Raw genomic sequence first — 61,758 nt, forward strand, 5'->3', positions numbered from 1 at the left:
ATAACGGCTGACGGTCTTCGCGACGTCACGCAAAGCCGGGCTGTTTTCACTGCGTTCCTCCCTGATTAGCGCTGTCGCGGTGGGGTAATTGGCGCCGTGAGAGTGAGAACGGGCCGGTTTAAGCGGGGAATGAAACGTGGGGAATGAAACCGGGGAACGAAACGCCCTCAGCACCGGGAGGCCCAGCGTTTACCTCAGGCCGTGCTTTCCGTCGGGCTCTACGGGATCGCTAAACGGCCAAAATTAGGAAAAAACAGCGACAACGGCAGAAGAGGCAGCGGGTCCCATCGGAGCCCTCAGCGCCTCTCCCGGAAGTGTCATGGCGGCTGCGCCGCGGGGTATGACGGGAGTCGTAGTGCCGAGGTGACGCGCCACAAAAGAGGCGTGGCCTCTGAGGAGGCGCGGCCAGGGGCGGGATTTGGCGGGAAACCATGTCACGTGCGCGGCGGTCACGTGGCCCCCGAGCGCTTCCGGGGCGCGATGGGGCCGGGGGTGACGGTGAGGGGGAGGGGCGGGCACGGGGGGCGGTCCCGGGGGGTCTTGGGGGGTCCCGGGGGGGTGGGGGAGGGGTCGGGGGTTGAATGGACCGGGGGGGTCCCGGTTTGGGGGCGGAGTCTCGATTTTGTGGGCGGGGTTTCGGTTTTGGGGAGGGGTCTCGGTTTTGGGTTTTGGGGAGGGGTCGCGGTTTTGAGGGGGGTCCCGGTTCTTGGGGGGGTCCTGATTTTTGGGGAGGGGGTCCCGGTATTGGTGGGGTCGCGATTTTGGGGAGGGGTCTCGGACTTGAGGGGTTTTTATTTGGGGGGTCTCTCTCATTTTTTGGGGAGGGGTCCCGCTGACCCCGCCCCCCCGTGCCCCTCCCCCAGCGCTGGTTGTGGGCGGGGCTCCGGCGCTCCCTGCACGTGACGGGCGCGACCCCCGCCCCTTCCCCACCCCTGATCCCCATCGTGGTGGAGCAGACGGTGAGTGGGGGAGGGGCGGCGACCGAGACACCCCCCCCCCCCAAAAAAAAACCCCAAATCCCCCCCCCAAAATCCCACCTGGGACCCCCAAAATTCACCTTGAGACCCCCAAAAAAAACCCCCAGAAAATTCCCTGGGAGCCCCAAAATTTCTCTGGGATCCCCGAAATTCTCCCTGAGACCCCCAAAATCCACCCTGGGACCCCAAAAATTCCCTGGGACCCCCCAAAATCCACCCTGGGACCCCAAAAAACCCCTGGGACCCCCCAAAATCCACCCTGGAGCCCCTAAAATTCATTCTGAGCCCCCCAAAATTGACTCTGAGCCTCCCCAAATCCCTCCTGAATCCCCAAAATCGACCCCAAAACCCTCAAAAAATCCCCTGGGACCCCCAAATTCACTTTAAGACCCCAAAATTCCCTAAACCCCCCCAAAAAATCTCCTCTGTCCCCCCTCAAAAAATCCCCTCAAATTCCCCCCAAAATCTCAATGAATTCCCCCCAAAATCCCCTTGAATTGCCCGAAATTCACCCTGAGGCCCCAAAATCCCCTGAAAATTCCCCAAATGTCCCCGAATTCCCCCTGAACCCCCCGATTTTTGCCCCCCAGGGCCGGGGGGAGCGAGCGTACGACATTTACTCGCGGCTGCTGCGGGAGCGCATCGTGTGCGTGATGGGCCCGGTGGGTACCCCCAAAAATCCCCAAAATCGCCCCAAAAATCACCCCAAAAACCTCCTCAAAATCTCCTCCAAAAATCCCCAAAATCGCCCCAAAAACGTCCTCAAAAAATCCCAAAAATCGCCCCGAAAACCTCCTCAAAAATCCCCCAAATCACCCCAAAAATCACCCCAAAAACCTCCTAAAAACCTCCTCCAAAAATCCCCAAAATCGCCCCAAAAATCACCCCAAAACCTCCTCAAAAATCCCCAAAATCACCCCAAAAACCTCCTCAAAAATCCCCAAAAACTGCCTCCAGAAATCCCAAAAATCGCCCCAAAAACCTCCTCAAAAATCCCCAAAATCGCCCCAAAAATACCCCAAAAACCTCCTCCAAAAAATCCCCAAAAATACCCCAAAAACCTCCTCAAAAAATCCCCAAAATCACCCCAAAAACCACCCCAAAAACCTCCTAAAAATCTCCTTCAAAAATCCCCAAAATCGCCCCAAAAAACCCCAAAACCTCTAAAAATCCCCCAAAATCACCCCCAAAAACCTCCTCAAAAATCCCCAAAATCACCCCAAAAACTGCCTCCAGAAATCCCAAAAATCGCCCCAAAAACCTCCTCAAAAATCCCCAAAATCACCCCAAAAACCACCCCAAAAACCTCCTAAAAATCTCCTTCAAAAATCCCCAAAATCGCCCCAAAAATACCCCAAAAACCTCTTCAAAAAATCCCCAAAAATACCCCAAAAAGTCCTCAAAAAATCCCCAAAATCCCCTCAAAAATCTCCTCAAAAATCCCTCCCAAAATAGCCCTAAAATTATCTCTTAAGTCCTCCTAAAAATCCCCCAAATCCCCCCCAAAATAGCCCAAAATTCCACTTAAATTCTTCTAAAAGTTCTTCAAAATTCCATCCAAAATCTTCTCAAAAATCCCCCAAAATCTTCCCGAAATCCCCAAAAAATCCTCCTAAAAATTCCGCCAAAAATCCCCAAAAAATCCTAAAAAATCCACAAAAGCCTCTGAAAAATCCACAAAAAAATCCTAAAAAAATCCATAAAAAACCCTGAAAAAATCCTCAAAAAATCCTAAAAAAATCCACAAAAATCCCTGAAAAATCCCCCAAAAATCCTCAAAAAATCCTAAAAAAATCCACAAAAATCCCTGAAAAATCCACAAAAAATCCCCAAAAAATCCACAAAAAACCCACAAAAAAAATCCACAAAAACCCTGAAAAATTCCCAAAAAATCCACCGAAAAATCCCCAAAAAATCCTTAAAAAATCCACAAAAACCCCTGAAAAATCCATGAAAAGTCCTCAAAAAATCCCATAAAAATCATCGAAAAACCCTAAAAAATCCACAAAAACCCCTGAAAAACCCACAAAAAATCCACAAAAATCTCCAAAAAAATCCCCGAAAAACCCTAAAAAATCCACAAAAACCCCTGAAAAATCCACAAAAAACCCACAAAAAAAATCCACAAAAAACCCTGAAAAATTCCCAAAAAATCCACCGAAAAATCCCCAAAAAATCCTTAAAAAATCCACAAAAAACCCTGAAAAATCCATGAAAAATCCTCAAAAAATCCCCCAAAAAATCCACAAAAACCCTAAAAAATCCTCAAAAAATCCCCCAAAAAATCCAAAAAAATTCCCGAAAAACCCACAAAAAATCCCCAAAAAATCCCAAAAAAATCATTGAAAAACCCTAAAAAATCCACAAAAACCCTGAAAAATTCCCAAAAAATCCACCGGAAAATCCCCAAAAAATCCTTAAAAAATCCACAAAAACCCCTGAAAAATCCATGAAAAATCCTCAAAAAATCCCCCAAAAATCCAAAAAAATCCCCTGAAATACCCACAAAAAAATCCCCAAAAACCCAAAAAAATCCCCGAAAAACCCTAAAAAATCCACAAAAACCCCTGAAAAATCCACAAAAAATCCACAAAAAAAATCCACAAAAAACCCTGAAAAATTCCCAAAAAATCCACCGAAAAATCCCCAAAAAATCCTTAAAAAATCCACAAAAACCCCTGAAAATCCATGAAAAATCCTCCAAAAAATCCCAAAAAATCCACAAAAAATCCCTAAAAAATCCACAAAAAATCCCCAAAAAATCCCCAAAAAAATCATCGAAAACCCTAAAAAATCCACAAAAACCCCTGAAAAATCCACAAAAAACCCACAAAAAAAAATCCACAAAAAACCCTGAAAAATTCCCAAAAAATCCACCAAAAAATCCCCAAAAAATCCTTAAAAAATCCACAAAAACCCCTGAAAATCCATGAAAAATCCTCCAAAAAATCCCAAAAAATCCACAAAAATCCCCTGAAAAATCCACAAAAAATCCTCAAAAAATCCCATAAAAATCATCGAAAAACCCTAAAAAATCCACAAAAACCCCTGAAAAATCCACAAAAAACCCACAAAAAAAAATCCACAAAAAACCCTGAAAAATTCCCAAAAAATCCACCGAAAAATCCCCAAAAAATCCTTAAAAAATCCACAAAAACCCCTGAAAATCCATGAAAAATCCTCAAAAAATCCCCCCAAAAATCCACAAAAATCCCTGAAAAAATCCCCCAAAAAACCCAAAAAAATTCCTAAAATCTCCAAACCCCCCCAATAATTTTTGGGGCCCCCCCAATAATTTTTGGGGCCCCCCCAATAAATTTTTGGGGCCCCCCCAGATCGATGACAGCCTGGCCAGCCTGGTCATTGCCCAGCTGCTGTTCCTGCAGTCCGAGAGCAACAAGAAACCCATCCACATGTACATCAACAGCCCCGGTGGGTCTGGGGGCTTCCAGGGGGGCTTCAGTGGGATTTAGGGGGGATTTGGGGGGGTTTGGGGAATTTTAGGGGGGATTTGGGGGAGTTTTGGGGGGATTTTGAGGGGTTTTGGGGGGATTTGGAGGGGATTTGGGGAGTTTTAGGGGGGATTTGGGGGAGCACATCCCCATGTACATCAACAGCCCCGGTGGGTCTGGGGGCTTCCAGGGAGGATTTGGGGGGATTTGGGGAATTTTAGGGGGGATTTGGAGGGAATTTGGGGGGTTTTAGGGGGGTTAAAGGGGATTTTGGGGAGGGGATTTGGGGGAGCACATCCCCATGTACATCAACAGCCCTGGTGGGTCTGGGGGCTTCCAGGGGGGATTTGGGGAATTTTAGAGGGGATTAGGGGGGTTTTGGGGAGGTTTGGAGGGATTTGGGGGGATTTGGGGAGTTTTAGGGGGGATTTGGGGGATTTGGGGGGTTTAGGGGGGGATTTGGGGGACCCCATCCACATGTACATCAACAGCCCCGGTGGGTCTGGGGGCTTCCAGGGGGGCTTCAGTGGGATTTGGGGGGGTTTGGGGAGGTTTTGGGGGGATTTGGAGTTTGGGGGAATTTGGGGGGTTTTAGGGGGGTTAAAGGGGATTTTGGGGAGGGGATTTGGGGGAGCACATCCCCATGTACATCAACAGCCCTGGTGGGTCTGGGGGCTTCGGGGGGCTTCAGTGGGATTTGGGGGGGTTTGGGGAATTTTAGGGGGGATTTGGGGAAGTTTAGGGGGGATTTGGGGGAATTTGGGGGGTTTTAGGGGAGTTAAGGGATTTTGGGGGGGGATTTGGGGACGCACATCCCCATGTACATCAACAGCCCTGGTGGGTCTGGGGGCTTCCGGGGATTTGGGGTTTCATTAGGGGGGGGGGTGGGGGGTTTGGGGGATTTGGGGGGGTTTGGGGAATTTTAGGGGGGATTTGGGGGAGTTTTGGGGAGGTTTGGAGGGGATCTGGGGGTTTGAATAGGGGATTTGGGGGGTTTTAGGGGGGATTTGGGGGACCCCATCCCCATGTACATCAACAGCCCCGGTGGGTCTGGGGGCGGGTTTCGGGGGGCTTTGGGGGGGATTTGGGGAATTTGGGGGGTTTAGGGGGGTTAAAGGGGGGGGAGGGGATTTGGGGACCCCATCACCATGTGCATCAACAGCCCCCGTGGGTCTGGGGGCTTCGGGGTGGTTTGGGGGGATTTGGGGAGTTTTAGGGGGATTTGGGGGTTTGAGCCCATCCCCATGTACATCACCAGCCCCGGTGAGGTTTTTGGGGTGTCTGAGAGCGATTTTTGGGATATTTAAAACTGATTTTTGGGGCCTCCAAAGGGAATTTTTGGGGTGTCTAAGGGTGATTTTTGGGGTGTTTAAAGGGTGATTTTTGGTGTCTCTAAAGCTGATTTTTGGGGTGTCTAAAGAGCGATTTTTGTGCCCTCAAGGTGATTTTGAGGGTCTCTAAAGGTGATTTTTGGGGCCTTTCAAGGTGATTTTTGGCGGTTTCTTTCGTAAAGGTGACTGTTGTTTGGCTCATTTTGGTCTATAAGTGCTTTTTGGACAAATGCATTTTGTTTCTGCAGGAGGCTCGGTGACCCCGGGGCTGTTCTGGGTGATTTTTGGGCTATATAATGCAGTTTTTGGGGTATCTAAATTTGCATTTTTGGGTTTTTCCCTGCTCCAGGAGGCTCGGTGATCTCGGGGCTGTTCTGGGTCATTTTTGGGGTATTTAGAGGGCGATTTTTGGGGTCTCCAAAGGTGATTTTTGGGTGATAATTGGACTCTTTAAGGGTGATTTTTGAGGTCTCTGAAGAGTGATTTTTGGGATGTATAAAGAGCGATTTTTGGTGTCCCTAAAACTGATTTTTGGGCTCTCTTGGAGTGATTTTTGTGGTGTTTCAGGGTGATTTTTGCGACGCTCTTTCTGTAGGAGGCTCGGTGACCCCGGGGCTGTTCTGGGTGATTTTTGGGGTATTTAGAGGCGTTTTTTTGGGGTTTCTAAAGGTGATTTTTGGGATGTTTAAGGGTTTTTGGGGTCTCTAAACGGTCTTAGGTTTTTTTTTCTCTGTATGGTGTTAAAGATTGGCGTTCTTTGTGTAGGAGGCTCGGTGGCCTCGGGGCTGTTCTGAGTGATTTTTGGGGTATTTAGAGGCATTTTTGGGGTCTCTAAATGTGATTTTTGGGGTATTTAGAGGGCGATTTTTGGGGTTTCTAAAGGTGATTTTTGGGATGTTTAAAGGGTGATATTTAAACTCTCTAAGGGTGATTTTTGGGGTGTCTAAAGAGCGATTTTTGGTGTCTCTAAAACTGATTTTTGGGCTCTCTTAGAGTGATTTTTGTGGCATTTCAAGGTGATTTTTGGGGTCTCTAAAGGTGATTTTTGGTGCCTTTCAAGGTGATTTTTAGGATGTTCTTTCTGTAGGAGGCTCGGTGACCTCGGGGCTGTTCTGGCTCATTTTTGGGCTATATAATGCTGTTTTTGGGGTATCTAAATTTACATTTTTTGGGATTTTCCCTGCTCCAGGAGGCTCGGTGACCTCGGGGCTGTTCTGGCTCATTTTTGGGCTATATAATGCTGTTTTTGGGGTATCTAAATTTACATTTTTTGGGATTTTCCCTGCTCCAGGAGGCTCGGTGACCTCGGGGCTGTTCTGGCTCATTTTTGGGCTATATAATGCTGTTTTTGGGGTATCTAAATTTGCATTTTTTGTATTTTTCCCTGCTCCAGGAGGCTCGGTGACCTCGGGGCTGTTCTGGGTGATTTTTGGGGTATTTAGAGGGCGATTTTTGGGGTCTCTAAATGTGATTTTTGGGGTATTTAGAGAGCGACTTTTGGGGTCTCTAAATGTGATTTTTGGGATGTTTAAAGGGTGATAATTGGACTCTTTAAGGGTGATTTTTGGGCTCTCTTGGAGTGATTTTTGTGGTGTTTTAGGGTGATTTTTAGGACGTTCTTTCTGTAGGAGGCTCGGTGATCCCGGGGCTGTTCTGGGTGATTTTTGGGCTATATAATGCTGGTTTTGGGGTATCTAAATTTGCATTTTTGGGATTTTCCCTCCTCCAGGAGGCTCGGTGATCTCGGGGCTGTTCTGGGTCATTTTTGGGGTATTTAGAGGGCGATTTTTGGGGTCTCCAAAGGTGATTTTTGGGTGATAATTGGACTCTTTAAGGGCGATTTTTGAGGTCTCTGAAGAGTGATTTTTGGGGTATTTAGAGGGCGATTTTTGGGGTTTCTAAAGGTGATTTTTGGGGTGTTTAAAGGGTCATATTTAAACTCTCTAAGGGTGATTTTTGGGATGTATAAAGAGCGATTTTTGGTGTCTCTAAAACTGATTTTTGGGCTCTCTTGGAGTGATTTTTGTGGCGTTTCAAGGTGATTTTTACGACATTCTTTCTGTAGGAGGCTCGGTGACCCCGGGGCTGTTCTGGGTGATTTTTGGGGTGTCTAAGAGTGATTTTTGGGGTATTTAGAGGGCGATTTTTGGGGTCTCTAAATGTGATTTTTGGGGTATTTAGAGGGCGATTTTTGGGGTCTCTAAATGTGATTTTTGGGATGTTTAAAGGGTGATTTTTGGGGTCTCTAAAACTGATTTTTGGGCTCTCTTGGAGTGATTTTTGTGGCGTTTCAGGGTGATTTTTACGACATTCTTTCTGTAGGAGGCTCGGTGACCTCGGGGCTGTTCTGGGTGATTTTTGGGCTATATAATGCTGGTTTTGGGGTATCTAAATTTGCATTTTTTGGGTTTTTCCCTGCTCCAGGAGGCTCGGTGACCCCGGGGCTGTTCTGGCTCATTTTTGGTGTGTCTAAGAGTGATTTTTGGGGTATTTAGAGGGCGATTTTTGGGGTCTCTAAAGGTGATTTTTGGGATGTTTAAAGGGTGATATTTAAACTCTCTAAGGGTGATTTTTTGGGTGTCTAAAGAGCGATTTTTGGTGCCTCTAAAACTGATTTTTGGGCTCTCTTGGAGTGATTTTTGTGGCGTTTCAAGATGATTTTGAGGGTCTCTAAAGGTGATTTTTGGTGCCTTTCAAGGTGATTTTTAGGACGTTCTTTCTGTAGGAGGCTCGGGCTGTTCTGGGTCATTTTTGGGCTATATAATGCTGGTTTTGGGGTATCTAAATTTGCATTTTTTGTGTTTTTCCCCACTCCAGGAGGCTCGGTGACCTCGGGGCTCTTTTGGGTGATTTTTGGGGTATTTAGAGGGCGATTTTTGGGGTCTGTAAAGGTGATTTTTGGGTGATAATTGGACTCTTTAAGGGTGATTTTTGAGGTCTCTGAAAAGTGATTTTTGGGATGTATAAAGAGCGATTTTTGGTGTCCCTAAAACTGATTTTTGGGCTCTCTTGGAGTGATTTTTGTGGTGTTTCAAGGTGATTTTTGCGACGCGCTTTCTGTAGGAGGCTCGGTGACCCCGGGGCTGTTCTGGGTGATTTTTGGGGTATTTAGAGGGCGATTTTTGGGGTCTCTAAATGTGATTTTGGGGATGTTTAAAGGGTGATAATTGGACTCTTTAAGGGTGATTTTTGGGCTCTCTTGGAGTGATTTTTGTGGTGTTTCAGGGTGATTTTTAGGACGTTCTTTCTGTAGGAGGCTTGGTGACCCCGGGGCTGTTCTGGGTGATTTTTGGGGTATTTAGAGGGCAATTTTTGGGGTCTCTAAAGGTGATTTTTGGGATGTTTAAAGGGTGATTTTTGGTGTCTCTAAAACTGATTTTTGGGTTCTCTTGGAGTGATTTTTGTGGCGTTTCAGGGTGATTTTTAGGATGTTCTTTCTGTAGGAGGCTTGGTGACCCCGGGGCTGTTCTGGGTGATTTTTGGGGTATTTAGAGGGCAATTTTTGGGGTCTCTAAAGGTGATTTTTGGGGTGTATAAAGAGCGATTTTTGGTGTCTCTAAAACTGATTTTTGGGTTTCTTGGAGTGATTTTTGTGGCGTTTTTTTAGGATGTTCTTTCTGTAGGGCTTGTGGGCTGTTGTTTTTTGGGCTATATAATGTTTTTTGTTAATTTTTTTTGTTTTTGCTAGGTCCTGGTGTGGTGCTATATATTTTTTTATCTAATTTTTTGGATTGGAGGTTGGGGGTTCTGGCTCAGGTATTATTTGTTCTAATTTCTTTTTGTGTTTTCAGGAGGCTCGGTGACCTCGGGGCTGGCCATTACAACACATGCGGGGGTCTCAGGCCGCCAGCATGGCTGCTGGTTGGCCTGCCTGGGCACGCCCAACCGCACCATGGTCACAGCCCGGGGGGCCGGGGACCCCCGAAATTGGGGGGGTTTGGAGGGGGTTTGGGGAGGTTTCGGGGGGATTTGGGGGGATTTGTGGGGATTTCGGGGATTTCAGGGGTCTCAGTGTTGTTTTCAGGGAGCCCAAGTTGAGCTTTGGGGGTCCCAGGGTGGATTTGGGGGGGATTTGAGGGGGATTTGGGGGTCCCAGTGGAGCTTTGGTGGTCCCAAGGGGATTTGGGGTGGATTTGGGGGGATTTGTGGGGATTTCAGGGGATTTCGGGGGTCCCTGTGTTGTTTTTGGGAAGCCCAAGGGGAGTTTTGGGGGTCCCAGGATGGATTTGGGGGGCCCCTGTGGGTCCCACTGTGGTTTGGAGGGGATTTGGGGGGGGTTTCAGGTGGATTTGGGAGGAAATTGAGGGGGATTTGAGGGTCCCAGTGGAGCTTTGGTGGTCCCAAGGGGATTTGGGGTGATTTGAGGGGGATTTGGGGTGGATTTGGGGGGTTTGGGGTGGATTTGGGGATATTTGGGCCAGCACGGGGTTCCTGCCCAACGCCCCCATCGTGGTGCACCAGCCCTCGGGGGCGCCCGGGTACGGGACCCCCAAAACTGGGGGTTTGGGGTGGGCTTGGGGAGGTTTTGGGGGATTTGGGTGGATTCGGGGAGATTTCAGGGGATTTCAGGGGTCTCAGTGTTGTTTTCAGGGAGCCCAAGAGGAGTTTTGGGGGTCCCAGGGTGGATTTGGGGGTCCTGGGGGGAAGTTTGGGGGGTCCCAATAGGGTTTAGGGGGAGATTTCAGGGGATTTCGGGGGTCCCTGTGTTGTTTTCAGGGAGCCCAGAGGGGAGTTTTGGGGGTGCCAGGTGTGATTTGGGGGGCCTGTGGGTCCCACTGTGGGGGGATTTGGGGGTTTGGGGGATTTGGGGGGGGCCATTGGTGCCAAGGTTTGGGGTTTGGGGGGGGGATTTGGGGGGATTTGGGGGATTTGGGGTGATTTGGGGGTTTGGGGGTTTGGGGGGGGGATTTGGGGGGATTTGGGCCAGCATGGGGTTTCTGCCCAATGCCCCCATCATGGTGCACCAGCCCTCGGGGGGCGCCCGGGTACGAGACCCCCGAAATTGGGGGGGTTTGGGGCGGGCTTTGGGGCGGGGTTTGGGGAGGTTTCGGGGGGATTTGGGGGATTTGTGGGGATTTCGGGGCGATTTTGGGGGTCTCAGTGTTGTTTCAGGGGAGCCCAAGTTGAGTTTTGGGGGTCCCAGGGTGGATTTGGGGGGATTTGAGGGGGATTTGGGGGTCCCAGTGGAGCTTTGGTGGTCCCAAGGGGATTTGAGGGGGATTTGAAGGGGATTTGGGGGGATTTGGGGGCGTGTTGTTGGGGGCCAGGGGGAGTTTGGGGGGCCAGGGTGGTTTGGGGGCCCTGTGGGCCCACTGTGGTGAGGGGGGGTTGGGTGGGTGGGGGGGTTGGGGGGTTGGGGATGGGGTCCCAGTTTGGGGGTTTTGGGGGGTTGGGGTTGGGGTTTGGGGTTGGGGTGGATTTGGGGTGGATTTGGGGGGGATTTGGGGTGATTTGGGGTGGATTTGGGGGGGATTTGGGGGATTTGGGGGGATTTGGGGGGTGGGGGTTTGGGGTGATTGGGGGTGGATTGGGGGTTGGGGGATTTGGGGGGGGGGGGGGGGGGCACCGCGCGGGGTTTCTGCCCAACGCCCCCATCGTGGTGCACCAGGCCCGCCGGGGCGGAACCCCTGAGGGGGGGCTTTGGGGGGGCTTGGGGGAGATTTGGGGGTCCCAGGGTGGTTTGGGGGGGTTTTTGGGGGGTTCAGGAGGATTTGGGGTGGATTTGGGGGGGTCCTTGGAGGTCCCACTGTGGTTAGGAGGGGATTTGGGGGAGTTTCAGGGGGATTTCGGGGGGTTAGGGGGGGTGGAGGGGCTCCTTGGGGGTCCCAGGGCGGTTTGGGGGGGATTTTGGGGGGTTCAGGAGGATTTGGGGTGGATTTGGGGGGGTCCTTGGGGGTCCCACTGTGGTTAGGAGGGGATTTGGGGAGGGGTCCATGGGGGGATTTGGGGCAACACCAGCAACAGATCTAAAAGTGAGGAGGGGTCTCAAACCCCTCAAAATCCCCGTTCAAATCCCCCAAACCCCCCAAACTCTCTCCGAGCCCCCTCCCCAAATTCCCCAAATGCCCCAAATCCCCTTTAAACCCCAAAATCCGCCTTAAACCCCCAAAACCCCCCCGAATCTCCCCAAATCCCCCCCAAACCCCCCCCCCCCAACCCCGAGCACCCTCCCCCAAATTGCCCGCTCCCCCCGGCCAGGGCCAGGCCACCGACATCGCCATCCAGGCCGAGGAGATTCTGCAGCTCAAGCGGCAGATCAACGGGCTCTACGCCAAGCACACGGGGCAGCCGCTCGCTGTCATCGGTGAGACCCCTCCCCAAATTCCCCCAAAATCCCATTCAACGCCCCCCAAACCCTCCACAAACCCCCCAAAATCCCTCTCCGAGCCCAAAACACCCCCCAAAACCCCCAAAACCCCCAAAAATCCTCCCCAAAACAACCCCAAGCACACGGGGCAGCCGCTCGCTGTCATCGGTCAGAGACCCCTCCCCAAATTCCCCTAAATCCCCTGAGACCCCCCAAAATCCTCCCCAAATTCTCCCGGGGATCCCCAGATTACCAAAACCCCCAAATCCCCCTGAGCTCTGCAAATCCCAAAAATCCCAAATCTGCCCCAAAATCCCCCAAACCAACGGGCTCCACCCCAAACACCCGGGGCAGCCGCTGTCTGTTATCGGTGAGACCCCTCCCCAAATTCCCCTAAATCCCCTGGGACCCCCCAAAATCCCAATTTCTCCCCCCAAATCCCTTCCCCCCCAAACCCCTCTAGGGGACCCCCCAAATCCCCCCAGATTCTGTTCCCCCAAACGGGCCTCCCCCAAATCCCCCTAAATCCCGACCCCAAATCCTTCTAAAACCCCCAAAATTCCATTTTCTCCCCCCAAATCCCCCCTGGGACCCCTCAAACCCCTCTAAGACCCCCAAAATCCCCCCAAATTCTCTCCTGCCCCCCTAGAGGCAGAGATGGAGCGCAACCGGTACCTGACCCCGGTGGGGGTGCAGGAGTCGGGAAATCCTCCCCCCCCCAAATCCCCTCCCCCAAAATCCCAATTTCTCCCCTCAAAATCCAAATTTCTCCCCTAAATCCCCTCAAAATCCCAATTTCTCCCCCCAAAATCCCCCCAAACCCTCTAACCCCCAAAAATCCCCCCCCAAATTCTCCCCCCCCAGGGAAAGGCCAAACGCTACCTGAGCCGGGGGGCTGGGACCCCCAAATCCTCCCCCAACATCCCAATTTCTCCCCCCAAAATCCCAATTTTTCCCCCCCAAATCCCCCCTGGGACCCCCAAAATCCCCCCAAATTCTCCCCTGTCCCCCAAGAGGCGGAGATGGAGCGGGACCGCTACCTGAGCCTGGGGGCGCAGGAGTTCGGGACCCCCAAATCCTCCCCTAAAACCCCCCAAAATCCCAAATCCTCCCCCAAAATCCCAATTCCTCCCCCAAAATCCCAATTTCTCCCCCCAAAATCCCAATTTCCCCCCCCAAATCCCCTCTAAGACCCCCAAAATCCCCCCAAATTCTGCTTTTCCCCCCAGAGGCGGCCATGGAGCGGGACCGCTACCTGAGCCCGGTGGAGGCGCAGGAGTTCGGGCTCCTGGACCAGGTGCTCGTGCACCCCGCCCCGCGGCGAGGACGAGCCCGGCTGGTGCACAAGGAGCCCCCCAAGAGCCCCCCGGGGACCCCCCAAAACCCAACCGAGTCCTGAGACCCCCCCCCAAAAATCTGTGCTGCTCTGTGGGAATAAAGGGTGTGGAAAACCTGGGGGAATTTGGGATTTTTTGGGGGATTTTTTTTTTTTTTTAATTTTTATTTTATTTTTTGGGGATTTTTTTTATTGTTTGTGGGGATTTTTTGGGGGGGGGGTTGGAAATTTTTTTAATTTTTTGGTGGATTTTTTGGGTTTTTTTGGGGATTTTTTGGGGGGGCGGGTTGGAGATTTTTTGGGATTATTTTTGTGGATATTTTGTGGATATTTTGTGGATTTTTGGGGTGGATTTTCGAGGGATTTAGGGGGGGATTTTTCAGGGGATTTTGATGGCTTTTTGGGTGATTTTTGGGGAGATTTTTGAGGGATTTTCGAGAGATTTTCCGGGGATTTTGGGGAGATTTTGGAGAGATTTAAGGACATTTTTTGGGGGGCATTTTGGGAATATCTTTGAGAGGATTCAGGGGAGATTTTTGGGGGCATTGGGGGAGGATTTAGGGGGATTTTTGGGCTATATTTGAGAGGATTTTGGGGAGGATTTTTGGGAGATTTTGAGCAGATCTCATGGAGGATTTAGGGTGTATTTTTGGGGGGATTTTTGGGGAGGATTTTGGCTCGCTCCCTGCGCGCTCCTCTCTGAGTCCTCCATCCGCCAGGGGGCGCTCTCCATGTCCCGCTCTCCATGTCCCGCTCTCCACGTTCCGCTCTCCATGTTCCGCTCTCCATGTTCCTCTCTCTGAGTCCTCCAGGGGCGCTCTCCATGTTCCGCCCTCCGAGTCCTCCACCCATCAGGGGGCGCTCTCCATGCTCCGCTCTCCCAGTCCGCCATGTTCCGCTCTCCATGTTCCGCTCTCCATGCTCCGCCCTCCGAGTCCTCCCCTCCACCAGGGGGCGCTCTCCATGCTCCTCTCTCCCAGTCTGCCGGGGGGCGCTCTCCATGTTCCGCCCTCCCAGTCCTCTACGTTCCGCTCTCCACGTTCTCTCCTGCTCCGCTCTCCACGTTCCGCTCTCCACGTTCCGCTCCCCTCTCTCCATGTTCCGCTCTCCGAGCCCTCCCGCCCGCCAGGGGCCGCTCTCCATGTCCCGCTCTCCCAGTCCGCCATGTTCCGCTCTCCATGTCCCGCCCTCCACGTTCCGCTCTCCCAGTCCGCCATGTTCCGCTCCCCATGCTCCGCTCTCCGAGCCCTCCCGCCCGCCAGGGGGCGCTCTCCATGTCCCGCCCTCCCAGTCCACCATGTTCCGCTCCCCATGTTCCGCTCTCCATGTTCCGCCCTCCGAGTCCTCCCGCCCGCCAGGGGGCGCTCTCCATGTCCCGCTCTCCACGTTCCGCTCTCCCAGTCCGCCATGTTCCTCTCTCCATGCTCCGCTCTCCGAGCCCTCCCGCCCGCCAGGGGGCGCCCCGTCACTCCCGCCATGCACCGCGCGCGCGGCCTGTGGCGCCCGCCGCTCCCCGCGGCCTTCGGGGCCTCCCGGGCGCTCCCCGCGACCCCCGGGCCGGGTTCGGGACCCCCCGAAGCCCACGGGGACCCGGGGCTGGTCCGCTTCAGCAGCCCCGAGCTGGAGCGGAGGCTGCGGGGCCTGGCGGGGGTGAGGGCACGCTTCGTGAGCGAGGAGGAGGCGGCGGAGCTGCTGAGGGAGGTGGAGCCGGCGCTGAGGAGGGGGCGCTACCAGAGAGACCACTGGGACCGGGGTGAGGGGGAATTGGGTGTGGGGCTTCTGGGGAGGGATCTGAGGGGAACTGTGGAGGGGTCTGGGGGTTTTGGGGCTTCTGAGGGGTTTTGGGGGGTTTTGGGGAGGGGGCGATACCATAGAGACCATTGGGACCGGGTGAGGTGGGGGTCTGGGGGCTCTTGGGGGTCTGGGGGAACTGTGGAGTTGAGGGGTTTTGGGGAGGGGGCGATACCATAGAGACCACTGGGACCGGGTGAGGGGAAATTGGGGTCTGGGGGTTTCTGGGGAGGGGTCTGAGGGGCTTTGGGGGGCGGGGCTCTGAGGGGTCAGGAGGTCACAGGGGGGGTCCGTGGGGGTCACAGGGGGTCTGACATTAATTTGAGGAGGGGTCTCTCTCCCCTCCCCCCAGGCCATCACCGGTTACCGCGAGACCGAGCGGGATTTGGGGGGGGTCCTGGGGGGGGCTCTGCTCGCCAGGGTCGCCCCCTGGTTCCCTCCCCAGGCCCCGCCCCGGGCCCGGGCGCACGTGCTGGACCTGGAGCCGGGGGGGGCCGTGGGAGCGCACGTGGACAGCACCAAGGTGGGGGGGGCACCGAAATTGGGGGGTCCTGGGGGGGTCCTGGGGGGTTTTGGGGGGGGTTTGGGGGGTCCTGGGGGGGGGGGTCCTGGGGGGTTTGGGGGATCTGGGGGGGGTCCTGGGGGTTGGGGGTCCTGGGGGGTTTGGGGGGTCCTGGGGGGTCCTGGGGGGGATTTGGGGAGATCTGAGGGGGTCCTGGGGGGTTTGGGGGGTTTGGAAGAGTTTGGAGGGATTTGGGGGTCCTGGGGGGTTTGGGGAGATCTGAGGGGGTCCTGGGGGGGGTTTTGGGGGGTTTGGAAGAGTTTGGAGGGATTTGGGGGGTCCTGGGGGGGTTTTGGGAGGGTCCTGGGGGGGGCTTTGGGGGGTCCTTGAGTGAATTTGGGGGGATCTGAGGGGGTCCTGGGGAGGTTTGAGGGGGTTTGGGGGGTTTGGAAGAGTTTGGGGGTCCTGGGGAGGTTTGGGGTGCTGGGGCTGGGGGGGTTTGGGGTTGGGGGTTTGGGGTTTGGGGGGTTGGGAAGGGTTTGGGGGGATTTGGGGGGTCCTGGGGAGGTTTGGGGTGATCTGAGGGGGTCCTGGGGAGGTTTGAGGGGGTTTGGGGGTTTTGGGGGGGATTTTGGGGGGGTTTGGAAGAGTTTGGGGGGATTTGGGGGGGTCCTGGAGGGGGGTTGGGGGAGTTTTGGGGGTCTTGGGAGGTTTTGGGGGTCCTGGGGGGGTTTGGGGGCGTCCTTGGGTGAATTTGGGGTGATCTGAGGGGGTCCTGGGGGGGTTTGAGGGGATTTGGGGTGGTTTAGGGGGTCCCATCTGGATTTTTGGGGTATTTTTGGGATGATTTTGGGGTGGTTTTTGGGGGTATTTATGTGGTATTTTTGGGGTGGTTTTTTTGGGCATTTTTGGGGGTATCTATGTGGTATTTATGGGGTATTTTCGGGGTATTTTTGGGGCATTTTTGGGGTGATTTCGGGCGTATCTATGGGTGATTTTGGGGTGATTTTGGGGGTATCTATGTGGTATTTTTGGGGCGATTTTGGGGTGATTCTGGGGTATTTTTGGGGTGTTTTTGGGGTGATTTTGGGGTATTTTTGGGGTGTTTTTGGGGTGATTTTGGGGTATTTTTGGGGTGATTTTGGGGTGATTTTTGGGGGTATCTATGTGGTATTTTTGGGGTGATTTTTGGGGGTATCTATGGGGTGATTTTTGGGGTATTTTTGGGGTGATTCTGGGGTGTTTTTGTGGTGTTTTTGGGGTATCTATGTGGTAATTTTGGGGTGATTTTTGGGGTGATTCTGGGGTATTTTTGGGGTGATTCTGGGGTATTTTTGGGGTGATTTTTGGGGTGTTTTTGGGGTGATTTTGGGGTGATTCTGGGGTGATTCTGGGGTGATTCCGGGGTATTTTTGTGGTGTTTTTGGGGTGATTCTGGGGTGTTTTTGTGGTGTTTTTGGGGTGATTCTGGGGTGTTTTTGTGGTGTTTTTGGGGTATCTATGTGGTATTTTTGGGGCGATTTTGGGGCGTTTTTGGGGTGTTTCTCTCCTCCTGGGGATGAGCTGCCGGGGCGTTTCCCGCAGTTCTCCGGGGCTGGGGCCATCGGGGGGTCCTCGCTCTGGGGCCCGGGGTGGTGTTGGCCGAGGGGTTTGGGCTGGCTGGGGCCCAAGGCTGGGGGCCTGAGGGGTCCCGGGTTTGGGGTCCCGAGGGGGCTGGGGGGGTCCTGAGGGGGCTGGGGGTCCTGAGGGGGCTGGGGGGATTTTGAGGGGATTTGGGGGAATTTTGAGGGGATTTTGAGGAGTTTTGGGGACCCCTGGAGCTCTCCATGCTCAGGTGGGTTTGGGGTCCCCCTGAGAGGTTTTGGGGGTCCCTGAGGGGTCTTGAGGGTCCCTGAGGGGGCTTGGGGGGTCCCTGAGACCTTTGGGGGGATTTTGAGGGGATTTTGAGGAATTTTGAGGGGATTTTGGGGGAGTTTTGTGGGGTTTTGTGGGATTTTGGGGACCCCCGGAGCTCTCCATGCTCAGGTGGGTTTGGGGGATCCCCCCCCCCCAGAATTCTGGGGGACACGTGAGGATTTTAGGGACCCCCCCCCACAAAGTGATTTTGGGGGGAGTCCCCTGAAAGTTTTGAAGGACCCCTGAGGGATTTTGGGGACCCCCGGGGGGTTTGGGGACCCCCTTTGATTTTGGGAGTTTGGGGTCCCCCCGGTGATTTTTTGGGGGGGATTTTGGGACCCCCCCGGTGAATTTTGGGGGGGATTTTGGGACCCCCCCGGTGATTTTTTGGGACCCCCCCGGTGATTTTTTGGGTCCCCCCCGGTGATTTTTTGGGGTCCCCCCCCCAGGGGCGCCGCCCGGTTCGAGTTCACCCACGAGATCCTCCCGGACCCGGAGTCGTTTTTTGGGGGGCTCCGGGTGCCCCGGGGGCGCCGGGTGGCGCTGATCTTCAGGAACGACCCCCCCGGTGAGAGACCCCTCCCCTAAATAACCCAAAATAACCCAAAAACCCCAAAATAACCCAAAAATACCCCAAATATACCCCAAAAATCCCCCCAAAAATCTCCGAAATCACCCCAAAAATATCCCCTGATCTTCAGGAAGGACCCCCCCGGTGAGAGACCCCTCCCCTAAATAACCCAAAATAACCTAAAAACCCCAAAATAACCCAAAATACCCCCCAAAAAATCCCCCAAAATAACCCAAAAATCCCCAAATATAACCCCAAAATAAACCCAAATACCCCCGGTGAGAGACCCCTCCCCTAAATAACCCAAAATAACCCAAAAACCCCAAAATAACCCCAAAATACCCCAAATATACCCCAAAAATCCCCCCAAAAATCTCCGAAATCACCCCAAAAATATCCCCTGATCTTCAGGAAGGACCCCCCCGGTGAGAGACCCCTCCCCTAAATAACCCAAAATCCCCAAAATAACCCAAAAATAACCCAAATACCCCCGGTGAGAGACCCCTCCCCAAAATAAACCCCAAATAACCCAAAAACCCCTGGTGAGAGACCCCTCCCCTAAATAACCCAAAACCCCCAATACAACCCAAAAATCCCCAAAATAACCCCAAAATAAATCAAAAATACCCAAAATACCCCTGGTGAGAGACCCCTCCCCAAAAACCCCAAAATAACCCAAAAATCCCCCCCAATCCCCCCCTGATCTTCAGGAACAACCCCCCCCAGGTGAGAGACCCCTCCCCTAAATAACCCCAAAAACCCCTAGTGAAAGACCCCTCCCCAAAATAACCCAAAAATAACCTAAAAACCCCAAAAATAGCCCAAAAAACTCCAGAAATACCCGAAAAATACCCCAAAAATCCCCTCCAAAATCCCCAAAATCCCCCCTGATGTTCAGGAATGACCCCCCCCAGGTGAGAGACCCCTCCCCAAAATATCCCTTAGGACCCCCAAAACTGCCCTGGGATACCCCAGATCTCCCCAGGACCCCCAAAATCCCCCCGGGACCCCCAAATCCTCCCCAAAAATCCCCCAAAAATCCCCCCGGGACCCCCCAAAGCCCCTCTGACCCCCTCCCCATTTTACCCCCCAGAGACGCCCCCAGACCCCCTCGGTGACCTCCCAGCGTTTATTGAAGACCCCCGGGAGCCCCCAGACCCAAAATAAACCGAGACCCCCCCTCAATGAACACTCGGCTTTGGGGGGAGGTCTCGGGGTTTTTCAGAGGGAGACCCCCAAAATCCCCCCCCAATAAATGGGGAGGGGGTCTTGGGGGTCTCAGGGGTCATTTGGGGTTAATTTGGGGAGGGGTCTCGGGTTGTTTGGGGTTCAGGGCTCTCAGGGTTCATTTGGGGAGGGTTTTGGAGGTCCTGGGTTGATTTGGGGAGGGGTCTCCGGGGGTTTTGGGGGTCCCGGGTTAATTTGGGGAGGGGTCTCACCCAGGCACGCGCGCTCAGCCCCGGCAGGGTGAACTGGGTGAGGATTCAGGGGGTCTCAGGGTAAATTGGGGAAGGGTTTGGGGGTCTCAGAGGTTCAGGGTTAATTTGGGGAGGGTTTTGGGGGTCCCGGGTTAATGTGGGGAGGGGTCTCACCCCATGGACGCGCACTCAGCCCCGGCAGGATTAACGGGGGATGGTTCAGGGTTAATTTGGGGAGGGGTCAGGGCGGATTTTTAGAGCTCAGGGTAATTTGGGGAGGGGTCTCCGGGGATTTTGGGGGTCCGGGGTTCATTTGGGGAGGGGTCTCTGGGGGTTTTAGGGGTCCCAGGTAAATTTGGGGAGGGTTTTGAGGGTCCCGCGTAAATTAGGGGAGGGGTCTTACCCCATGGACGCGCTCAGCTCCGGCAGGGAGGGGTTCAGGGCGGATTTTGGGTTATTTGGGGAGGGGTCTCAGGTCCCGGGTTAATGTGGGGAGGGGTCTCACCCCACGGACGCGCACGCCCCCGCGCTCAGTCCCGGCAGGGAGGGGTAACTGGGGATGGCTCAGGGTTAATTTGGGGAGGGGTCTTGGAGTCTCAGGGCTCGGGCTTAATTAGGGGAGGGGTCCCAAGGAGTTTTGGGGGTCCCAGGTTAATTAGGGGAAGGGTCTCAAACCATGGACGTGCGCTCAGCCCCGGCAGGATGAACTGGGGATGGTTCAGGGTTTATTTGGGGAGGGGTCTCGGGGGTTTCGGGGTCTCAGGGAGGGGTTCAGGGCGGATTTTGGGTTATCTGGGGAGGGGTCTCAGGTCCCGGGTTATTTGGGGAGGGGTCTCGGGGCTCAGGGTTAATGTGGGGAGGGGTCTCGGGGCTCAGGGTTGATGTGGGGAGGGGTCTCAGCCGAGGCACGCGCACGCGCCCGCGCTCAGCCCCGGCAGCCGCTGCCATTGCAGCGCCGAGTCCAGGAACGCGGCGTCCTCGTAGCGCGTGGGGCGGCAGCACGGGGCGAGCCCCCTCCCCAAATCCCGCCCCGCCCCCTCCGCCGCGCCCCCCAGCGCCCCCAGCGCCAGCGCGTGCAGCGAGGGGGTCGCGGGGCAGCGCCCCCCGCAGTAGCGGAACACGAGCGGCTCGGGCGAGGGCGCGTACCCCAGACCCAAATCCGCCACCCCCACCCGCAGCGAGCGCAGCGCGCACGGCGGGGGCGGGGCCGGGCAGGGGGCGGGGCCCAGCAGCAGGAGGAGGAGGAGGAGGAGGAGGAAGGAGCGGGGGGGGCGCGGTTGCGGCATCGCGGGGGGAGGGGAGGAGGAGGAGACCCCTCCTCAAATGGAGCGCGGGCCGGGATTTAAAGGGGAATAGGGGGCGGGGCTAAAAGAGGGAGGGGCTAAAAGGGGGAGGGGTTAAAAGGGGAGGGGTTAAAAGGGGGAGGGGTTTGGGGTTAACCCTGAAGTGGCGGGGGCGGAGGGGTGTTGAACCCCCCTCCACAAAGGGGAATTTGGGGGGGGGGCGTGAGGAGGGAGAAAAGGGAGATGGAGATTTAGGGGATGAGACCCCCCCCCCCTCCCCAGAACCACCAAAATCCCCAAAATTTGGGATTTGAGACCCCCCACCCCAAAAATTTGGGGGTTTGAGAACCCCAAAACTTTGGGGTTGTGAGACCCCTCCCCGAGGACCCCAAAATTCTAGGGATTTGAGACCTCCCCCAAAAAATTGGAGGGTTTGAGGACTCCCAGACCCCCAAAAAACTGGGATCTGAGACCCCCCAGGACCCCAAAAACACCCCAAAATTTGGGATTAGAGACCCCCCCCCCACCAGAGATCTCAAAAAAACCCCAAAAATTCGAGGATCCCCCCCCCCCCCTTAAAAATTTGGGGGTTTGGGACCCTCCCCCAAAACCCCCAAAATTTGGGATCTGAGACCCCCAGGACCCCAATAATTTGATAGGACCCCCCCCCCCATGATCCCCCCCAGCCCAAAGATTTTAGGGGAGGGGTCCCCAAATTCCCCCCCCGGGGGAGGGCAATGGAACATTCCAGAGCCCTGGCACAGAAGAGAAAGGAAAAACCAATAAATCTAAAAATAGCAAAAAATTCCAATCCTGACCCAAAAAACGACACCTGGCGGGGGTGGGGGAGGGGTGCCCCCCCCCCAAGGAAAATTCCAGAACCCCCACCCAAAAAATTCCTGAGGTGGGGGCGGGAGGAGGGAGGGAAAATTCGGGGGAATTTTGGGGCAGAAAATGAAAATTTTGGGGGGGTCCCTGTGGATTTTGGGGGGCGGTCTCTGTGGATTTGGGATCCCCATGGCTTTGGTGGGGTCCCTGTGGATTTGGGGGGGGTCTCGGTGAATTTGTGGTTCTGGTGGCTTTGGGGGGGTTCCTGTTGCTCTTGGGGGTCTCTTTGGGGGTCCCCGTAGATTTTGGGGGAGCTCTCTGTGGATTTAGGGTCCCGTTGGCTTTGGGGGGGTCCCCATGGCTGTTTGGGGTCCCGGTGGATGTTTTGGGGATTTTTCGGGGTCCCGGTGGATGTTTTGGGCTCCCCGTAGCTGTTTTGGGGTCCCCGCGGCTGTTTTGGGGTCCCCGTGGCTGTTTTGGGGTCCTGTGGCTGTTCTGGGGTCCCCGTGGCTGTTTGTGGGTCCCCGTGGCTGTTTTGGGGTCCCCATGGCTGTTTTGGGGTCCCCGTGGCTGTTTTGGGGTCCCGGTGGATGTTTTGGGGTCCCGGTGGATGTTTAGGGGATTTTTTGGGGTCCCGGTGGCTGTTTTGGGGTCCCGTGGCTGTTTTGGGGTCCCGGTGGCTGTTTTGGGGTCCCGGTGGCTGTTTTGGGGTCCCGGTGGCTGTTTGGGGGCCCCGCGGCTGTTTTGGGGTCCCCGTGGCTGTTTTGGGGTCCCCATGGCTGTTTTGGGGTCCCGGTGGATGTTTTGGGGTCCCGGTGGATGTTTTGGGGTCCCGGTGGATGTTTAGGGGATTTTTTGGGGTCCCCGCGGCTGTTTGGGGTCCCCGTGGCTGTTTTGGGGTCCCGGTGGCTGTTTTGGGGTCCCCGCGGCTGTTTTGGGGTCCCCGCGGGTGTTTTGGGGTCCCGGTGGCTGTTTTGGGGTCCCGGTGGATGTTTAGGGGATTTTTGGGGTCCCGCGGGTGTTTCGGGGTCCCCGTGGCTGTTTTGGGGTCCCTACTCCTTGAGGAAGAAGTGCATCTTGTCGGCGATCAGCTGCGCTAGGGGTAAGGCGGGGAGCAAATGGGCTGGGCGTTCACCGTGGCTGGCGCTTAGCCCCTCGGGCGCTTGGGACAGTGTGGAACTTCTTCGAGCAGGACCTTGGTGGTCATGGGCTTAAAAGGCTGGGGCTTAGGGGGACAGGGTGGACATGGGTAGCGGCCGACGGCTTCTTCCGTCAGCTGCACCTCGCTGGGGAGGGGAGTGAAAAGGGTTAAAATGGGTCTGGGGGCTTCACAGGGGCTGGGGGAGTCGGGGGTCCTTGGTGGTCATGGGCTTGCGGGACAGGTAGCGGCGCACGGCTTCTTCCGTCAGCTGCACCTCGCTGGGGAGGGGGAGTGAAAGGGTTAAAATGGGTCTGGGGGCTTCACAGGGGCTGGGGGAGTCAGGGGTTTGGGGTTCTGGGGGTCCTTGCGGGACAGGTACCGGCGCACGGCTTCTTCCGTGAGCTGCAGCTCGCTGGGGAGGGGGAATGGAGGGGTTAAAATGGGTCTGGGGGGGTTAAAACGAGTCTGGGGGCTTCAGGGGGGTCACACAGGTCAGGGGGGGTCATGGGCTTGCGGGACAGGTACCAGCGCACAGCTTCCTCCGTGAGCTGCACCTCGCTGGGGAGGGGAATTAAAGGGTTAAAATGGGTCTGGGGGCTTCACGGGGGCTGGGGGAGTGGGGGTCCTTGGTGGTCATGGGCTTGTGGGACACGTAGCGGCGCACGGCCTCCTCCGTGAGCTGCACCTTGCTGGGGAGGGAAGGGTGAAATGGGTCGGGGGTTAAAAATGGGTCTGGGGGCTTCACAGGGGCTGGGGGAGTCAGGGGGTTTGGGGTTCTGGGGGTCCTTGCGGGACAGGTAGCGGCGCACGGCTTCTTCTGTGAGCTGCACCTCGCTGGGGAGGGGGAGTGAAAGGGTTAAAATGGGTCTGGGGGGGTTAAAATGGGTCTGGGGGCTTCAGGGGGGTAAGGGGGAGTGGGGGGGTTTGGGGTCAGGGGGTCCTTGCGGGTCAGGTACCCATGAACAGCTTCCTCTGTGAGCTGCACCTCTCTGGGGAGGGGAATGAAAGGGTTAAAATGGGTCTGGGGGCTTCACAGGGGTCAAAATGGGTCTGGGGGCTTCAGGGGGGTCAGGGCTGTGCGGCCTCCTCCGTGAGCTGCACCTCGCTGGGGAGGGGGAGTGGAGGGGTTAAAATGGGTCTGGGGGCGTTAAAATGAGTCTGGGGGGTCATAAAGGGGTCACAGGGGTCACGGGGGGGGTCAGAAGGTCAAGACCCCTCCCCACTGAAGCCCCCAGACCCACCCAGTGCTGGGGGATTTCCCATCATGGGGCTGGGGGCAGTCAGGGGGCTCAGCCGTGTTTGGGGAGGGGTCTGCAGGGTCAGAGGAATTTGGGGAGGGGTCTGCAGGGTCGGGGGTCACAGGGTGAAGCCCCCTCCCCAGCTCCCCCCGAAGCCCCCAGACCCACCCGGTGCTCGGGGGTGGATTTGCCCGAGGGGGGTTCCGGCTCCGCCTTCAGCCGTTTTTGGGGAGGGGGCTCCGACCCCCCCGGGGCCGCCCGCCGACCTGAGGGAGGGGGAGGTCAAAGGTCAAGGGGAGGGGCCTGGGACCCCTCCCCAAATAACCCCAGACCCTTCAAACCCATAGTGAGACCCCTTCCCTAATTCCCCAAACACCCCCAGACCCCTCCCCACGTACGCCCTGAGCCCCCAAAACCGCTCGGGACCCCCTGAGACCCCCAAAAATCTCCCCAAAACCCCCAGACCCCTCCCCAGACCCCCCAAAACTCTCCCCCAAGTACCCTCCAGACCCCCAAAACGCCCCCAGACCCCCCAAACCCCCCCAAAACGCCCCCAAGACCCCTCGAGACCCCCCCCAAATGCCCCAAAACCCCTCCCAGGACCCCCAAAACTTCCCCCAGGACCCCCAACTGCCCCCCAGACCCCCAAGACCCCCCCCCAAACCCCGGCCCCCCCAGGACCCCCAAATCCCCCCCCCCCCAATACCCCCCCAGACCCCCCCAAGCCCCCCAGGACTCCCCCAGGACCCCCCCCAGACCCCCGGGACCCCCACCCTGCTCCAGCCTGGCCGCCGCTGCCCTCAGGGTCCCCCCGGCGCCCCCCGGCTCCTGGGGGGGGGTCCCGGGCCTGGAGCCCCCCCTGGAGCTGCTGCCCGAGGCGTGGCGCTCCCGCTTGGGGGGGGTCTTCTTCTTCTGGGGGGGATCCCACGTGAGACCCCCGAAAACGGCCCCAATTCCATGTGGGACCCCCGAAAACGGCCCCAATTCCATGTGAGACCCCGAAAATCCCCATCAATGTGGGACGACCCCAATTCGTGGGCCCCACCCCCATTTCAATGTGGGACCCCCAAAACCCCCCAATTCCACGTGAGACCCCCCAAAAATCCCCCAATTCCATGTGAGACCCCCAAAACCGGCCCCAATTCCATGTGAGACCCCCAAAAATCCCCCATTTCAATGTGAGACCCCCAAAATCCCCCAATTCAATGTGGGACCCCCCAAAAACGCCCCCACTTCAATGTGGGACCCCCGAAAATCCCCCAATTCCATGTGAGACCCCCAAAAAATTCAAAGTGAGACCCCCAAAAAGACATTCCATGGAAGGGAAATACACTTCTGTGCAGGACCCCCCAAAAAATCCCCCCAAACATCTCAGGACCCTCCCCCCTCCCCAGGATGCTCCAAACCCCTCCAGGGACCCCCAAAATCTCCCCCAGGACCCCCCAAATCCCCCAAATCCTTCCAGGGACCCCCAAAATCCTCCCGGGACCCCCCCAAACCCCCCAAAATCCTCCCAACCCCCTCAAAGCCCTCAAGGGACCCCCAAAAGTCCCCAGGACCCCCCCAGGACCCCCCCCAAAATCCCCTTAAATGCCCCCAAATCCCCCCTAAACCCCTCCAGGGACCCCCAAAACCCCTCAAGACCCCCCAAACCCATCCAGGGACCCCTCAAATCCCCCCAGGACCCCCCAAAATCCCCCCAAACCCACCCAGGGACCCCCAAAATCCCCCCAACCCCCCCAAACCCATCCAGGGACCCCCAAAATCCTCACGGGACCCCCCAAAACCCCCCCAGGACCCCCCAAAATCCCCTTTAAATGCCCCCAAATCACCCCTAAACCCCCCAGGACCCCTCAAATACCCCCCAGGACCCCCCAAGGGACCCCCAAAATCCCCCCAAACCCCTCAAGGGACCCCCAAAATCTCCCCAAACCCCTCCAGGACCCCCCCAAAATCTCCTTTAAATGCCCCCAAATCCCCCCAAATCCCCCTAAACCCCCCCAGGACCCCCCCCAAAATCCCCTTTAAATGCCCACAAATCCCCCTAAAACCACCCCCCAAACTCCCCAACCCCTCAAATCCCCTCCAGAGACCCCAAAAACCCCCAGGACCCCCCAAACTCCCCCCCCCAAAAGCCCCCCCAAACCTCCCCAACCCCACCAGACCCCCCAAAACCCCCAAACCCAAGGGACCCCCAAAAACCCCCAAACCCATCCAGGGACCCCCAAAATCCCACACCCGGGACCCCCCACCCCCCCAAAAACCCCCCCCCCCCAGGACCCCCAAAATCCCCTTTAAATGCCCCCAAATCACCCCAAAATCCTCCCCCCAAGGACCCCCCAAATCCTCCCCAAACCCCTCCAAGACCAACCCAAAAACACGGGGACCCCCCCAAGCAAAAAAATCCCCCAGGACCCCCCAAAACCCCCAACCCAAGGGACCCCTCCCCCCAAACCCCCCAGGACCATCTCCCCAAACCCCTCCAGGACCCACCCCAAAGGGACCCCTCCCAAATCTACCCCCAGGACCCCCCCCCCAAATCCCCCCAATCCCCTAAAACCCCCAAGACCCCTCAAATCCTCCCCCAAACCCATCCAGGGACCCCCAAAATCCCCCAAACCCCCCCAGGACCATCCAGGGACCCCCAAACCCCCCCAGGACCCCCCAAAATCCCCCAAACCCCCCCTGACCGCCATGAAGGACCCCAAAATCCCCAGGACCCCCAAACCCCCAGGTGCCCTCAAACCCCCCAGACCATCCAGGGACCCCTCAATCCCCAGAATCCCCAAACTCCCCAAGACCCCTCACACCTCCCCAAACCCCCAGGACCCAAAATCCCCAACCCCCAGGACCATCACCGCTCTCTGGGACCCCCAAATCCCCAACCCCCTGAGCCGCCATGGCTTCGCGGGTTTTTTATACGCTCTTTTGCGACTGCGTGCGCTGCTTGGTTTGGGGGTTTTTGATTTTTGGGATTTTTTGGGGTTTTTTGGAATTTTTAATTTTGGGGATTTTTTGGAGATTTTTGAGGGGCATTTTCTGGGATTTTTTGGGGAAATATTGCTATTTTTTGGGGATTTTTGGGGGGATTTTTTAGGGGAATTTTGCTGTTTTTTGGGGATTTTTAGGGCAATTTTTGCGAGATTTTTTTTTGGGGGTTTTTTGGTATTTTTGGGGAGATTTTTGGTATTTTCTGTGGTTATATTTTTCTCTTTTTTGGGGATTTTTTAGGGTGATTTTTTGCGAGATTTTTTGGGGTATTTTTGGTATTTTTGGGGAGGTTTTTTTAGGATTTTTTGGTATTTTTTTGGTATTTTTGGGGTTATTTTTGGTATTTTCTATGGGGAAATTTTGCTCTTTTTTGGGGATTTTTTGTGAGATTTTTGTGGTTTTTTTTTTTGTATTTTTGGAGTTTTTGTCTAGGATTTTTTGGTATTTTTTGTGGGTAGTTTTGGTATTTTCTGTGGGGAAATTTTGCTCTTTTTTGGGCATTTTTAGGGCGATTTTTTGCGAGATTTTTTGGGGTATTTTTGGTATTTTTGGGGAGATTTTTTTAGGATTTTTTGGTATTTTTTTGGGGGTAGTTTTGGTATTTTCTATGGGGAAATTTTGCTCTTTTTTGGGGATTTTTTGTGAGATTTTTTGGGGTTTTTTTTTGTATTTTTGGAGTTTTTTTCTAGGATTTTTTGGTATTTTTTGTGGGTAGTTTTGGTATTTCCTGTGGGGAAATTTTGCTCTTTTTTGGGCATTTTTAGGGCGATTTTTTGCGAGATTTTTTGGGGTATTTTTGGTATTTTTGGGGAGGTTTTTTTAGGATTTTTTGGTATTTTTTGGGGGTAGTTTTGGTATTTCCTGTGGGGAAATTTCGCTCTTTTTTGGGCATTTTTAGGGCGATTTTTGCGAGATTTTTTTGGGGTTTCTTTTTGTATTTTTGGGGAGATTTTTTTAGCATTTTTTGGTATTTTTTTGGTATTTTTGGTATTTCCAGTGGGGAATTTTTGCTCTTTTTTGGGGATTTTTTGTGAGATTTTTTGTGAGATTTTTTTGGTATTTTTTTGGTATTTTTGGTATTTCCTGTGGGAAATTTTTGCTCTTTTTTGGGGGATTTTTTGTGAGATTTTTTGTGAGATTTTTTTGTTTTTTTCTGATATTTTGGGGTCATTTTTTTTTTATTATTTTTTGGGGATATTTTTGGTGTTTTGAGGGGGGCAATTTTTGTATATTTTTTTTTTTGGGGAGGGGTCTCACCTCTCTTCTTCTTCTTCTCCTGGGGGGTGGGCGTGGCTTTGCCCTCCTCCTCCTCCTCCTTCTCCTCGCCCTTCTCCTCCTCGCTCTCCTCGCTGCTCTCGCTCGCCTCGTCGATCCCTCAATTTGGGGAGGGGTCCTCAGCCTCGGGACCCCCCAGGAACGCCCCCAATTCCCCTGCCAGCCCCTCCCCCTCCCCCACCTTTGGGGCCTTCCTCCTCCTCCTTGGGCGCTTTGGCTCGGCCGGGCTCTTCCTCACCGGAGCTGCTGCCAAGGGAAAAGGGGCAGGGGTCCCAAAAATCCCCCCAGAGCCCCTCCAGGGACCCCCAAAATCGTCCCCAAATCCCCCAGAGCCCCTCCAGGGACCCCCAAATTCCCCTTAAATCACCCCAAACATCCCCAAAATCCCCCAGGGACCCCCAAAATCGTCCCCAAATCCCCAGAGCCCCTCCAGGGACCCCCAAATTTCCCCCAAATCCCCAGAGCCCCTCCAGGGACCCCCAAAATCGTCCCCAAATCCCCCAGACCCCTCCAGGGACCCCCAAATTCCCCCCAAACCCCCAGAGCCCCTCCAGGGACCCCCAAATTCCCTCAAGGGACCCCCCAGACTCCTTAAAAATCCCCCCCCAAAACCCTTCAGGGACCCCCAAAAAATCTCCCCTAAAATTCCCCCCAAACCCCTCCAAGGACCCCAAAAATCCCCCCCAAATTCCCTTAAATCCCCTCCAAGGATCCCCTAAATCCCCCCAAATTCCCCCCAGTTCACTCCAGGGACCCCCCAAATCCCCCCAAAAACTCCCAAACCCCTCCAAGGACCCCCAAAACTCCCCCAATACACCCCATAAATCCCCCTAAGTCCCCCCGCACACCCCCCAAACGCCCCCCGCAAATCCCCCCCCAAAATCCCCTAAATCTCCCCTAAACCCACCCAAAATCCCCCAAACACCCCCAGGGACCCCAGCAATCCCCAAACCCCTCCTGGGACCCCCCAAATCCCCCCAAAATCTCCCCCAAACCCCTCCAGGGACCCCCTAAATCCCCCCCAAAAATCCCCCCAAATCCCCTTAAATCCCCCCAGGGACCCCCAAATTCCCCCCAAATCCTCCCAAACCCCTCCAAGGACCCCCAAAAATTCCCCCAAAATTCCCCCAGGGCCCCCCAAGGACTCCCCAAACCCCTCCAAGGACCCCCAAAATCCCCCAGGACCCCTTAAATCCCCCTAAATCCCCTAAATCCCCCAAATTCCTCCCCAAGGGACCCCCCAAAAATCCCCCCAAATTCCCTAAAATCCCCCTTAAATCCCCCCCAAATTCCTCCAAGGACCCCAAAAATCCCCCCCAAATTCCCTTAGGACCCCCTAAATCCCCCAAATTCCTCCAAGGACCCCCAAAAATCCCCCCCAAATTCCCTTAAATCCCCCTAAATCCCCCCAAATTCACTCCAAGGACCCCCCAAAATCCCCCCAAATTCCCTCAAATCCCCTAAATCCCCAAAGCCCTCCAGGACCCCCAAAAAATCCCCCAAATTCCTTAAATCCCCAAATCCCCCCCAAAATCCTCCCAAATTCCCTTAAATCCCCTAGATCCCCCCAAACCCCTCCAAGAACCCCAAAAATCCCTCCCCCAAATTCCTCCCCTAAATCCCCAAACCCCTCCAGGACCCCCCAAAAACCCCCAAAATCCCCCTAAATCCCCCAAATTCACTCCAAGGACCCCCAAAATCCCCCCCAAAAACTCCCCAAATCCCCTAAATCCCCAAACCCCAGGGACCCCCAAAAATCCCCCCCTTAAATCCCCCCCTAAACCCCCAAATTCCCTCCAAGGACCCCCAAAATCCCCCCCAAAATCCCCCAAATTCACAAAAGGACCCCCAAATCCCCCCAAATCCCCTTAAATCCCCCCCTCCAAGGACCCCCAAAAATCCCCCCAAATTCCCTTAAATCCCCCTAAATCCCCCAAATCCCCTCCAAGGACCCCCCAAAAATCCCCCCCAAATTCCCTTAAATCCCCCTAAATCCCCCAAACCCCTCCAAGGACCCCCAAAAATCCCCCCCAAATTCCCTTAAATCCCCCCTAAATCCCCCAAATTCCTCCAAGGACCCCCAAAATCCCCCAAATTCCCTTAAATCCCCCTTAAATCCCCCCAAATTCACTCCAAGGACCCCCAAAAATCCCCCCCAAATTCCCTTAAATCCCCCCTAAATCCCCCCAAACCCCTCCAAGGACCCCCAAAAATCCCCAAATCCCCCTTAAATCCCCCTAAATCCCCCAAATTCACTCCAAGGACCCCCAAAAATCCCCAAATCCCTTAAATCCCCCTAAATCCCCCAAATTCACTCCAAGGACCCCCAAAATCCCCCAAATTCCCTTAAATCCCCCTAAATCCCCCAAATTCACCCAAGGACCCCCCAAAAATCCCCCAAATTCCTTAAATCCCCCTAAATCCCCCAAATTACTCCAAGGACCCCCAAAAATCCCCCAATTTAAATCCCCTAAATCCCCCAAATTCACTCCAAAGGACCCCCAAAATCCCCCAAATTCCTTAAATCCCCCTAAATCCCCCAAATTCACTCCAAGGACCCCCAAAAATCCCCCCCAAATTCCCCTTAAATCCCCAAATTCCCTCCAAGGACCCCCAAAAATCCCCAAACCCCTTAAATCCCCCTAGATCCCCCCCCAAAAGGACCCCCAAAAATCCCCCAAATCCCCTTAAATCCCCCTTAAATCCCCCAAATTCCTCCAAGGACCCCCAAAATCCCCCAAATTCCCTTAAATCCCCCTAATCCCCCCAAAACCCCTCCAAGGACCCCCAAAATTCCCCAAATTCCCTTAAATCCCCCTAAATCCCCCCAAATTCACTCCAAGGACCCCCAAAAATCCCCCAAATCCCTTAAATCCCCCCTAAATCCCCCAAATTCCTCCAAGGACCCCCAAAAATCCCCCCCAAATTCCCTTAAATCCCCCCTAAATCCCCCCAAACCCCTCCAAGGACCCCCCAAAAATCCCCCCAAATTCCCTTAAATCCCCCCTAAATCCCCCCAAATTCCCTCCAAGGACCCCCAAAAATCCCCCCCAAATCCCCTTAAATCCCCCTAAATCCCCCCAAACCCTCCCAGGACCCCCAAAAAAAATCCCTTAAATCCCCTTAAATCCCCCACAAATTCCTCCAAACCCCCCAAAAATCCCCCCAAACCCTTAAACCCCCAAAATCCCCCCAAACCCCTAACCCCCCAAAAATCCCCCCAAATTCCCACCCAAATCCCCTAAATCCCCCAAATTCCTCCAAGGACCCCCAAATCCCCCTCCTAAATCCCCCTAAATCCCCCCAAATTCACTCCAAGGACCCCCAAATTCCCTTAAACCCCCAAATAATTCCCCCCTAAAAATTCCCTCCAAGGACCCCCAAAAATCCCCCAAATTCCCTTAAATCCCCCTAAATCCCCCAAATTCACTCCAAGGACCCCCCAAATTCCCTTAAATCCCCCCCAAATTCCTTAAATCCCCCTAAATCCCCCAAATTCCTCCCAAGGACCCCCAAAATTCCCCCCAAATCCCCCCAAATCCCCCAAATCCCCCAAAATCTCCCCAAACCCCTCCAAGGACCCCAAAAATCCCCCCCAAATCCCCCCAGTCGCACCTGGAGCCGTGGGACATGTAATCCACCTCCTGGCCCTCGAAGTCGCCGTCGTCGCTGTCCTCGAGAGCCTCGTCCTCGGAGCCCTTGCCGCCCTTCCTCCTCCTCCTCCTCCTCCTCCTCCTGCTGCTGCTGCTGCTGCCGCCCGCCCCGGCGCCCTTCGGCCTCGCGCTCTTCTCGCCTGGCGGTCCGGGCGGTGTTGGGCGTTTTTTAAAATTTTTTTTTGTATTTTTAATGAGATTTTTTGGGAATGTTTTGGTTTTTTGTTTTTATTTTTTTGGGGTATTTTTTTGTAATTTTTTGGGTTTTTTATTTTTATTTTTTTGAGGTATTTTTTTGTAATTTTTCGGTTTTTTATTTTTATTTTTTGGGTATTTTTTGTAATTTTTTTGGGTTTTTTTTTGGTATTTTTTTGTAATTTTTTCGGGTTTTTTATTTGTATTTTTTGGGTATTTTTTTGTAATTTTTTGGGTTTTTTATTTTTATTTTTTTGGGGTAGTTTTTTGTAATTTTTCAGGTTTTTTTTTTTCTTTTCGTGTTTTTTTGTAATTTTGGGGTATTTTTTGTAATTTTTTTTGGGGTATTTTTTTGTAATTTTTTTGGTTTTTATTTTAATTTTTTGGGGTATTTTTTTGTAATTTTTTTTGTTTTTTATTTTTATTTTTTGGGTATTTTTTTGTAATTTTTTTGGGTTTTTTATTTGTATTTTTTGGGGTATTTTTTTTTTGTATTTTTCGGTTTTTTATTTTTTATTTTTTGGGGTATTTTTTGTAATTTTTTTGGTTTTTTATTTTTTTGGAGTATTTTTTGTAAATTTTCGGGTTTTTTTTTTTTCAGTATTTTTTGGTAATTTTTCAGTTTTTTTTTTTTTTTTTTTTTTGTAATTTTGGGGTTTTTTTTGTAATTTTTTGGGTTTTTTTTTTTTTTTTTTTTTTTTGGTTTTATTTTTTTTTTTTATTTTTTTTGGGTTGGGTTTTTTTGTAATTTTACGGTATTTTTTGTAATTTTTTTGGTTTTTTTTTTTGGTATTTTTTGGTAATTTTTTTGGTTTTGATTTTTTTTTTTTTGGGTATTTTTTGTAATTTTTTGGGTTTTATTTTTATTTTTTTGGGATATTTTTTTGTAACTTTTTTTTTTTTTTATTTTTTTTTTTTTGGGTATTTTTTTGTAATTTTTCGGTTTTTTATTTTTATTTTTTGGGTATTTTTTGTAATTTTTTTGGGGTTTTTTTTGGTATTTTTTTGTAATTTTTTCGGGTTTTTTATTTGTATTTTTTGGGTTTTTTTTTGTAATTTTTTCGGTTTTTTATTTTTATTTTTTGGGTATTTTTTGTAATTTTTCAGGTTTTTTTTTTTTTTTTTTTTTTTTTTTGTAATTTTGGGGTATTTTTTGTAATTTTTATTTTTATTTTTTGGGGTATTTTTTTTGTAATTTTTTTGGTTTTTTTTTTTTTTTTTTGGGTATTTTTTGTAATTTTTTGGTTTTTTATTTGTATTTTTTGGGGTATTTTTTGTAATTTTTCGGTTTTTTATTTTTATTTTTTGGGGTATTTTTTTGTAATTTTTTTGGTTTTTTATTTTTTTGGAGTATTTTTTGTAAATTTTCGGTTTTTTTTTTCAGTATTTTTTGGTAATTTTTCAGTTTTTTTTTTTTTTTTTTTGTATTTTTTTGTAATTTTGGGGTATTTTTTGTAATTTTTGGGGTTTTTTTTTTGTATTTTTTTGTAATTTTTTGGCTTTTTATTTTTATTTTTTTTTTTTTTTTTGTAATTTTTTCGGTATTTTTTTGTAATTTTTTTTTTTTTTTTGGTTAATTTTTTGGTAATTTTTTGGTTTTAATTTTTATTTTTTGGGTATTTTTTTTTGTAATTTTTTTTGGTTTTTATTTTTATTTTTTGGGATTTTTTTTTTTTTTTTTTTTGGGTTTTTTATTTGTATTTTTCGGGTATTTTTTGTAATTTTTCAGGTTTTTATTTTTATTTTTTTGGGGTAGTTTTTTTGTAATTTTTCCCTTTTTTATTTTTATTTTTTGGGTATTTTTTGTAATTTTGGGGTATTTTTTTGTAATTTTAGGGTGTTTTTATTTTTTTTTGGGTAGTTTTTTGTATTTTGGGTTTTTTATTTTTGCTTTACTGGGTATGTTTTTTTGGAAATTTTTGGGTCTTTTTATTTTTTTAAGGTATTTTTTTGTTAAATTTGGGGTGTTTTTTTGTAATTTTTCAGGTTTTTTATTTTTATTTTTTTGGGGTATTTTTTTGTAATTTTTTGGGTTTTTTATTTGTATTTTTTGGGGTATTTTTTTGTAATTTTTTGGGTTTTTTATTTTTATTTTTTTGGGGTATTTTTTTGTAATTTTCATTTTTTTTTTTTTTTTTGGGTATTTTTTTGTAATTTTAGGGGTATTTTTGTAATTTTTTGGTTTTTTTGTGGTTTTTTTGGTAATTTTTTTGGTTTTAATTTTTGTTTTTGGGTATTTTTTGTAATTTTTCGGGTTTTTTTTTATTTTTTTGGGGTTTTTTTGGTAATTTTTTGGTTTTTTATTTGTATTTTTTGGGTATTTTTTTGTAATTTTTTGGGTTTTTTATTTGTATTTTTTGGGCTATTTTTTTGTAATTTTTGGGTTTTTTTTTTTATTTTTGTGGGGGGGTTTCTGTAATTTTGGGTTTTATTTTTATTTTGGGGGTATTTTTGTAAATTTGGGGTATTTTTTGTAATTTTTTTGGTTTTTTTTTTTTTTTTTGGGGTATTTTTGTATGTTTTGTGGCGTTTTTTTTTTTATTTTTTGGGTATTTTTTTTTGGTAATTTTTTTTGGTTTTTTTTTTGGTATTTTTTGGTAATTTTTTTGGTTTTTATTTTTATTTTTTTGGGGTAGTTTTTTTGTAATTTTCCGTTTTTTTTTTATTTTTTGGGTATTTTTTGTAATTTTGGGGTATTTTTTTGTAATTTTAGGGAGTTTTTATTTTTTTTTTTGGGTAGTTTTTGTAATTTTTCGGGTTTTTTATTTTTTGCTTTACTGGGTATGTTTTTGGAAATTTTTTGGGTCTTTTTTTATTTTTTAGGGTATTTTTTGTAAATTTGGAGTGTTTTTTTGTAATTTTTCAGGTTTTTTTTTTTTATTTTTTGGGGTATTTTTTGTAATTTTTGGGGTTTTTATTTTATTTTTTGGGGTATTTTTTGTAATTTTTTGGGTTTTTTATTTTTATTTTTTTGGGTATTTTTTGTAATTTTTTGGGTTTTTATTTTTATTTTTTTGGTATTTTTTGTAATTTTAGGGTATTTTTTGTAATTTTTTTGGTTTTTTTTTGGTATTTTTTGTAATTTTTTTGTTTTTATTTTTATTTTTTGGGGTATTTTTTGTAATTTTTGGGTTTTATTTTTTTTTTTTTTGGGTATTTTTTGTAATTTTTCGGGTTTTTTATTTTTATTTTTTTGGGTATATTTTGTAATTTTTTGGTTTTTTTTTGTATTTTTGGGTATTTTTTTGTAATTTTTTGGGTTCTTATTTTTATTTTTTGAGGTAGTTTTTTTGTAATTTTTCGGTTTTTTATTTTTATTTTTTGGGTATTTTTTGTAATTTTGGGGTATTTTTTTGTAATTTTAGGGTGTTTTTATTTTTTTTTTTGGGTAGTTTTTGTAATTTTTCGGGTTTTTTATTTTTGCTTTACTGGGTATGTTTTTGGAAATTTTTTGGGTCTTTTTTTAATTTTTAAGGTATTTTTTGTAAATTTGGGGTGTTTTTTTGTAATTTTTCAGGTTTTTTATTTTTATTTTTTTGGGGTATTTTTTTGTAATTTTTTGGGTTTTTTATTTGTATTTTTGGGGTATTTTTTGTAATTTTTTGGGGTTTTTATTTTTATTTTTTTGGGGTATTTTTTTGTAATTTTTCATTTTTTATTTTTATTTTTTGGGTATTTTTTGTAATTTTAGGGTATTTTTTGTAATTTTTTTGGTTTTTTTTTTTGGTATTTTTTGGTAATTTTTTTGGTTTTTATTTTTGTTTTTTTGGGTATTTTTTGTAATTTTTCGGGTTTTTTATTTTTATTTTTTTGGGGTATTTTTTGGTAATTTTTTGGTTTTTTATTTGTATTTTTTGGGTATTTTTTTGTAATTTTTTGGGTTTTTTATTTGTATTTTTTGGGCTATTTTTTTGTAATTTTTTGGGTTTTTTATTTTTATTTTTTTGGGGGGTTTCTGTAATTTTTTGGGTTTTTATTTTTATTTTGGGGGTATTTTTTGTAAATTTGGGGTATTTTTTTTTGTAATTTTTTTGGTTTTTATTTTTTTGGGGGATTTTTTTGTAATTTTTGGGTGTTTTTTTTTTTTTTTTTGGTATTTTTGTATTTTTTTTTTGGGGGTTTTTTTTGGTATTTTTTGGTAATTTTTGGTTTTTATTTTTATTTTTTTGGGGTAGTTTTTTTGTAATTTTTCAGGGTTTTTTTTTTTTTTTGGGTATTTTTTGTAATTTTGGGGTATTTTTTTGTAATTTTAGGGAGTTTTTATTTTTTTTTTTGGGTAGTTTTTGTAATTTTTCGGGTTTTTTATTTTTGCTTTACTGGGTATGTTTTTGGAAATTTTTTGGGTCTTTTTTTAATTTTTAGGGTATTTTTTGTAAATTTGGAGTGTTTTTTTGTAATTTTTCAGGTTTTTTATTTTTATTTTTTTGGGGTATTTTTTTGTAATTTTTGGGGTTTTTTATTTTTATTTTTTGGGGTATTTTTTTGTAATTTTTTGGGGTTTTTATTTTTATTTTTTTGGGTATTTTTGTAATTTTTGGTTTTTATTTTTTTTTTTTGGTATTTTTGTAATTTTAGGGTATTTTTTGTAATTTTTTTGGTTTTTTTTTTTGGTATTTTTTTGTAATTTTTTTGTTTTTATTTTTATTTTTTGGGGTATTTTTTTGTAATTTTTTGGGTTTTTTATTTTTATTTTTTTCGGGTATTTTTTTGTAATTTTTCGGGTTTTTTATTTTTATTTTTTTGGGTATATTTTGTAATTTTTTGGTTTTTTATTTGTATTTTTGGGGTATTTTTTTGTAATTTTTTGGGTTCTTATTTTTATTTTTTGAGGTAGTTTTTTTGTAATTTTTCGGTTTTTTATTTTTATTTTTTGGGTATTTTTTGTAATTTTGGGGTTTTTTTTTGTAATTTTTTGGTTTTTTTTTTTGGGGTATTTTTTTGTAATTTTTCGGGTTTTTTATTTTTATTTTTTTGGGTCTTTTTTATTTTTTGGGGTATTTTTTTGTAATTTTTTTGGTTTTTATTTTTATTTTTTGGGTATTTTTTGTAATTTTTTGGGGGTTTTTTTTTTGGTATTTTTTGGTAATTTTTTTTGTTTTTATTTTTATTTTTTTGGGGTAGTTTTTTTGTAATTTTTCGGTTTTTTTATTTGTATTTTTTGGGGTATTTTTTTGTAATTTTTTGGGTTTTTTATTTGTATTTTTTGGGGTATTTTTGTAATTTTTTTGGGTTTTTTTTTGGTATTTTTTGGTAATTTTTTGGTTTTTATTTTTATTTTTTTGGTTTTTTTTTGTAATTTTTTTGGTTTTTTATTTTTTTTTTTTGGGGTATTTTTTTGTAATTTTTTTGGGTTTTTATTTTTATTTTTTTGGGGTAGTTTTTTTGTAATTTTTCGGTTTTTCATTTTTATTTTTTGGGTTTTTTTTGTAAATTTGGGGTGTTTTTTTGTAATTTTTCGGGTTTTTTATTTTTATTTTTTGGGGTATTTTTTTGTAATTTTTTTTTTTTTTTTTTTTGGGGGTATTTTTTGTAATTTTTCGGGATTTTTATTTTTATTTTTTTGGTGTTTTTTGGGGTTTACTGAGGAGAAATTTTTGGTTTTATTTTGGGTTTTGTTGGTATTTTTGGGGTTTTTTTTTTGGTATTTTGGGGGGATTTTTAAGGGGATTTTGGGTGTTTTATGGTGCATTTTTTGGGGATTTTAAGGGGATTTTAAAGGGGATTTTGGGCATTTTACTGTGGATTTTTTGGGGACTTTAAGGGGATTTTTAAGGGGATTTTCGGTGTTTTATGGTGGATTTTATGGGGGAATTTTAAGGGGATTTTATGGTGGAATTTTTGGGATATTTTGGGGGGATTTTAAGGGGATTTTGGGCATTTTACGGTGGATTTTTTGGGGATTTTAAGGGGATTTTTCAGGGCATTTTGGGCATTTTATGGTGGATTTTTTAGGGTATTTTGGGGGGAATTTTAAGGGAATTTTGGGCATTTTACGGTGCATTTTTAAGGGGATTTTAAGGGGATTTTGGGCATTTTACAGTGGATTTTTTGGGCTATTTTGGGGGGATTCTTGAGGGGATTTTGGGTATTTTATTGTGGATTTTTTGGGGATTTTTAGGATAAGGTTTTTTTATTTTTTTGGGATTTTTAAGTGTTTTTAAAGGTTGTTTGGTTTGTGGGGGATTTTAGGGGGATTTTTGGGGTATTTTGGGGGTTTTTTGTGGTGGATTTTTTGGGGATTTTTGGTGGATTTTTGGGGATTTTTGGGGGAATTTTTTTATTTTGGGGATTTTTTGGGAATTTTTTTTTTTGTATTTTGGGGGGATTTTTAAAGGGAATTTTTTTTTTATTTTTTGGGGATTTTTAAGTGGATTTTTTTATTTTTTGGGGATTTTAAGGGGATTTTTGGTGTTTGATGGTGGATTTTATGGGGGATTTTATGGTGGATTTTTGGGGTTTTTTGGTGGATTTTTTGGGGGGATTTTTAAGGGGAAATTTTTTTTTATTTTTTGGGGATTTTTAAGGGGATTTTTAAGGGGAATTTTTTTTTTTTGGGGATTTTAAGGGAATTTTTTTTTTTTGGGGATTTTTGGGGGATTTTTTTATTTTTTGGGGATTTTTTGGGGAATTTTTTTAATTTTTTTGGGGATTTTTGGGGATTTTTGGGATTTTTAAGGGGAATTTTTTTTTTTTTTATTTTTGGGGATTTTTAAGGGGAATTTTTTTATTTTTGGGGATTTTTAAGGGGAATTTTTTTTTTTTTTGGGGATTTTTAAGGGGATTTTTTTTTTTTTTTTTTGGGGATTTTTAAGGGATTTTTGGGGATTTTTAAGGGAATTTTTGGGGGGATTTTTTGGGGATTTTTGGGATTTTTTGGTGGATTTTTTGGGGGGATTTTTTGGGGGATTTTTAAGGGGAATTTTTTTTATTTTTGGGGGATTTTTAAGGGTTTGGGTTTTTTGGGGATTTTTTTGGGGATTTTTTGGGGGATTTTTTGGGAGGTTTTCCCGTGGCTTTGCCTGTGCCCTCACCCTCGGCCTCGCTGGCCTCGCTCTCCTCGGAGCTCAGCTCCAGATCCTCCTCCAGGTCGTGGATCCGCAGCCCCCCGCCCTTGCCCGGCGCCTTCCTCCCCTTCTCCTTCTCCTCCTCCTCCTCGTCCTGGTCCCGCAGCCGCCGCTGCTGCATGATGCTGAAGTGGTTCAGCACCTTGTTCCTCCTGGGGTGGGGGCAAATCCGGGGCTCACAGGGGATTTGGGGGCCTGGGAGGGGATTTGGGGGCGATTTGGGGGAATTTGAGGGGGATTTGAGGGAGTTCAGAGGGGATTTTGGGGCGATTTGGGGGAATTTCGAGGGGTTTGGGGTGGATTTGGGGGAGGTTCAGAGGGGATTTTGGGGGATTTGGGGGAATTTGAGGGGGATTTGAGGGAGTTCAGAGGGGATTTTGGGGCGATTTGGGGGAATTTCGAGGGGTTTGGGGTGGGTTTGGGAAGGTTCAGAGGGGATTTTGGGGATTTGGGGAATTGGGGGGGATTGTGGGGAGGTTCAGGGAGATTTTGGGGATTTTGGGGGTTGGGGTGGATTGGGAGGTTAGGGGATTTGGGGGGATTTGGGGATTGGGGGTGGGGGATTTGGGGGATTTGGGGGATTTTGGGGGGGGATTTGAAGGGGGATTGGGGGGGATTTGGGGGAATTTGGGGTTTGGGGGGTTGGGAGTTCAGAGGGGATTTTGGGGGATTTGAGGGCGGGAGGGGATTTGAATTTGGAATTTGGGGGGATTTGGGGGGATTTGAGGGTTGGGGGAATTGGGGGGATTTGGGGGAGTTCAGAGGGGATTTGGGGGATTTGGGGATTGGGGGGTTGGGGCCTGGGGGGATTGGGGTGATTTGGGGGGGGTTGGGGGATTTGGGGGGAGTTCAGAGGGGTTTGGGGATTTTGGGATGAGGGGGTTTGGGGAGTTCAGAGGATTTGGGGGTTTGGGGGGTTGGAAGGTTCAGAGGGGATTTGGGATTTGGGGATGGGCGGGGGGATTTTGGGGGATTTGGTTTTGGGGGGGATTTGGGGGGGTTTGGGGGGAAATGGGGGGGGATTTGGGGGGGCAGAGGGGATTTTGGGGGGATTTGGGGGAATTTGAGGGCCTGGGAGGGGATTTTGGGGCAATTTGAGGGAATTTGAGGGGGGATTTGGGGGAGTTCAGAGGGGATTTTGGGGGGATTTGGGGGAATTTCGAGGGGTTTGGGGTGGATTTGGGGGAGGTTCAGAGGGGATTTTGGGGGATTTGGGGAATTCTCGAGGGTTTGGGGTGGATTTGGGGGAGGTTCAGAGGGGATTTTGGGGGGGATTTGGGGGAATTTGAGGGGGATTTGGGGGAGTTCAGAGGGGATTTGGGGAGGATTTGAAGGGCTTGGGGGAAATTGAGGAGGTTTGGGGAGGATTTCGGGTGGATTTGGGAAGGTTCCAAAAGGATTTTGGGGGGATTTGGGGGAATTTGAGGGGGATTTGGGGGAGTTCAGAGGGGATTTTGGGGGAATTTCGAGGGGTTTGGGGTGGATTTGGGGAGGTTCCAAAAGGATTTTGGGGCAATTTGAGGGAATTTGAGGGGGATTTGGGGGAGTTCAGAGGGGATTTGGGGGGGATTTGAGGGGGTTTGGGGGAAACTGGGGGGGATTTGGGGGCCTGGGAGGGGATTTGGGGGGGATTTGGGGGAATTTGAGGGGTTTTGGGGGGATTTGGGGGGTTTGGGGGGTTAAGAGGGACTTTTGGGAAGGTTCAGAAAGGATCTGGGGGGATTTGAGGGGTTTGGGGCAAATTGGGGAAGTTTGGGGGGGGGATTTGGGGGTTCAGAGGGAATTTGGGGGGGATCTGAGGGGTTTGGGGTGGATTTGGGGGGATTCTGGGGGGGTTTAGGGGGCTCAGAAAGGATTTGGGGGGATTTCAGGTTTCCCTCATAGATTTTGGGATCCCCCACAGATTTTTGGGGTCCCTCAGGATTTTGGGGTCAGGTTTTTGGGGTCACCTCTCCCACTCCACCTCAGCCGGGTGCAGGGTTGGGGGATCCCGCCAAGATTTGGGTCCTGCCCAAGTTTTAGGATTTCCTCCATGAATTTTGGGGTCCCACCCAAATTTTTGGGGTCCCTGCTCAGGTTTTAGGGTTTCCTCCATGGGATTTGGAGTTTCCCTCATGGGATTTTTAGGGTCCTGCCCAGGATTAGGGTTGGGGGGATTTTGGGGTTCCCCATGGGCTTTAGGGGCTTCCCCCATGAATTTTGGGGTCCTAAAAGGGGGAAAATTTGGGGGGATCCCTGATGGAATTTTGGGTTTCCTTTATAGGATTTTGGGGTCCTGCCCAGAATTAGAGTTGGGGTTTTTGGGGTCCTAAAAGGGGGAAAATCTGGGGGGATCCCTGATGGGATTTTGGGTTTCCCTGAGGGGATTTTGGGGTCCTGCCCAAGATTAGGGTTGGGGTTTTTGGGGTTTGGGGTTTTGGGGTTTCTCCCATAGATTTTAGGGTCCTGCCCAAGTTTTAGGATTTCCCCCATGGGATTTTGGGTTTCCCTTATAGGACTTCGGGGTCCTAAAAGGGGGAAAATTTGGGGGGATCCCTGATGGAATTTTGGGTTTCCTTTATAGGATTTTGGGGTCCTGCCCAAGATCAGGGTTGGGGTTTTTGGGGTTTGGGGTTTTGGGGTTTCTCCCATAGATTTTAGGGTCCTGCCCAAGTTTTAGGATTTCCCCCATGGGATTTTGGGGTCCTGCCCAGGATTAGAGTTGGGCTTTTGGGGTCCTGCATGGGATTTTGGGGTCCTAAAAGGGGGAAAATTTGGGGGGATCCCTGATGGGATTTTGGGTTTCCCTTATAGGATTTTAGGGTCCTAAAAGGGGGAAAATCTGGGGGGATCCCTGATGGGATTTTGGGTTTCCTTTATAGGATTTTGGGTTTCCTTTATAGGATTTTGGGGTCCTGCCCAGGATTAGAGTTGGGCTTTTGGGGTCCTGCATGGGATTTTGGGATCCTAAAAGGGGGAAAATTTGGGGGGATCCTGGATGGGATTTTGAGTGTCTGGGAGGGGATTTTGGGGTCCTGCCCAGGATCAGGGTTTGGGGTTTTGGGGTTTCTCCCATAGATTTTAGGGTCCTGCCCAAGTTTTAGGATTTCCCCCATGGGATTTTGGGTTTCCCTTATAGGACTTTGGGGACCTGCATGGGATTTTGGGATCCTAAAAGGGGGAAAATTTGGGGGATCCCTGATGGGATTTTGGGTTTCCTTTATAGGATTTTGGGGTCCTGCCCAGAATTAGAGTTGGGATTTTGGGGTCCTAAAAGGGGGAAAATCTGGGGGGATCCTGGATGGGATTTTGGGTTTCCCTGATGGGATTTTGGGTTTCCTTTATAGGATTTTGGGGTCCTGCCCAGGATTAGAGTTGGGCTTTTGGGGTCCTGCATGGGATTTTGGGATCCTAAAAGGGGGAAAATCTGGGGGAATCCTGGGTGGGATTTTGAGTGTCCGGGGAGGGGATTTCGGGTTTCCCACCCGAGGTTTTTTGGGGCTGTTGGGGTCGGGTTTTTGGGGTGTTGTGCGGGCTTTGGTTTCGGGGTCACCTCTCCCACTCCTCCTCGGCCTCCTCGGCCGTCAGCGTGCGGTGCCGCGCCAGGGGGGTGAAGTTGAACCAGCTCCTGACCGGGAAGGCCTCGAAGGCGCCGTCGGGGCACTGGGTGAAGATGTAGTAGGAGGCGTTCTCGGTGACGCCGCCCTTCTTCACGCCCCGGAACCTGCCGGAAACACGGGCGGGGTCAGCCCAAAATGTGAGAGGAATCGGCCCAAAAAACCGGAGAGAAATACCCCCAAAACTGACAGAAATCAGCCCAAAATGTGACAGAAATCACCCTCAAAATATGACAGAAATCAGCCCAAAATGTGACAGAAATCACCCTCAAAATATGGCAGAAATCAGCCCAAAACGTGGCAGGAATCAGCCCAAAAAACGGAGAGGAATCACCCCCAAAACATGGCAGGAATCAGCCCAAAAAACGGAGAGAAATACCCCAAAAAATGACAAAAATCAGCCCAAAATGTGACAGAAATCACCCTCAAAATGTGACAGAAATCAGCCCAGAACGTGGCAGGAATCAGCCCCAAAATGTGACGGAAATCATCCCAAAAAAACCACCCAGAATCACCCAAAAGAGAGATGACAGAAATCACCCTAAAATGTGACAGGAATCACCCCAAAAAGACTGAGAGAAATACCCCAAAAACTGACAGAGATCACCCCCAAAAATTCATAGAAATTACCCCAAAATGTGACAGAAATCACCCAAAAAACTGGAGAGAAATATCCCAAAAAATGACAGAGATCACTCCAAAATGTGACAGAAATCAGCCCCAAAACGTGGCAGGAATCAGCCCCAAATGTGACAGAAATCACCCCAAAAAAACCACCCAGAATCACCCAAAAAGAGATGACAGAAATCACCCTAAAATGTGACAGGAATCACCCCAAAAAAACTGAGAGAAATACCCCAAAAAATGACAGAGATCACCTGCAAAGATTCATAGAAATCACCCCAAAAAACCACCCAGAATTGCCCAAAAAAGATGACAGAAATCACCCCAAAAATTGAAAAAAAAACCCAAAATATCCTGAGAGAAACACCCCAGAACCTGCTGGAAACAGCGGCGGGGTCACCCCAAAATGTGACAGAAATCATCCCAAAAAACCTGAGAGAAATATCCCAAAAACTGACAGAGATCACCCCCAAAAATTCATAGAAATCACCCCAAAATGTGACAGAAATCACCCAAAAAACTGGAGAGAAATATCCCAAAAACTGACAGAGATCACCCCCAAAAATTCATAGAAATTACCCCAAAATGTGACAGAAATCACCCAAAAAAACCACCCAGAATCACCCAAAAGAGATGACAGAAATCCCCCCAAAAAACCTGAGAGAAATACCCCAAAAAATGACAGAGATCACCCCCAAAAATTCATAGAAATCACCCCAAAATGTGACAGAAATCAGCCCCAAAACGTGGCAGGAATCAGCCCAAAATGTGACAGAAATCACCCCAAAAAAACCACCCAGAATCACCCAAAAAGAGATGACAGAAATCACCCTAAAATGTGACAGGAATCACCCCAAAAAAACTGAGAGAAATACCCCAAAAAATGACAGAGATCACCTGCAAAGATTCATAGAAATCACCCCAAAAAACCACCCAGAATTGCCCAAAAAAGATGACAGAAATCACCCCAAAAATTTGAGAAAAATACTCCAAAAATCCTGAGAGAAACACCCCAGAACCTGCTGGAAACAGCGGCGGGGTCACCCCAAAATGTGACAGAAATCATCCCAAAAAAACCTGAGAGAAATATCCCAAAAACTGACAGAGATCACCCCCAAAAATTCATAGAAATCACCCCAAAATGTGACAGAAATCACCCAAAAAACTGGAGAGAAATATCCCAAAAACTGACAGAGATCACCCCCAAAAATTCATAGAAATTACCCCAAAATGTGACAGAAATCACCCAAAAAAACCACCCAGAATCACCCAAAAGAGATGACAGAAATCCCCCCAAAAAACCTGAGAGAAATACCCCAAAAAATGACAGAAATCACCCCCAAAAATTCATACAAATTACCCCAAAATGTGACAGAAATCAGCCCAAAAAAACCCCAAAATCCCAAATCCTAAACCCCAAAAATCCCAAACCCTAAATCCCAAACCCCAAATCCTAAATCCCAATCCCTAAAAACCCCAAACCCCAAAATCCTCCCCGCCCCAGACCCCAACCCCAACCACCTCCCCCCAAAACCCAAATCCCACACCCCAAACCCCAAACCCCACACCCCAAAACCCCAAATCCCACCCCCAAAACCCCAAATCCCAAACCCCAAATCCCACACCCCAAAACCCCAAATCCCACACCCCAAAACCCCAAATCCCACACCCCAAACCCCAAATCCCACACCCCAAAAACCCCAAATCCAACACCCCAAGAACCCCAAATCCCACACCCCAAGAACCCCAAATCCCACCCCCCAAAACCCCAAACCCCAAACCCCCAAAACCCCAAATCCCAAACCCCAAATCCCACCCCCCAAAAACCCCAAATCCCACAGCCCAAAAACCCCAAATCGCACACCCCAAAAACCCCAAATCCCAAACCCCAAATCCCCCAAACCCCAAATCCCACACCCCACAAACCCCAAATCGCACACCCAAAAAACCCCACACCCCAAAAACCCCAAATCCCACACCCCAAACCCCAAATCCCCCACCCCAAACCCGACCTCCTGCCCCCTTTGCCATTGACCCTGAGCAGCCAGGGCTGATCCTGGGCCCGGAATTCCCACAGGACAATTTCGGATTTCCCCAAACCCCAAACTCCAAATCCTGCTCATTTCTCACCCCAAACCCCCAAATCCTAAATCCCAAACCCCAAATCCCCCACCCCAAAAACCCCAAAAGGCACCTCCTGCCCCCTTTGCCGTTGACCCTGAGCAGCCAGGGCTGATCCTCGGCCCGGAATTCCCGCAGGACGATCCCGAATTTTTTCCTCCGCGCTTCCTCGCGCAGCCGCCGGTGGAACTCGCTCCCCGCGCCCGACTCGGGCAGCTCCTCCTCGGCGTAGATGCGCTTGTTGCTCATGTCCCGCTCCATCCGAGCCTGAAAGGGGCAGGGATCCTAAATCCCCGAGGTTCTAAAACCCCTGATCCCAAATCCCCGAGGTCCCAAACCCCTGCCCAATCCCAAAGGCCCAACCCCCCCCAAATCCACTCTTAAATCCCCTGACCCCAAATCCGGATCCCAAAGGATCCACACGGCCCCAAATTCTGACCGATCCTAAATCCCTGAGGTTTTAAACCCTCTGATCCTAAATCCCCGAGGTCCCGAACCCCCTGATCCTAAATCCCCGAGGTTCTAAACCCTCTGATCCTAAATCCCTGAGGTTCTGAACCCCCCGATCCCAAATCCCCGAGGTCCCGAACCCCCTGATCCTAAATCCCCGAGGTCCCAAACCCCTGATCCCAAATCCCCGAGGTCCCAAACCCCCTGATCCTAAATCCCCAAGGTCCCAAAGCCCCTGATCCTAAATCCCCGAGGTCCCAAACCCCCGATCCTAAATCCCCGAGGTCCCAAACCCCCTGATCCCAAATCCCGAAGATCCTGAATCCCCCGGACCTGAATCTGGATCCCAATGGATCCATGAGGACCCAAATTCTGACTGGATACAGGTCCAGCTCCTGATCCCAAATCCCCGAGGTTCTAAACCCCCTGATCCCAAATCCCCGAGGTCCCAAACCCCCCAATCCCAAATCCCAAAGATCCCAAAGCCCCTGATCCCAAATTTGGATCCCAAAAGATCCCCCCAGTCCCTATCGCTGCTTGGTGTGGATTCGTTTGTTGCTCATGTCCCGCTCCATCCGAGCCTGAAAGGGGTAGGGATCCTAAATCCCCGAGGTTCTAAACCCTCTGATCCTAAATCCCTGAGGTTCTGAACCCCTGATCCCAAATCCCAAAGGTCCCAAACCCCCCAATCCCAAATCCCGAAGATCCTGAATCCCCCGGACCTGAATCTGGATCCCAATGAATCCATGAGGACCCAAATTCTGACTGGATACAGGTCCAGGTCCTGATCCTAAATCCCCGAGGTCCCAAACCCCCTGATCCTAAATCCCTGAGGTTCTGAACCCCCTGATCCCAAATCCCTGAGGTTCTAAACCCCCTGATCCTAAATCCCCGAGGTTCTAAACCCCTGATCCCAAATCTCCGAGGTTCCCAAAACCCCCGGATCCCAAATCCCAAAGGTCCCAAACCCCGATCCCAAATCTCAGAGCTCTTAAATCCCCTGACCCCAAATCCGGATCCCAAAGGATCCACACGGCCCCAAATTCTGACCGATCCTAAATCCCTGAGGTTTTAAACCCTCTGATCCTAAATCCCCGAGGTCCCGAACCCCCGATCCCAAATCCCCGAGGTTCTGAACCCCCTGATCCTAAATCCCTGAGGTCCCAAACCCCTGATCCTAAATCCCCGAGGTCCTAAACCCCCTGGTCCCAAACCCCCTTGGCTCACTCACCTGTGCCCAGGTGCTCAGGGATCTGGGATGTTCCTAAACCCCCTGGGCTCACCTGTGCTCAGGGATTTGGGATGTTCCTAAACCCCCTGGGCTCACCCACCTGTGCTCAGGGATTTGGGATGTTCCTAAATCCCTTGGCTCACCTGTGCTCAGGGATTTGGGATGTTCCCAAACCCCCTGGGCTCACCTGTGCTCAGGGATTTGGGATGTTCCTAAATCCCTTGGCTCACCTGTGCTCAGGGATTTGGGATTTGGGATGTTCCCAAACCCCCTGGGCTCACCCACCTGTGCTCAGGGATTTGGGATGTTCCTAAATCCCTTGGCTCACCTGTGCTCAGGATTGCTCAGGGATTTGGGATGTTCCCAACACCCCTGGGCTCACCTGTGCTCAGGGATTTGGGATGTTCCTAAATCCCTTGGCTCACCTGTGCTCAGGGATTTGGGATTTGGGATGTTCCCAAACCCCCTGGGCTCACCTGTGCTCAGGGATTTGGGATTTGGGATGTTCCCAAACCCCTTGGGCTCACCTGTGCTCAGGGATTTGGGATTTGGGATGTTCCCAAACCCCCTGGGCTCACCTGTGCTCAGGGATTTGGGATTTGGGATGTTCCCAAACCCCTTGGGCTCACCTGTGCTCAGGGATTTGGGATTTGGGATATTCCCAAACCCCCTGGGCTCACCTGTGCCCAGGTGCTCAGGCTCACTCTGTCGGCGCTGTTGAAGGCCATGATGTTGTAGCGCTTTGGGGTGTTCCTGAGGAAACCCCAAATCCTGAACCCCAAATCGCAAATCCCCCCGTTTCTACCCCAATTCCCCCCAGGACCCCAAATCCCCCAAACCCGAAACCCCAAATCCCCCAAATCCCAAACCCCAAACCCCAAACCCCAAACCCCAAATCCCAAACCCCAAACCCCAAACCCCAAACCCCAAATCCCAAACCCCCAAACCCCCAAACCCCAAACCCCCAAACCCCCAAATCCCAAACCCCAAACCCCGAACCCCAAACCCCAAACCCCAATCCCCCAAACCCCAAACCCCCAAACCCCAAATCCCAAACCCCCAAATCCCAAACCCCAAACCCCAACCCCCAAACCCCAAACCCCCAAACCCCAAACCCAAATCCCCCTGAAATCCCCCAAACCCCAAACCCCAAATCCCAAACCCCAAATCCCCCAAACCCCAAACCCCAAACCCCAAACCCCAAATCCCCAAACCCCCAACCCCCACCCCAAACCCCAAACCCCAAATCCCCAAAACCCCAGACCCCAAACCCCAAACCCCAAATCCCCAAACCCCAAACCCCAAATCCCAAACCCCCAAACCCCAAACCCCAAATCCCAAATCCCAAACCCCCCAAACCCCAAACGCCAAACCCCCAAATCCCCCAAACCCCCAAACCCCAAACCCCAAATCCCAAACCCCAAACCCCAAATCCCCCTGAAATCCCCCAAACCCTGAACCCCAAACCCCAAATCCCCCCAAACCCCAAACCCCAAATCCCAAACCCCCAAACCCCCAAACCCCAAATCCCCCAAATCCCAAACCCCAAATCCCAAACCCCAAATCCCCCAGGACCCCAAACCCTGAACCCCAAACCCCAAATCCCCCCAGGACCCCAAACCCCAAACCCCAAACCCCAAATCCCCTTAGGCCCCAAACCCCAAATCCCAAACCCCAAATCCCCCCAGGACCCCAAACCCCAAATCCCAAACCCCAAATCCCCCAAATCCCCAAACCCCGAACCCCAAATCCCCCAAACCCCAAACCCCAAACCTGGGCCCCCAAACCCCACCCCCAAACCCCAAACCCCCAAACCCCAAACCCCAAACCCCCCAAACCCCAAATCCCAAACCCCAAACCCCAAACCCCAAACCCCCAAATCCCCCAAGGCCCCCAAATCCATGGCCCCCAAACCCCGGGCCCCCAAACCCCAAACCCCAAATCCCCCAAACCCCAAATCCCAAACCCCCCAAACCCCAAACCCCCCAAACCCCAAATCCCAAACCCCAAACCCCAAATCCCCCAAATCCCCCAAATCCCCCGCACTCACCTGGGCACCCTGACCACGTACTCGGACACCACCTGGGAGCTGCTGCCCTGCGGCACCGGGGCACTGGGGGGCTGCGGGGATTGGGGGGGATTTTGGGGGAATTTTAGGGGATTTTGGGAGTTCCTGAGGGGATTTGGGGGGTCCCTGAGGGATTTTGGGGGAATTTTAGGGGATTTTGGGAGTTCCTGAGGGGAATTTGGGGGGTCCCTGAGGGGGTTTGGGGGATTCTGGGGGATTAGGGGGGATTTAGGGGAGATTTGGGGGATTTTGTGGGGTCCTGAGGAGGTTTTGGGGGGATTTTAGGGGGTCTGGGGGGGGGATTTGGGGGGGGGTCCTGAGGGGATTTTGGGGGTCCTGAGGGGGTTTGGGGAATTTGGGGGATTCTGGGGGGTCCTGGGGGAAGTTTAGGGGATTTAGGGGAGATTTGGGGGATTTTGGGGGGTCCTGAGGGGGTTTGGGGGATTTGGGGGATTCTGGGGGGTCCTGGGGATTTTGGGGGGTTTAGGGAGATTTTGGGGGATTTTTGTGGGGTCTGAGGGGGTTTGGGGGATTGGGGATTTGGGGGGTCCTGGGGGATTTTGGGGGGTCCTGAGGGGTTTTGGGGGGGATTTGGGGGAATTTGAGGGATTTTGGGGGTCCTGAGGGGGTTTTGGGGGGATTTTGGGGGGGTCCTGGGGGGGTAGGGGAAGATTTAGGGGATTTGGGGGGGATTTGAGGGGATTTGGGGGTCATCAGGGGGATTCTGGGGGGTCCTGGGGTTTAGGGGGGATTGGGGATTTTGGGGGATTTGGGGATTTTGGGGGGTCCTGAGGGGTTTTGCGGTCCTGGGGGTGGTCCTGGGGGATTTGGGGGGTCCCTGAGGGGGGTGTTTGGGATTTTGGGCTGGGGTTGGGGGGTCTGGGGGTTTGGGGTTTGGGGATGATTGGGGGTTGGGGGGTTTTGGGGGCTGGGGGGTTTTGGGGGGTTTTGGGGGTCCTGAGGAGGTCTGGGAGGGATTTGGGGGGTCCTGAGAGGATTTTGGGGGTCCCAGAGGGGGTCCTGAGGGGTTTAGAGTAGATTTAGGGGATTTTTGGGGGGTCCCTGAGGGGATTTTGGGGGGTCGGGGGTTTTTGGGATCTCACACGCGCCTCTGGGGGGTGGGGGGGGGGGTCTCGGGGGTCGCACCCCCACGGCTGGGGGGGGGGGGGGGGGGGGGGGGGGGGGAAATCAGGGTTTGGGGCCCCCCAAAACCCTCACAGAGACCCCCCAAAATCCCCCAAAGCCCTCAGGACCCTCCAAATCCCTCAGAGGGACCCCCAGGACCCCCTCAGGACCCCCCAAATCCCCTCAGGAACCCCCGCGCCCCTGAAATCCCCTCAGGAACCCCAAAATCCCCTCAGGAGCCCCCCAAATCCCCTCAGGAGCCCCCAAACCCCCTCAAATCCCCTCAGGCCCCCCCGCGCCACTTCCCCTCAGGACCCTCCAAACCCCTCAGAGCGACCCCCAAACCCCCTCAAATCCCCCCAAAACCCCTCAAATCCCTCAGAGCGACCCCTCAGGACCCCCCAAATCCCCACCCAAATCCCCCAAAATTCCCCAAAATTCCCCAAAATTCCCCCAAATCCCCCCCGGCCCCTCCCCCGCTCCCACCGCTCGCTCCGGCTCTGCTTCCCGCCGGAACCGGAAGCCGGCCTCACGTGACCGGAACTGACGCGCGGAGCGCAGCCCGCGTGACCGGAAGTGGCGCGGGGGCGTCGCCATAGCAACCACTGAGGCCTGGTCTCGAAATTGCCCAAATTTACCCCCAATAAAGCTCAAAAATCGCCCCAAATTATCCCAAAACCGCCTCAAATCACCTCAAAACTGCCCAAATACCATAAAAGGCCCCCAAACCTTCATTTTTCACTCCAAGTCCGCATTTTCCACCTCAAGTTCTTCCTTTTTCACGTCGAATCCTTCTCTCTCATCCCAAATTTTGCATTTTTTCCCTCATTTCCCGTCCCCAAAACCCCAATTATTGATTAACCTCCAAAACGCCCTGAATTTCTGCCAAAATTGGATTTTTTCCACCCCCCCCCAAAAGCCCTTCGGCTCCCCAAAAAGACTAAATTTTAAGTTTCCCTCAAAAATCGGAGTTTCCTCTCCCAAAATCAAGATTTTCCCCCCAAAATTTGAGTTTTCACCGCAAAAATCAAGATTTTGTTTTCCCCCAAACTTTGTTTTCCCCCAACATTTTTTTTACCCAAAAAAATCAAGGTTTTTATCCCCAAAATCAATTTGTTTCCCCCAAAAATTTGGGTTTTCCCTCTCAATGTTTTTTCCCCCAGAATTGATTTTTTCCCCCTCAAAATCAGAAATTCTTTCCCCCAAATTTTGGGGCTTTTTTCCCAAAAATTTGGGATTTTTCTCCCCAAAAATTGGATTTTTTCCCCCCAAAATTTGGGCCTTTTTTACCCCAAAAATTGGACATTTTTTTCCCCCCAAAATAACATTTTTCCCCCCAAAATTTGAGATTTTTTCCCCCCAAAACTGCATTTTCCCCAAAAAAATTTGGGTTTTTCTCTCCCAAAATCACATTTTTCCCCCCCCAAAAAATTTGGGTTTTTCTGCCCTCAAACTTGGATTTTTCTCCCCCAAAATTTGGATTTTTTCCCCCCAATTTTCCCCTCAAAATTTCAATTTTTTTCCCCCCAAAATTCTTTTTTCCCCAAAATTTTTTTTTTCCCCTAATTTTCATTTCCCCCCAAAATTTGGATTTTTCCCCCAAAATTTGGATTTTTGCCCCCAAAATTTCGATTTTTTTCCCCCCTAAATTTCAATTTTTTTCCCCCCAAAATTTGGATTTTTCCCCCCCAAAATTTGGATTTTTCCCCCCCAAAATTTTGATTTTTCCCCCCTAAATTTCAATTTTCCCCCCAAAATTTCGATTTTTTCCCCCCAAAATTTGGATTTTTTCCCCCCAAAATTTGGATTTTTTCCCCCCTAAATTTCGATTTTTTCCCCCCTAAATTTCGATTTTTTCCCCCCAAAATTTCGATTTTTTCCCCCCAAAATTTGGATTTTTTCCCCCCAAAATTTGGATTTTTTCCCCAAAATTCCGATTTTTTCCCCCCCAAATTTAGATTTTTTCCCCCCAAATTTTCAATTTTTTCCCCCCAAAATTTGGATTTTTCCCCCCCAAAATTTGGATTTTTCCCCCCCAAAATTTCGATTTTTTCCCCCCTAAATTTCAATTCTTTTCCCCCCAAAATTTCGATTTTTTTCCCCCCAAAATTTCGATTTTTTTTCCCCCAAAATTTGAGATTTTTTCCCCCCAAAATTTCGATTTTTTCCCCCCAAAATTTCGATTTTTTCCCCCCAAAATTGGATTTTTCCCCCCGAGCCGGGCCGGTTTTTATTCCGTTTATTTGTGAAGTTAAAAACAAGCGGTAAAAAGTAAAACTTCTTCTCGTCGGGCGCCCATCTCCAGAACCTTCCAGAACCTTCCGGAGCCTTCCGGAAACGACACGGACACGGCAAAGGGGGGGGGGGGGGGGGGGGGGGGGGGGGGGAACCCCAAAGGGGGAATTTGGGGGCGGGGACCCCTGAGGGGATTTGGGGAGATTTTGGGGGTCCCGGGGGGGGTTTGGGGGGTCCTGAGGGGTCCCCAAGGGGGATTTGGGGGGTCCCAGGGGGAATTTGGGGAGATTTTGGGGGTCCTGAGGGGATTTTGGGGGGTCCCCAAGGGGGATTTGGGGGATTTTGGGGGGTCCTGAGGGGATTTGAGGGGATTTGGGAACCCCAAGTGGAGATTTGGGGGGAATTTGGGGGGTCCTGAGGGAATTTGGGGAGATTTTGGGGGGTCCCAGGGGATTTGGGGGTCCTGGGGGCCCCAAGTGGGAGGGGGTGGGGGGAATTGGGACCCCTGGGGAATCTGGGGAGATTTGGGGGGGTCCCAGGGATTTGGGGGTCCTGGGGGTCCCCAAGTGGGATTTTGGGGGATTTTGGGGGTCTGGGGGGATTGGGGGACCCCTTGGGAGATTTTTGGGGGTCCAGGGGGCTTGAGGGGATTTGGGGACCCCAAGAGTGGAGGGGGGTCCTGGGGGGGTCCCAGGGGATTTGGGGGGATTTTGGGGGGTCCTGAGGGAATTTGGGGAGATTTTGGGGGGGTCCCAGGGGATCTGGGGGGTCCCCAAGGGGGATTTGGGGGGTCCTGGGGGTCCCCAGAAGTGGGAGGAAGGGGGGTCGGGGGCCCAAGTGGAGGGGAGATTTTGGGGGTCTGGGGGGACCCCTTGGGAGATTTGGGGCGGGTTGGGGGATGGGACCCCAAGGGGAAGTGGGGGGTCTGGGGGCCCCAGGGGGAGGGGGTTTGGGGGCCAGGGGATTTGAGGGGATTTGGGAACCCCAAGTGGGGATTTGGGGGAACGGGGGTCCTGGGGGTCCCAGGTGGATTGGGGACCCCTCGGGAGATTTTGGGGGTCCCAGGGGTGGGGGGGTTGAGGGGTCCCCAGGAGGGATTTGGGGGGTCCCAGGTGGATGTGGGGGTCCCCAAGTGGGGTTTGGGGGGAATTGGGACCCCCTGAGGGAATTTGGGGAGATTCTGGGGGGGTCCCAGGGGATTTGGGGGGTCCTGGGGGGTTCCCAAGTGGGATTTGGGGAGATTTTGGGGGTCCTGAGGGGATTTGGGGACCCCTTGGGAGATTTTGGGGGGTCCCAGGGTTGGGGGATTTGGGGACCCCAAGGGATTTGGGGTTGAGCCCAAGGGGGGTGGGGCCCAGGATGGGGTTTGGAACCCCAAGTGGGGATTTGGGGGGAATTTGGGGGGTCCTGGGGGGTCCCAGGTGGAATTTGGGGACCCCTCGGGAGATTTTGGGGGTCCCAGGGGGGTTTGGGGGTCCTGAGGGGTCCCCAGGAGGGATTTGGGGGGTCCCAGGTGGGATTTGGGGGTCCCCAAGTGGGATTTGGGGGGAATTGGGACCCCCTGAGGGAATTTGGGGAGATCTGGGGGTTGGGGAGGGGGGATCGGGGGGTCCCCCAAGTGGGGATTTGGGGGATTTTGGGGGTCCTGAGGGGATTTGGGGACCCCTTGGGAGATTTTGGGGGGTCCCAGGGGGTTTGAGGGGATTTGGGGACCCCAAGTGGGGATTTGGGGGGTCCTGGGGGTCCCCAAGGGGATTTGGGGAGAATTTGGGGGGTCCCAGGGATTTGGGGGATTTTGGGGGTCCCCAGGTGGGATTTGGGGGTCCCAGGGGATTTGGGGGTCCTGGGGGGTCCCCAAGTGGGATTTGGGGGATTTTGGGGGTCCTGAGGGGATTTGGGGACCCCTTGGGAGATTTTGGGGGGGTCCCAGGGGGGCTTTGAGGGGATTTGGGGACCCCAAGGGGGATTTGGGGGTTTTGGGGGTCCCCAGGGGGGTTTGGGGGATTTGGGGGGTCCCAGGTGGGGATTTGGGGGTCCCCAAGTGGGATTTGGGGGGAATTGGGACCCCCTGAGGGAATTTGGGGGGATTTTGGGGGTCCCTGGGGGATTTGGGGGGTCCTGAGGGAGATTTTAGGGGATTTGGGGGAATTTGGGGGTCCCAGGTGGGACTTGGGGGGTCCTGGGGGGGTCCCCAAGGGGGATTTGGGGGGATTTTGGGGGTCCCAGGGGATTTGGGGGATTTGGGAACCCCAAGTGGGAACCGGGGGAATTTGGGGGGTCCTGGGGGGTCCCAGGTGGGATTTGAGGGATTTTGGGGGTCCCCAGGTGGGATTTGGGGGGTCCCAGGGGATTTGGGGGTCCTGAGGGGTCCCCAAGTGGGATTTGGGGGACTTTTGGGGGTTCCCGGGGGATTCTGGGGGGTCTCCAAGTGGGATTTGGGGACCCCAAGTGGGGATTTGGGGGTCCCTGGGGGTCCAGGGGATTTGGGGGGATTTTGGGGGTCCTGAGGGGTCCCCAAGGGGGGATTGGGGGATTTTGGGGGTCCCGGGGGGATTTGGGGACCCCCTGGGAGATTTTGGGGGGAATTTGGGGGATTTTGGGGGGTCCGAGGGGTCCCCAAGTGGGATTTGGGGAGATTTTGGGGGGTCCTGAGGGGGATTTGGGGGAATTTGGGGGTCCCAGGGGGATTTGGGGGGAATTTGGGGGCTCCTGAAGGGGATTTGGGGACCCCAAGAGGGATTTGGGGGGAGTCCCAGGCGATTTGGGGACCCCCCCAGGGAAATTTTGGGACCCCAGGGGGATTTTTGGGGGGGGATTTTTGGGGGGGATCCCAGGAAAATTGGGGGAAATTTGGGGGGGGGTCCTGGGAGGGGTCCCAAGGGGATTTGGGGGACCCCCTGGAAGATTTTGGGGGAGTTTTGGGGCTCCCCAAGTGGGATTTGGGGGATTTTGGGGGGGGGGTCCCAGGGGATTTGGGGACCCCCACAGGGTGAATTTGGGGGGTCCTGGGGGGGAATTTGGGGGTCCCCAAGAGGAATTTTTGGGGGGGGGGGGTCCCCAGTGGCTCCCAGGAATGTTCCATTGGCTCCGGGGAATGGATTTGGGATTTTTGGGGGAATTTTTTGGGGGGTGCCCCCCCCCTCCGGCCGCTCCCATAAAACAAAAGGGGGGGGGTGGGGGAGGGGTCACAGATGGGGGAGGGGTCACTGAGCCTGTGGGGGAGGGGGGAAAATGGGGGGGGGGGGGGGGGACCCCAAAAATCCCCTGGGGGAATTTGGGGGTCCCGGGGGGGATTTTGGGGGTTTTTGGGGGGCATTTTTGGGGTTTTTGGGGTTTTTTTAAGGGGGGATTTCTGGGGATTTTTTGGGGGGCATTTTTGGGGTTTTTTTGGGCATTTTTGGGTTTTTTTTTGGTTTTTTTTGGGGGGGATTTTTGGGGTTTTTTGGGGCATTTTGGGGCTTTTTAGGAGGGGATTTTGGGGTTTTTTGGCATTTTTGGGGTTTTTGGGGGTGGTATTTCTGGGGTATTTTTGGAGTTGTTTTTGGGGTAGTTCTGGGGTATTTTGGGGTAATTCTGGGGGTATTTTCAAGCGATTTTTTTGGGGTATTTTCAGGATATTTTGGGGTCCCTTACCTGGGGGGGTCTGGGCTATTTCTGGGCGATTTTTTGGGGTATTTTCAGGGTTTTTTGGGGTATTTTGGGATATTTCAGGTTTCCCTTACCTGCTGTCCCTGCTGGGCGGGCGGGGGGGGTTTGGGGCTGGTTTTGGGGTAATTTTTGAGGGATTTTTTGGGGGATTTTTTGGGGGATTTTTTGGGTTATTTTCAGGGTGTTTTGGGATATTTCGGGGTTCCCTTACCTGCTGTCCCTGCTGGGCAGGCAGGGGGGTCTGGGGCTGGTTTTGGGGTGATTTTTGGGATATTTTTTGGGGGATTTTCAGGTGATTTTGTGGTTCCCTTACCTGCTGTCCCTGCTGGGCGGGCGGGGGGTTCGGGCGGGTTTTGGGGTGATTTTTGGGATATTTTTGGGGGATTTTCAGGTGATTTTGTGGTTCCCTTACCTGCTGTCCCTGCTGGGCAGGCAGGGGGGTTTGGGGCCGGTTTTGGGGTGATTTTTGAGGGATTTTTTGGGGGGTTTTTTGGGTTATTTTCAGGGGTTTTTGGGATATTTTGTGATTCCCTTACCTGCTGTCCCTGCTGGGCAGGCAGGGGGGTTTGGGGCTGATTTTGGGCTATTTTTTGGGATATTTTTTGGGGGATTTTCAGGTTATTTCGGGGTTCCCTTACCTGCTGTCCCTGCTGGGCGGGCAGGGGGGTTTGGGGCCGGTTTTGGGGTGATTTTTGGGATATTTTTTGGGGGATTTTCAGGTGATTTTGTGGTTCCCTTACCTGCTGTCCCTGCTGGGCGGGCAGAGGGGGTTTGGGGCCGGTTTTGGGGTGATTTTTGGGGGATTTTTTGGGGGGTTTTTTGGGTTATTTTCAGGGGTTTTTGGGATATTTTGTGATTCCCTTACCTGCTGTCCCTGCTGGGCAGGCAGGGGAGTTATAAAGGGGTTTTGGGGTGATTTTTGGGAATATTTTTTGGGGGATTTTCAGGTGATTTTGTGGTTCCCTTACCTGCTGTCCCTGCTGGGCAGGGGGTAGGGGAGTCTGGGGCCGGTTTTGGGTAATTTTTGGGATATTTTTTGGGGGATTTTCAGGTGATTTCAGGTGTCCCTTACCTGCTGTCCCTGCTGGGTGGGGGGGGGTTTGGGGCCGGTTTTTGGGTGATTTTTGGGATATTTTTTGGGGGATTTTTTGGGGTGATTTTTGGGATATTTTTTGGGGGATTTTCAGGTGATTTCAGGTGTCCCTTACCTGCTGTCCCTGCTGGGCAGGCAGGGGGGTTTGGGGCCGGTTTTGGGGTGATTTTGGGAGATTTTTGGGGGATTTTTTGGGGTGATTTTTGGGATATTTTTTGGGGAATTTTCAGGTGATTTCGAGGTTCCCTTACCTGCTGTCCCTGCTGGGCGGGCGGGGGCAGTTTGGGGCTGGTTTTGGGGTAATTTTTGGGATATTTTTGGGGGGATTTTCAGGCTATTTCGGCTTTCGACCTTCCCTGCTCCCTGCTGGCCTGGGCGGGGGTTTGGGGGCCGGTTTTTAGGGGTAATTTTGGGATATTTTTTGGGGGATTTTCAGGTGATTTTGTGGTTCCCTTACCGGCTGTCCCTGCTGGGCAGGCAGGGGGGTTTGGGGCCGGTTTTGGGGTGATTTTTGGGATATTTTTTGGGGGATTTTCAGGTGATTTCAGGTGTCCCTTACCTGCTGTCCCTGCTGGGTGGGCAGAGGGGTTTGGGGCCGGGTTTGGGGTGATTTTGGGATATTTTTTGGGGGATTTTCAGGTGATTTCAGGTGTCCCTTACCTGCTGTCCCTGCTGGGCGGGCTGGGCCGGGGCCTCGGGGCGGCGGGGTCTCCCAAGGGCCCGCCCGCCTGGGGGTGCCACACTGGCGTTCAAGACCCCTAAGGCAGCTGTAGTCGGGGCGGGGGGCGGGGGACCCCGGGCCCCGAGGCCACCTGGGCGGCTGGGGGGACACGGGGGGGAGGGGTCAGCACCCCAAAATCACCGGGGGGGGGTCAGGACCCCGAAATCACCGGGGGGGTTGGGGGGAGGGGTCAGGACCCCAAAATTCCCCCAGATTGGGGGTTCAGGGTCCCAAAATTGACCCCAGGTTGGGATTTGGGGGGTCAGGACCCCAAAACCCCCCCAGATTGGGAGTTCAGGGTCCCAAAACTGCCCCCAGGTTGGGGTCAGGACCCCAAATCACCCGGGGGGGGTTTGGGGGCGGTCAGGACCCCAAAACCTCCCCAAATTGGGGGGGTCAGGTTCCCAAAAAATGACCCCAGGGTGGGCTCAAGACCCCAAAACCCTCCCAGGTTTGGGTTGGGGAGGGGTCAGCACCCCAAAATCATCGGGGGGGGGTTTGGGGGGGGGTCAGGACCCCAAAATTCCCCCAGATTGGGGGTTCAGGGTCCCAAAAATGATCCCAGGGTGGGATTTGGGGGGTTCAAGACCCCAAAATCACCGGGGTGGGATTTGGGGAGGGGGGTCAGGACCCCAAAATTCCCCCAGATTGGGGGGTCAGGGCCCCAAAAATGACCCCAGGGTGGGCTCAGGACCCCAAAACCCTCCCAGGTTTGGGTTGGGGAGGGGTCAGCACCCCAAAATCACCGGGGGGGGGTTTGGGGGGGTCAGGACCCCAAAACCGCCCCAGATTGGGGGGTCAGGACCCCAAAAAACGACCCCAGGGTGGGATTTGGGGGGATCAGGACCCCAAAAACCGCCCCAAATTTGGGGGTCAGGGTCCCAAAACCACCCCCAGGTTGGGGTCAGGACCCCAAAATCACCGGGGGGGGGTTTGGGGAGGGGGTTCAGGACCCCAAAACCGCCCCAGATTGGGGGGTCAGGGTCCCAAAAATGATCCCAGGTTGGGATTTGGGGGGGTCAGGACCCCAAAAACCCCCCCAGGGTGGGATTTGGGGGGTTCAAGACCCCAAAATCACCAGGGTGGGATTTGGGGAGGGTTCAGGACCCCAAAATCACCGGGGTGGGATTTGGGGAGGGGGTTCAGGACCCCAAAACCGCCCCAGATTGGGGGGTCAGGTTCCCAAAAATGATCCCAGGTTGGGATTTGGGGGGGTCAGGACCCAAACCCCCCCAGATTGGGATCTATGGGGGACTCAGCACCCCAAAATCATCGGGGTGGATTTGGGGGGCCCAGGACCCCAAAAACTGCCCCAGATTGGGGGTTCAGGGTCCCAAAATTGACCCCAGGGTGGGGTCAGGACCCCAAAATCACCAAAGTGGGATTTGGGGGAGGCGGTTGGGATTTTTGGGGAGGGGGGGGGGAGTTGGGAGGGGTTTGTGGGGAGTTGAGAGGGATTTGGGATTTTTAGGGGGAAATTTGGCGGTTTTTGGGGGGAATTGGGGTTTTTGGGGAGGGATTTTGGGGTTTTTGGGGTTTGGGAAGGTTTCAGGGGGAATTTGGGGTTTTTGAGGAGGGATTTTGGGATTTTGGGTGGGATTTGGGGGGATTCTGGGGATTTTGGGGTGTTGGGAAGGGTTTGGAGGGGGATTTGGGGATTTTTGGGGGGGATTTTTCGGGGTTTGGAGGGGATTTTGGGGGGGAATTTTAGGGGGATTTTTTGGGGGGATTTTGAGGGGGATTTTGGGGGAGGTTTCGGGGGATTTTTGGGGGGATTTTGGGGTTTCAGGAAGGTTTTTTTGGGGGGTTTTACCTTGTTTTTTGTAATATTCCTCCCAGGCCTTGGTGTAGTCCTGCTGCGGGGGGGCCCCCGGCTGCTGCGGCTGCTGGCCTGGGGGGCAAATTTGGGGGGTCAAGGGGCAAATTTGGGGGGTCAAGGAGCAGATATGGGGTCCCCGGGGGCAGATTTGGGGTCCCCAGGGGCAAATTTTGGGGTCAAGGGGCAAATTTGGGGGGTCAAGGAGCAGATATGGGGTCCCCGGGGGCAGATTTGGGGTCCCCGGGGGCAGATTTGGGGTCCCCAAGGGCAGATTTGGGGTGAATTTTGGGGTGAAATTCGGGATGAAATTTGGGCTGGATTTTGGGGTGAATTTTGGGGTGGATTTTGAAGACCCCAGACTGAATTTTGGGCTGGATTTTGGGAGTTTTAAACCCCCAAATGCCCCGATTTCCCAGATTCTCCCCCAGTTTCTTGTAGTACTCCTCCCAGGGGGAACCCAGGGTGGATTCTGGGGACCCCACACTGAATTTTGGGTGAATTTGGGCCAAATTTTGGGCTGAATTTCGAACATTTTCACCCCCAAACCCCCTCGATTTTGGGGTGAATTTTGAGGATCCCAGACTGAATTTTGGGCTGAATTTCAAACATTTTCACCCCCCAAACCCCCCCAATTTTAGGCTGAATTTTGGGCTGAATTTCAAACATTTTCACCCCCAAAACCCCCCCCAATTCTGGGCTGAATTTCGAACACTTTCACGCCCCCATTTCCCCGATTCTCCCCCAATTTCTTGTAGTACTCCTCCCAGGGGGAACCCAGGGTGGATTCTGGGGACCCCAGACTGAATTTTGGGCTGAATTTGGGCCAAATTTTGGGCTGAATTTTGAACATTTTCACCCCCCGATTTTGGGCTGAATTTTGGGCTGAATTTCGAACATTTTCACCCCCAAACCCCCCAATTCTGGGCTGAATTTTGAACACTTTCCCCCCCCAAACCCCCCGATTTTGGGATGGATCTTGGGCTGAATTTCGAACGTTTTAACCCCCAAACTTTGGGCTGAATTTCCAACACTTTCACCCCCGAACCCCCTGATTTTGGGCTGAATTTTGGGCTGAATTTTGAACATTTTCACCCCCAAACCCCCTGATTTTGGGCTGAATTTTGAGCTGAATTTTGAACACTTTCACCCCCAAAACCCCCAATTCTGGGCCGAATTTTCAGCTGAATTTTGGACATTTTAACCCCCCAAACCCCCCCAGTTCTGGGCTGAATTTCCAACACTTTCACGCCCCGATTTGCCCGATTCTCACCCAATTTCTTGTAGTACTCCTCCCAGGGGGGACCCCAGACTGAATTTTGGGCTGAATTTTGAACATTTTCACCCCCAAATCCCCCCGATTTTGGGCTGAATTTTGAGCTGAATTTCGAACACTTTCACGCCCCGATTTGACCGATTTGCCCGATTCTCACCCAATTTCTTGTAGTACTCCTCCCAGGGGGAACCCAGGGTGGATTCCGGGGACCCCAGACTGAATTTTGGGTGAATTTGGGCCAAATTTTGGGCTGAATTTCGAACATTTTCACCCCCAAATCCCCCGATCTTGGGCCGCATTTTGGGCTGAATTTTGGACATTTTCACCCCCAAACCCCCCCAATTCTGGGCTGAATTTCGAACACTTTCACGCCCCCATTTCCCAGATTCTCCCCCAATTTCTTGTAGCTCTCCCAGGGGGAACCCAGGGTGGATTCTGGGGACCCCAGACTGAATTTTGGGCTGAATTTGGGCCAAATTTTGGGCTGAATTTTGAACATTTTCAC

General features: G+C 51.0%; 4 protein-coding genes across 4 annotated transcripts; 2 read left to right on the plus strand and 2 right to left on the minus strand.

The window, feature by feature from the left end:
- Nucleotides 1–434: 434 nt before the first annotated feature.
- On the plus strand, nucleotides 435–13,522 carry CLPP (caseinolytic mitochondrial matrix peptidase proteolytic subunit). Its single transcript, XM_030969669.1, has 9 exons — nucleotides 435–498; nucleotides 864–959; nucleotides 1,568–1,639; nucleotides 4,313–4,409; nucleotides 6,848–6,909; nucleotides 8,083–8,090; nucleotides 10,688–10,745; nucleotides 11,959–12,064; nucleotides 13,297–13,522. Exons 1-9 carry the CDS (start codon nucleotides 481–483, stop codon nucleotides 13,464–13,466), a joined length of 687 nt encoding a protein of 228 aa, XP_030825529.1. The 5' UTR covers nucleotides 435–480; the 3' UTR covers nucleotides 13,467–13,522.
- A 1,342-nt stretch (nucleotides 13,523–14,864) lies between these two features.
- Nucleotides 14,865–19,330, plus strand: ALKBH7 (alkB homolog 7). The gene is made up of 5 exons (XM_030969671.1): nucleotides 14,865–15,156; nucleotides 15,548–15,717; nucleotides 17,499–17,530; nucleotides 18,042–18,160; nucleotides 19,257–19,330. Exons 1-5 carry the CDS (start codon nucleotides 14,880–14,882, stop codon nucleotides 19,328–19,330), a joined length of 672 nt encoding a protein of 223 aa, XP_030825531.1. The 5' UTR covers nucleotides 14,865–14,879.
- On the minus strand, nucleotides 19,281–20,989 carry PSPN (persephin). The gene has a single exon (XM_030969670.1). The coding sequence runs from the start codon at nucleotides 20,865–20,867 to the stop codon at nucleotides 20,478–20,480; it is 390 nt and encodes a 129-aa protein (XP_030825530.1). The 5' UTR covers nucleotides 20,868–20,989; the 3' UTR covers nucleotides 19,281–20,477.
- Nucleotides 20,990–23,020: 2,031 nt separating this feature from the next.
- On the minus strand, nucleotides 23,021–60,052 carry GTF2F1 (general transcription factor IIF subunit 1; the record flags this gene model as incomplete). Its single annotated transcript, XM_030969673.1, has 18 exons — nucleotides 23,021–23,111; nucleotides 23,213–23,245; nucleotides 23,323–23,391; nucleotides 23,790–23,822; nucleotides 23,892–23,938; nucleotides 24,240–24,337; nucleotides 24,845–25,045; nucleotides 28,320–28,436; nucleotides 28,519–28,583; nucleotides 31,953–32,130; nucleotides 39,217–39,401; nucleotides 42,782–42,952; nucleotides 45,664–45,857; nucleotides 47,952–48,024; nucleotides 49,322–49,392; nucleotides 50,951–51,076; nucleotides 58,101–58,168; nucleotides 59,975–60,052. Coding segments are annotated over 18 exons (1,898 nt in total), but the record flags the coding sequence as incomplete, so codon positions are not given.
- Between the last annotated feature and the right edge of the window lie 1,706 nt (nucleotides 60,053–61,758).

Source organism: Camarhynchus parvulus, unplaced genomic scaffold, assembly GCF_901933205.1.
Source record: "Camarhynchus parvulus unplaced genomic scaffold, STF_HiC, whole genome shotgun sequence".
NCBI classification, from domain to species: domain Eukaryota; kingdom Metazoa; phylum Chordata; class Aves; order Passeriformes; family Thraupidae; genus Camarhynchus; species Camarhynchus parvulus.

Bases quoted from the DNA above. Each gene is read 5' to 3' on its own strand.
- CLPP (XM_030969669.1), top strand. The intron at 4,410-6,847 runs GTGGGTCTGGGG...TTCTTTCTGTAG, and splicing joins CATGTACATCAACAGCCCCG to GAGGCTCGGTGACCTCGGGG. The intron at 12,065-13,296 runs GTGAGACCCCTC...TTTTCCCCCCAG, and splicing joins GCAGCCGCTCGCTGTCATCG to AGGCGGCCATGGAGCGGGAC.
- ALKBH7 (XM_030969671.1), top strand. From the start codon at position 14,880: ATGCACCGCGCGCGCGGCCTGTGGCGCCCGCCGCTCCCCGCGGCCTTC. The intron at 15,718-17,498 runs GTGGGGGGGGCA...GATTTTGAGGAG, and splicing joins CGCACGTGGACAGCACCAAG to TTTTGGGGACCCCTGGAGCT. The intron at 17,531-18,041 runs GTGGGTTTGGGG...TCCCCCCCCCAG, and splicing joins CTGGAGCTCTCCATGCTCAG to GGGCGCCGCCCGGTTCGAGT.
- PSPN (XM_030969670.1), bottom strand. From the start codon at position 20,867: ATGCCGCAACCGCGCCCCCCCCGCTCCTTCCTCCTCCTCCTCCTCCTC.